The 72089-nt window shown below is 40.4% G+C and overlaps 2 protein-coding genes across 2 annotated transcripts; one reads left to right on the top strand and one right to left on the bottom strand.

Annotated features, from left to right (window-relative positions):
• The first annotated feature begins 17491 nt into the window (after positions 1-17491).
• On the top strand, positions 17492-19361 carry TMEM121B (transmembrane protein 121B). Its single transcript, XM_036761370.1, has one exon. It carries the CDS (start codon positions 17492-17494, stop codon positions 19265-19267), a length of 1776 nt encoding a protein of 591 aa, XP_036617265.1. The 3' UTR covers positions 19268-19361.
• A 12341-nt stretch (positions 19362-31702) lies between these two features.
• IL17RA (interleukin 17 receptor A) lies at positions 31703-60300 on the bottom strand. The gene is made up of 13 exons (XM_036760945.1): positions 60055-60300; positions 52223-52247; positions 49887-50033; positions 48575-48699; positions 45788-45914; positions 41215-41262; positions 40670-40833; positions 39875-39958; positions 38971-39058; positions 38810-38821; positions 38008-38109; positions 36587-36628; positions 31703-34988 (listed from the first exon to the last, which is right to left on the bottom strand). Exons 1-13 carry the CDS (start codon positions 60187-60189, stop codon positions 33466-33468), a joined length of 2622 nt encoding a protein of 873 aa, XP_036616840.1. The 5' UTR covers positions 60190-60300; the 3' UTR covers positions 31703-33465.
• Between the last annotated feature and the right edge of the window lie 11789 nt (positions 60301-72089).

Raw genomic sequence — 72089 nt, 5'->3', positions numbered from 1 at the left:
TTCATGACTAAACTTCAGAAAGCTGTCAACAATTGATGCTTTTACTTCCTTTCTTCTAAACCCTCTGCAATCTGGCTCCTGATGATTAGGATGAAATAATAGAACTATTCTTATATATAAGTTAAAAAAAATCAGCTACTCAAGTATAGGTTGAGAGTGAATGGCTAGACACTAGTACTTGTGAAAAATCTGGTAGGGCAGTTACAATAGCTAATATAATCTTAGATAGCATGAATAGAAGCACAGTGTCCACAGTGAAGGAGGGGATAGTCCCCTTGTACTCTGGCCTGGTCAGACACCTGAAGTATGATGTTTATTTTGGGGAAATACATTTTATTTTATCTTTAAAAATATTTGTTTTTAACATTCTTTTCTTTTTAAATGTTGAGTTCCAGATTCTCTCTCTCACCAGCTGAAAAGGCAAACAAGGTGTCAATTATACATGTGAAATCATAAAAAAATCCCTATTAGTCATATCACCAAAAAAAGCAAAAAAAGTGAGAAAATTATACTTCAATTTTCCCTCGGAGTTCATCAATTCTCTTTCTGGAGGCGGATAACATTTTCTTCATCATGAGTCCTTTGGAATTGCCTTCGATCACTGTATTAATCAGAGTAGCCAAGTCTTTCACAGTTGATCATCATTACATTGCTGTTACCATGCATAATGATTTTCCAGTTCTCTCACTTCACTTTGCATTAGGTCTTGCCATTTTTTTTTCTGAAACCACCCTCCTCATAATTTCTTATAGCACAATAATACTCCATCATACTCACATGCCACAACTTGTTCAGCCATTCTCCAATTCATGAGCTTCCCCTCAATTTTCAATTCTTTGCCACCACAAAAAGAGCAACTCTAAATATTTTTGTACATATGTGTCCTTTTTCTTTTTTGATCTTTTAGGGGTAGTAGTGATATAGCTCTTTAGGTATAGTTCCAGATTATTCTCCATAATGGTTGGACCAGTTCACTATTCCACCAAGAGTTCATTAATGTGTTTATTTTCTGTCGTCTCCTCCAACTTTGTTATTTCTGATAAGTGTGATGTAGTACCTCAGAGTTGTTTTAATTTGCCTTTCTCTAACAAATACTGGAGGCTAGGTGGTACAATGAATAAAACACCAGGCCTGGAATCAGGAAGACAAGAGTTCATGGTTCAAATCTGTCCTCAGACACTTAGAAGCTATGTGACCCTGGGCAAGTCACTTAACCCTTTTTGCCTCGCTGAACAATTGCACTCATGTCACATGCCAGAAGAGTTATGCTTAAGATTCTACAAGCTAGGCTTCAGCAACATGTGAACTGAAAACTACCAGAAGAACAGGCTGGTTTTTGAAGAGGGAAAGGAACTAGAGACCAAATTGTCAGCATTCACTGGACTATAGAGAAAGCAAGGGAGTTCCAGAAAAATCTACTTATTGAAAAACAAGTCAATGAAGATTGACTACACTAAAGCCTTTGACCATGTGGATCACAACAAAATGTGGCAAGTCCTCAAAGACATGAGAGTACCACATCATCTTACTTGTTTCCTGCCAAGGAGCAACTGTGAGAACCAAACATGGGACAACCAGTGGGTTTGAGATTGGAAAAGGAGTATGACAAAGCTGTATGTTGTCATCATATTTATTTAACTTATTTGCAGAGTACATCACATGAAATGCCAGGCTGGATTAATCAAAAGCCAGAATTAAGGTTGCTGGAAGAAATATCAACAATCTCATGTGCATCTGATATTGCTCTGATGGCAGAAAGTGAAGAGGAATTAAGAAGGCTTTTGATGGTGCTTTTGAATTGTGGTTCTGGAGGAGACTTTTGAGAATCCTTTGGATAGCAAGAAGATAAATTAGTCAATACTTAAAGAAATTAATTCAGGCTATTCACTGGAATGTCAAATAATGAAGCTGAAGCTTTAATACTATGGCCACATAATGAGAACATGGGATTCATTGGAAAAGACCCTGATACTGGAAAAGATTGAAGGCAAAAGAAGGGGATGGCAGAGGATGAGGTGGATAGATGGTGTCATGGAAACAATGAACACGAACTTGGACAAACTTTGAGAGATAGTAGGTGATAACCTGGCATGCTATGGTCCGTGGTGTCATGAAGAGTTGGACACAACTGAATGACTGAACCACAGCAGTCTCAAACTGTGGATTGTGACCCCATATGGGATTGTGACCCACAGTTTAAGAAGCACTGAAGGTGTCTTGAATGGAAAAAAATTTAAGAAGTCCTGATTTAGAGCATATTTCCTATGACTTGAGATGGTTTTGATTTCTTCTTGGAAATATATTTAAGAAAGCTCGTTGGCAAACTGGAACACATTCAGAGGTGCCCAACCAAGATATTGAGAGATTTTGAAATCATGCCATATGGGGACAGGTTGAAAAAGCTGGGAATATTTGATCTGAGGAATAAAAAACATAGTGAGAGACAGGAGTTTTTGAAAGAGACATTTAAATTTTTGAAAGGCCAAGGAAAAGCATTTAGACTTGGTCTGCTTAGATGTAGATGGCAGAACTCAAGAGCATTAGTCAGAAGTTGAAGAGTGGCAGATTTCTGCTCAAGATGAGGGGAAAAACACCCTAACAATTAGGTTCATCCAAAAGTGGCAGGTAGTGTAGGTTATGATTCCCCTTCATTAAACGTACCATACTAAATAAGGCTAAATAAGCAGAGGGGGGAGGGGAAAGGGAACAAGCATTTATTGTCTCCTAGGTACCAGGCTACATTCTTCCCTGCCCAGCTTACAACTTGGGGCACTAATGACCTCCAATTATCTGGAAAACAAAACAAAACCTAGAGGTAAGCAAAGATAATATCAGAGCTGGCTACATAGATTCCAGGGTAAATCTTTAAAATAAGCATAATCAATAGATCTTCCAGGTCCTTGGAGCTGGGGACTTGCCTCTAAGATTCCCATCATTTCAACTCTAGCAACCAGTTTCTTCTCAGTCATAATCAAGTTAAGAATAGTAATTCCTCTTGTTGCTTCCTCCACTTTTTAAAAGATGAAATATTCATTAAGGGAAGTTACAATTTCATCAACTATTCTGTTTTTGTTAGAGAAGGTTTGTGCAGTTGAATTTCTCCATCACATCATTTTATCCTTCTGTATCAGGTTTATTTTCTAAACTCCTCTTTGAAATTTCTTATTCTGACCTGGTGATCTGTAGTTTTCTCCCATAACAATATAATTTCTCTTCTCCATTCATCCTTACCCATAGACTCACTGGCACCTTTTCTCCTCTCAGGTTCCTGGACTTTCTCACATTAGAATGTCTTCTTAATACACAGTGATACTCTATCACCTTCTGAGCTCTAATTTTTATTTACTCCATTCTTTTAGAAGAAGTTATAACCCTTGGGAGCCATATTCATAAATCCCATCTCATCCAATTTCATTGATACCTATGCAGTCAAATTTGTTTCCTTGCATTCATTAGGAACTTTTTTTATCACCATGTATTTCCCACAATTTTGTTGATTTGTATATAGACATCTGAGTTCTTGGAGTTTGTTGCTGATTCACTTTTTGTATATCATGCCCTATGCATTGCTATTCCATTACTGATATTCTTGTTAGGATGTACCTGCTACTCCCTATGTTAGTGGGTATATTTTTAACCTGATGTCCACAGATCATGGACAGATTTTAGGGGATCTGTGATCTTGGAAAGAAGGAAGGAAAGAAGGAAGAAAGAAAGGAAATAAATATTTATTAAATGCCTGCTTTGTGTCAGGCACTATACTAAGTGCTTTACAAGCACCTCATTTGATCATCCGAGGGACACTGCTATGACTGTGACTCTCAGGTTCAGGGGCCTGCGTGTCTCCATCGGGGTCTGAGGGGTAATGGTAGTCAAGAATATGATGATAAGAATCTGCCTTGTCCAGCCCATGCTGCCTTCTATCTCTCGTTTAGGGTATCTTGTTGATCCAACTCTGAATGAGATCCAAGTGTTTCATTTCGTCTTCCTCCTTCATGCTAAGTTCTCTGTTTTTACTTAAGTGGCAAGGCAGAAGTGGAAAAAATGTATGTATATAAGATACTAGGACAGAAGGGGATATCCAGTTATCTCGTGAATCTTCCTTGTTTCACTTTGCCATTGCTATCCAGGTTCTTCACTATACTTCTCTGAAAGCTGGGATCCATTTCTTCCTCAGCAGAACTCAGCTGATTGTGTTTCAAAAATTCAATTTTTAGAGCTTCCCTTCTGTCTTTAGCCAATTCCCACCCCCCCCCCCTCCAATTTTGAGTCATAGTATCCTTTGTTGTTATTGTTGTTCAGTTGTATCCGACTCTTTGTCATGCTGTGGACCACATTGTCCTTGGGGTTTTCTTGACAAAGATACTGGAGTGGTTTTCCATTTTCTTCTCCAGTGGATTTGAACTCAGGTCTTTCTGGCTCCAGGCCCAGCACTCTGTCCACTGAGCCACCTAGTTGCCTCCTATAGGATTCTACCTCTCCTTTTTCTGACTTGATGAAATCTGCTATTTCTATAATAAATGTTATATTGACAGAGAGAGAAATGAAGGCTCGGAGAGGTTGCAACTTGCCTAAAGCTTGCCTTTACAGCTAGTAAATAGTGGAAATATTAACTCTGGTCTTCATTCTTTAAGCCCAGAACTGCCTCTTGGGTAGAATCAGCTTTAAGCAGCAGCTAATGAGTATGCTTCATTTTATTGCTCTGGACATAGGAAAGAACCGAGGATGAGAAAGTAATTACAGGACAGGTGCCATAGAGACTAACTAGAGAAAGGACGGCAGAGGCATCTTTAAGGTATTGACCTTAAAACTGACCATAAATTAGGGGAAAAAAATCACTGGAAATCAAGAAGCGCCAACTTCATTTTTCTAAGCAGGGTCCAGACTGGGATTAGGAAACTATCAGCCTATGTATAGTCAGGTTAGGACAAAGTTTTGGGACACTGTAGCTGCAATAGTCCAGACATGAGGTGATGAGGGCCAGCATCAAGGTGGTAGCAATGTGATGGGAGAGAAAGGGGTGTATATAAGAGATATTGTGAAGATAGACTTGGAATGACTTGGTAACAGATTAGATGTGTGTGGTGATTTTGAACCTGGGGGACTAGGAGGATGGTAATGCCCCCAGTAGGGAAGTTAGAAAGAGGAGAGAATTTTGGGAGGGAAAGATAAGTTCAGTTTTGTACATGTTCCATTTAAGATGTCTGCAGGGTATCCAGCTTAAAATATGCAGTAGACTGGAGGTCAGGAGAGAAAATAGGGATGGACTAATAATATAAACAATAACAGTGCATTTTAAGATTTGCAAAGTGCTTCACATATAATAACATTTCATTTAATCCTCACAGCAGTCCTGGCAGGTAGGTGCTATTATTTTCTCTATTTTACAGATGAATGGATGTATAAGTAGAGGTATCATTAATGAATGTAGGGCAATGATGTGTCATTGGTATTTCTCAGACTGACTCATTGTTCTGTTATTGCAATCTGAGTAATTATGAGTAAGAACAGTGGGGAAGGAATCTTTTGTACATTGAGTCAACATGATCTCAGTGGTCGGGGGTTCCCTGGTGTCTTTCTTCCTCCATTCACCTTACTGGTGAACTTTTTTTGGAGAAAGCATCAGAGAAACTTGTTACGTGTGCATTTTCTAATTTGTGCTGTGTGCTTTTATTTACATGTACAAGCTTCTTTGGAGGCCAGACATGTGATATGACAAGAGGGATTGATCCATTATGATCTAAGTGCCTAAAGTTATCCCTGTGGCTGCCTTCCTGTCATAAGAGACAGACAGTGTGATGTGTGTATATAAAAGAATAGGGATTGAACCTTGGTTTCATTTGTATAGGGAAGGCCTGCTTGAGGAAGTTTCCTCTTCCAGTTCAGGTAGGCGCTTTATCTATAATACCTAGGGCACTGGAAATTAAGTGATTACCTAGGTCACACAATCAGCATGTATCAGATGCAGGACTTGAATCCAGGTTCTGGTTCTTTGTGTATGAAAAAAAGGTTATAAACAATATAGAGTGTTATTAGATCTTGCTTACCCTATCTTATGGCCTATTTGCTTACCTTTAATAGTATAAGGTTGGAGATTGATTAAGCCAATCAATCCATCACTAACCTTGTCCTGGATTCTGTATATACTGATAGGAGAGGATATCACAGAGTTTTGGGATAATATTTTGTACCAACTGTTCGTACTGTACTCTTCACTAAAAATTCCTTTTTAAAAACCAATTGTTGGACTGTTTGATATCCACTGATGGCTATCATTGGAGAAGGGGAAAGGATACCAATTGGGCTTGTGACCAATAGACTTAGAAAACCACCTCAACCCTCAGGGCAGAACTCTGAATTCTCTAGAACTGGGAGGGGGAGATGTAGCAGCTGCCAACCTGGGAACCAGACCTGCCAGTGTGAGTGGGGATTGGAAAATAACTCCAGAACTTGTTCTAACAAAGCAGAGCTAATATTTGTTGCAATCTATCACGGGATCTTATATGAAAGAAAAAAATAAAATAGAGATAGAACAGAGAGGAAATCACCTTTGGTCCAGAAATCTTGGAGAAACGCAAAGTTTGGATTGAAAGGAGCCCCACAAGACAAATAAACATAGAGGAAACCGGGATAAACTTACAAAAGCCTATGTTTGGTTGGAGAGAGAGGAAGGAGAGAGTAATCAGGGTGGCTGAACTTGGAGGTTTTGCTGCAGCCAATGGTAGACTGTAGGGAAAGATATATTCTTTAATGTTTGAATTTAAGGAACACATCCTGTTTACCTTAGCTACTCTCCTTTCACTATGTACGTATACGCATATATGGTCAGTTTTGCTAAAACATTTGTTTTGAAAATGCATATTTGTTCCAGCATGATTGATATATTAGGGAACAATTTGAGCATACCACAAGCTTGCTTATGTGTGATATTGATAATACAGATAACTGCATTACTTCACAATAACTCACAACTGCAACCCTTCTCTGACACCCACTTCTATGAGGAAAATTCAGGTCTTTTTCAAGGTAAAGTGCCATTTTCTTTTTTTTCCCCTTTTTTTGTTTTTCTCAGTTCCATAAGTTTCTGAGTTCCAAATTTTCTCCCCCTCTCTCTCTCCTCCCTCCTCCCCACCCCAAGACGGCATATAATCTGATATAGATCCTAAATATACCTTCACATTAAACTTATTTTCACAATAGTCAAGTTGTAAAGAAGAATTATAACCAATGGAATGAATCCTGAAAAAGAAGAAACAAAACCAAAAAAAAGAGAGAGAGAGCAAATAGCTTGTTTCAGTCTCTATTCAGACTTTGTAATTCTTTCTCTAGATATGGACAGCTTTTTCCATCATAAGTCTTTTGGATCTATCTTAGAACCTTGCATTGCTGAGAAGAGCCAAGTCTATCAAAGTTAGTTATCACAGATACTGTGTGTCTGTAATGGTATATAATGTTGTCCTGGTTCTGCTCCCCTCACTCAGCATCAGATCACATAAGTCTTTCCAGGTTATTATGAAGTCTATCTGCTCCTCATTTCTTATAGCACAATAGTATTCCATTACATTCATATACCACAACTTGTTTAGTCATTCCCCATTTGATAGGCATCACCTTGATTTCCAATTCTTTGCCTCCAAAAAAAGAGCTGATATAAATATTTTTGTACATACGGGTCCTTTTCCTACTTATATGATCTCTTTGGGATACAGCCCTAGAAGTGATATTGCTGGTTCAAAGGGTATGCACATTTTTATAGCCCTTTGCGCATAGTTCCAAATTGTTCTCCAGAATGGTTGGATCAATTCACAACTCCACCAACAATGTAACAATGTTCCAATTTTCCCACATCTTCTCCAGCATTATAATTTTCTTGTTTTGTCATGTTAGCTAATCTGACAAGAGAGATGTGGTACCTAAGAGTTGTTTTGATCTGCATTTCTCTAATCAATAGTGATTTAGAGCATTTTTTCATATGAGTATAGATATCTTTAATTTCTTCCTCTGAGAACTGCCTGTTCATATCCTTTGACCATTTATCAATTGGGGAATGACATGTATTCTTATAAATTTGACTCAGTTTCCTGTATATTTGAGAGATGAGGCCTTTATCAGAGACACTGGTTGTAAAAATTCTTTCCTAGTTTTCTGCTTCCCTCCTAATCTTGATTGCATTGGCTTTGTTTGTACAAAAACTTCAATTTATCTCTTGTTGGGTCATGAATTCTTCCCTTTCCCATAAATCTGACAGGTAAATTATTCCTTGCTTTCCCAAATTGCTTATAGTATCAGCCTTTATATCTAAATCATGAACCCATTCTGACTTTGTTTTGGTATACAGTGTAAGATATTGGTCTATGCCATTTCTGCCATACTATTTTCCAGTTTTCCCAGCAGTTTTTGTGAAATAGTGAGTTTTTATCTCCAAAACTGGACTCTTTGGGTTTATCAAAGAGTGGATTACTATAGTCATTGACTACTGTGTCTTGTGTACTAATCTATTCCACTAGTCCACCACTCTTTCTTAGCCAACACTTAGCCAATAGTTTTAATGATTGCTGCTTTATAATACAGTTTAATATCTGGCATGGCTAGGCCACCTTCCCTAGCATTTCTTTTCATTAATTCCCTTTTGTTTTTCCAGATGAATTTTGTTATTATTTCATCTAGCTCTATAAAATAATTTTTTGGTAGTTTGATTGGAATGGCATTAAATAAGTAAATTAATTTAGGCAAAATTGTCATTTTTATTATATTACCTCAGCCTAACCATGAACAACCGATCTTTTCCCATTTATTTAGATCTGACTTTATTTGTGTGAAAAGTGTTTTGTAATTGTGGCCATATAGTTCCTGGGTTTGTCTTGGCAGGTAGACTCCCAAATATTTTATAGTGTCTATAGTAACTTTAAATGGAATTTCTCTTTCTATCTCTTGCTGTTGGGCTTTGTTAGTGATATATAGGGATGCTGGGGATTTATGTGGGTTTATTTTATATCCTGCGACTTTGTTAAAGTTATTTATTATTTCAAGTAGTTTTTTACTTGATTCTCTAGGATTCTCTAAGTAAATCATCATATCATCTGCAAAGAGTGATAACTTAGTTTCTTCTTTGCCTCTTCTAATTCCTTCAATTTCTTTTCCTTCTCTTATTGCTAAAGCAATTTCTTGATTAGAATTGATTGAATAATAGGGGTGATAATGGACATCCTTGTTTCACTCCTGATCTTATTGGAAATGCATCTAGCTTATCCCCATTACATATAATGCTTGCTGATGGTTTTAGGTAGATGCTACTTATCATGAAGACTCCATTTATTCCTATGCCTTCTAGTGTTTTTAATAGGAATGGGTATTGTATTTTGTCAAAAGATTTTTCTGCATCTATCGAGATAATCATATGATTTCTGCTAGTTTTGTTGTTGATATGATCAATTATGCTGATAATTTTCCTAATATTGAAACAGCCTTGCATTCCTGGAATAAATCCTACCTGGTCATAGTGTATTATTCTCATGATTAGTTGCTGTAATCTTTTTACTAATATTTTATTTAAAATTTTTGCATCTATATTCATTAGGGAAATTGGTCTATAATTTTCTGTCTCTGTTTTGACTCTTCCTGGTTTAGGTATTAGTACCGTATTTGTGTTATAAAAAGAATTTTGTATGACTCCTTCTTTGCCTGTTTCCCCAAATAGTCTATAAAATATTGGAATTAATTGTTCTTTAAATGTTTGATAGAATTTGCTTGTAAATCCATCTGGCCCTGGAGATTTTTTCCTAGTAAGTTCATAGATGGCTTGTTCAATTTCTTTTTCTGAAATGAGGTTATTTAAGTATTTTACTTCCTCTTCTGTTAACCTGGGCAATTTATATTTTTGTAAATATTCATCCATTTCCCTAAAGTGCCATTTTCAATGTATAGCTTCTAGTATAGTAGGAGCTCTTTGCAGAAGAGGGCTGGACTGACCCCACCTCTCCATCTGCCATGGCTGTTGAACCTTGGGAATTGAAGTTGTAGCCCACCAAAGCCCACCCTCTCAAACATACTTGACTATGCCAGTTCAGGCCTGTAGAAACCAGAATGCAGCCTAAACAGCAACCCAAAGGTATGGACAGCAGCACTATTTATTGTAGTATTTATGTATTTCTTAATCATTTAACATGTATTTTTTTATAAAGCATGCAACCATTTTTATTAGGTTACTATTTTTTTTAATGTCACTGGTGAAAGTTTTGAGTGTTAGGTCCCTAATTCCATTTTTCTTATAAGCCCTGTGGTTTTTATAATTTTACATGTTGTAGTGATTTTTTAGGAACACAGTATTATAGCAGAACTGACACCTGACTGACTGTATATATTTTAAACATTCAATTTTTATTTTTTTCTCAATTATGTGTAAACAAAAATTTTTTAATATTTGTTTTTTAAAATTTTGAGTTTCAAATTCTCTCCCTCCCTCCTTCTCTTTCCTCCTCCCTGAGAAAAGCAAGCAATTTGATATAGATTATAGTCTATATGTATTTATTGGTACCTTTTGTTTTTATATCATATTCATTTCCAAATATGCTTCTTTCCTTTATCCCTTCATTGAATGCACCATCCATTAAAAATATAAAAAAAGAAAATTCAATAAAACTAATCAACAAATCAGTTATGCCTGAGAATATATTTGATAATCAATACCTATTTATCCCATACCAGCAAAGTTGTAAGAGAGGTGTGGGGACCACACCAAATCTGTTCTCTCTTGACATTTGTTCTCCTCTTCTTGTCAGTAGAAATAATTTTTTGTAAACTGCTGTCTGTGTGGCTCTGTTGCTCTTCCTCTGAACTCTATAGTAGTGCAGTTTTGTATTTTTTTTTATACAATTGTTGTAGTCATTTTTAATTCTGCTTATTTCACTCTGCATTAGTTCTCAGGAATCTTCCTATGTTTCTCTGAATTCTTCATATTTGTTTTTTTCTTTGTTGTTGTTGCTCAGTTGTTTCAATCATGTCTGACTCTTTGTGACCCCATTTGGGGTTTTCTTAACAAAGATAAAAGAGTGTTTTGTCATTTCCTTCTCCAGCTTATTTTACAGATAGGAAACTGAGGCAAGAAAGGTTAAGTGACTTGCTCAGGGTCATACAATAACTGGCTGGGGCCAGATTTGAACTCAGTTAGATGAGTCTCCCTGACTCCAAGCCCAGTGCTCTATCCACTGTGCCATCTAGCTACCCCTGTTTTTTTTTTCTTAGACTAGAATAATATTCCATGACATGACATTCATATACCACAATGTGTATAATTGTCCTCCAATTGATAGGCACATACCTTGTTTCTAGTTCTTTGTTATCATAAAAAGTGCTGTAATGAGTAGTTTATGTATATAGGACCTCTCTCTGTTTTTTTTTACCTCCTCAGGATATGTTTGGCAGTGTGATATCTGGGTCAAAGGGTAAAGAACAGTTTAGAACTTTATAGAACTTTAGCTACATAATTCCAAATTGGTACCCAGAACTGGTTCCAACAGAATTAGGAATAACCAATCTTTGGGAGAGGTCCATGACCTAAAGCAAATAATACTGTGTGTCTCTTACTCCTCTCCCTCCATATATATTTTGATACCTGTTTTGTCTGGTAAGGGGAAAAAATAAGGTTAATTGCATATGTGAGGTTCAAGTATTTTTCTGTACCTCCACATCTTCCTGAGTACCTAATCACCTGGTTTTTCTTCCCTCAAGTTATGAGGCTAGGGTGATTGCTCTAATTCACTAAATCCTGGCCTCATTTTTCTCTGGCCTCCAGTCATTGAAATGCTTCATGTGAGAGCCTTTGCTAATGAGACTCAGGACCACCGAGAGATGTCTTGAATCTTTGGGAACTTGAGGCATGTGACGGTCTGCTCCAATGGAGAACCACTAAAGACTGGGAACCAAATACATACTCATTTTGTCCTCTCCATTGCTTTTGATATTGTCAACAACTCCCCTCTTCCTTCTTCAGCTTTTGTGACACTGCTCTTTCTTGGTTCTTTCCCAACTTGATTGCTCTTTCTCAGTCTCATTTGCTAGACCGTCATGCAAGTCCTGCTCCCAAAGTGTGGGTATACCCAGGTGATCTGTCCTGGAGAAGAAAGTTCGATATAGTCTGACATGCACTCCAGATTTGGGGAAAACAGACTTCAAAGAACTTTTCTGTTCTCTCTATATCCCCTTACAACTTATCTCACAGGTTTCTATGATTCCTTTATGTGGATGATGCTCTCTACTGAGTCCCAGTCCCACAGGGTATGACATTGATGTCTTAAAATCAACATATCCAAAATAGGACTCATTATCTGTATTTCATCCTTCTGGCATCTCCTTCCCCACCAAAACTGGCCTTCCTCAAAATTTCCCTCTTTTTATTCAGGGTACCATCATCTTTCCAGTCAACCTGGGATGAAACCTTGGAATCATCCTCCACTTTTCACTCTTCCTCATCACCCAAATCCAATCAATTTGTCTTATCTGTTCTACCTCCACAACATCTCTCCTGTCTTCCCCCTTGTCTCCACTCTCCAGGTACTATCATCCTAATTTAGGCCCCCATTGTCTTTTAGTCTACTCAGATAATATACTAGTTGGTTCCTAATCCATTCTCTATAAAGTTGCCATATAAATCTCCCTAAAGTACCAATCTGATTATCACTTCCTGGTAAGGCAATCAGACTTATCCCTGTTCTTCCCTTTTGGGATGCTAAGACTATAGAGTCTCCTCTTTGTTTGAATTGGTTGGAAACCTTTTGCTCTCTTTGTTTTGGAATATTTCTTAGCTATTTCTCAGCACTGAGGCAATCAGGAGTCATTGACTTGTATATGATGTGATACTGAGGATGGGGAACTTTCACACACCCAGCCTGGGTGAGGTGAGAGCCCTCAGGGCACCGAACAGGATATAATTGAGGGGAGCTTGGTGTTTGACTTTTGGGGCTCACTCATGGAAGGAGTGTTGAGACTCTGGGCAAGCCTTTGTAATTTCCCTCTGGCTTTGATAACCCAGACAAATATTGGTGCTTCTCTGGTAACTATGAATTGTAATTTGAATCAGACAATGTCTGTCTGTTGATGTTTGTAATTTCTGGTTGTATTTGCCTTGAAGTTCAGGGGGCTGATCTTTTCCCCCTGAACTAAGTGATTGATATATGTATGTTTAATTAAACTGAGATTGTTAACCCCTTAAAGTTGCTTTCCTTAGAAAAGCAGATCAAAGAACCTCTGTTAGCAGCCTTCTACGTGCTGGTTGTTGTTGGTTTTACACAGCTGCAGTAGCTGCTAGTAGTTGCAAGTGTTGCTACACTTCCCAACTCACGAATTTTCATGGGCTCCCTATCACATTTAGGATAAAATGCAAATTCCCTAGTTTGATGTTTAAAGCTAGATTTTCACAAATCTGGTTCTAGTCTACCTTGCAGTACTAATTTCCCATTGCTGCCCTTTACATTCAGTATTCCAGCCAAATTGGCCTGCTTTTGTTCCCTGAACTCAGCAACTTGTCTCTAGCTTGTCTGTAAACTGTTGCCTAGAATTGAACACAGTACTCTAGATGGAGTCTTATCAACGCACCCTCTGTATGAAGCCTCTCCTGATGCTGCTGGCGCTCTTTTCCCAAACTATCTTTTATTTAACTTATCTCTCTATCATCTATCTGTCTATATATTTGTTCTGCCAGGACTTGAAGTGAAACCCACTGGGCAATAGTTTGCATATTCAATTCTTTTCCATTTGGGGGGATGAGAATCGTGATATCTGCCTTTTTCCAGTCGTGCAGTATGTCCTTCATTCTCCATGACCTTTCATAAGTTATTTACAATGGCCCAGCAATTACATCTCCCTTTTTTTTTTCAATACCCAAGGATGAAGTTCATCTGGGACAGCACATTTGAATTCATCAAGGACAAATAGGTACTTTCTTACAATCTCCTAATTTGTCCTGGACATCAGCTTCCCATGAACATTTTTTTCCTATTATTTCCTGTACAAAGGTCAATGTCCTTGGAAGAAAAAATAAACAAAATAAGAATCAGGCATCTTTTTCTTTTCTGTGTTGTGATTTATCACCAAACAAAAAACTTTTTATTGTCCTCAAGCTTTCTTTGACAGCCTTGGTTCATTCTGAGGTTTAGTATTCTTTAGACTGTTCTTATTAATATCATGTCACACTTTTGTACTCATCCCGTTGCCTACCCTGGCTTCTATTTTCTGTACATGCACACACGCATATCTTTTAGAATCACAAGTTAATTGCTGAAATATCCTGTGTATCTACATCAGTTTCTTCAGAGAATTCTCCCTTTCCCTCCTCATTTGAATTGTTTTTACTTTCTGTCTTCAGAATTTTATTCTTGAGCATTTCCCATCCTTCTTGGGCTAACTATACCTGTAGAATTAGTCCATGTGATCTTACCTATCTTTTGAACTCTGAACTCTTTGAAATTTGCATTTACCAGATCTGGAATGCTTTTCAGACTATGTTCAACTTTCTTTTCCTTCTTTATCAAAAATCCTAGGAGAGGGGCAGCTAGGTGGCACAGTGAATAGAGTACTGGCCCTGGAGTCAGGAGGTAACCTGAGTTCAAATCAAGCCTCAGACACTTGACACACTTACTAGCTATGTGACCTTGAGTAAGTCACTTAACCCCAATTGTCCTGCCTTCCCCCCCTCCAAAAAAAAATTCTAGGAGAGAGTGCTCCTTTTCTTGCAGAGTTCTAGTCATTTTCATTCCAAGGCTAGATCAATTCACCGTGCTAACCTACCAGTGAGAGTCATATTTAGAACAGATTTTTTTCTGTTGATTCCTCAACTTTTTGAAGGATGAAATTATTATTAGTTCAAGTCAAGAAGTTGTTTAGCATTTTTGCTTTTTGGCAGAAAGAGGAAAAATTCCAGCAGATGTCTAGATAATTGAAGTCGCCTATTAATCTTATTGCATGTTTCTGTGCTAGTCTTTTTTAAGTTTCTTGAAATCATCATCTATTTCTCAGTGGTCAGTAGTAAAATCCAATGATAGAATTGCTTCTTTTTCTCTCCATTGATTTTCACCCAAATACTTTCCACAATGCTTCTATCATCTTGATCCTATATTTCTTCATATGAGCATACCTTCTTAATAAGTAATGTCCCTCTCCTTCCCCTGCCTTCTTTTAAATTCAGCATACTCGTCCACAGTCATATTCCTGTCATGTGTTTCATCTCTCCATGTCTTAGTATCCATGAGCTTAGCATTAATTTTTTTTCCCTTTCATTAGGATCCTTAGTACCTCTTTCTTAAACTTTGGACATTTGTTTATAGCCATGGTTCTTACTAGTGGCTCCTTTCTTGAATTTTGTCTTATGGACTTCTGAGACCCTGAAATACTATTCTTCATTCATTACTGTTACCATCTGTAGTATCTAGATTGAAGGCTTTCCCCCCTCCCTTTTATTTTAAAGCCCTTTTGATTAGACTTGCAAAACTCCAGGTAAATACTCCACCCCTGGCCATTTCTCTTTTTAGCTGTGGTCCAGAAATCCACATGCCATTCTCAGACATAGTCTTCTTAGCTATTCCTTCCCAAGTCAATTTTCTCTTCTGCAAACATTGCCTTTAATAGGCAGCAGCAGCAAGGAGCAAAACTTGTATCCCTGTAGTCTTCAGTTTCTTTCCCAATACTTCATAATATTTAGCAGTTGTTCCTTCTGGCTGTATCATTTCTTTCCATGTGAATCATAAGATTTTTAAGACTGGGAAGGTTCTCTGCTATTCCTTGGATAAATGCTCTGTGAAAACAATAGAACTCCATTGTTATCAGCTCATCTAATACTTGCCTCAGTACCACTGAACAGAAAGTTACCAACTCCATTTCTTTTTTTTCTGACACTTATTGGAAGCCAGTTGGCTTCCGTGAGTCTACCATTTTTTTTTGGAGGACAAAAATAGATACTTCCTCTTCAAAGCATCAAATTCCCTTCTCCTCGAAGAGCTTCAAATTTGTTTTTAAGCTTCTAGTGTACTTTTATATTTTTCCTTCCCTCCTCCTTCAGCAACATTCTTCCATTCTTCAAGTTCATGATATGGGTCCTTTACCTTCCATCACTTCAGATTTTTCCCCCATTGAAAACTTTTTTTTAAAGTAACATTTCATCATCCTTTATAATCTGGAAATATGTGACTTATATCCCTTCACCTCTTCTAAGAGGGAGACCTGCGTACTCTTAGAACATAGGTAGCAGTCTTTTGGCCATGGCTACTTACAAATATCATACACAATGTGAAATAATGCCAAATTTTCTACTTTCCAAACCGCTGAGATTTTTTAGGATTTGTGTTTATTCGTCACTTCCTAAACACTTGTTAAGACCATTACAACCTTTAAGTACCTCATAATAACTTGACCACACCCAACTTCTTTTCTTTCGTGCCAATCACATATTACTACATACTATATACTACTTCCTTTCCCTCTTATTTGTTATAACAACTTATTTTATGTACCAGATCATTTATTTGTTTATTTTGTTTGCTTGTTTTTTTATTTTACCAATTTGTTTTATTTGCCTTAGTTGAACTACTTTTTTCCTTGATGCCTTCTCTTCAGGTCATTTCTCCTTACCCTTGTTCCTTCTCTTGCATCTTTCTCCCACAGAAGCCAGAAGTAGGATCTCAACCTAGAGGTTTCCGTCCTCCAATATTTCCTCAATTTCTTCCAAATTTCTCAAAAAATTTCCTTTCCGAATTTAAGATCTGGCCTTTACAAGTCTAAATTCCTCTAAGTCTTCTTCATACTTTCTTATTCAGTAAAAGTCCTTTCTTCTTCCACAAAACCTTAGAAGTTGAAAGATCTAGTGGTTAATATTCTCTTTACAGCAGTATGGCCCTAGGTGAGTCACTTAACTTCTCACTGCCTCAGTTTCCTCAAATTTTCCTAGCACATAGTAGGTACCTCAAAAATGCTTTTTCTCTTCCCTTACTCCTTTCCAGTAGAGGGATTCAGCAGGTTTGCTAAGGACCTTGGGTCTCAGTGCCAGCTGCTCCAGTTCCTATCCTCACTGTTGTATTTCACCCTTTTTCTTCCCCAAGATAAATCCAGCAAATCAGGTTTATGATCCTCTTTCTTCACTATGTTATTTTGCTTCCTCACTGAATCCAGTCCTGGTTTCCTTGCCGCCTATCTTTCTTCTTCCCTTCCTCCTCTTCTCCCTCCCTTCCTGGGCTCTCTCTTTGCAAACACCCCCTCCACCGTCACCCCCGCCCATCACCGTCTGTCTTCAGTTCCCACTCTCTCCCACTCTCTGTCTCAGCTTGCCAGTCCCGCAGCTCTACTTTGGATCTTTTAGCCACCTGGTCCAGTTGCAAGACCTAGCAGCTGAGGAGGAGGAATCCGAGAAGATCGCCAGGGCTTCCCACGGCCGCCTCGCCACCCCCAGGGGTTGGCGGGGAAGGAGCAGCTGGGGAGCCCCCCCCCAGAAACACTCCTTCAGAAGACAATGCACTCAGCGCTCCGAAACCACAGTCCAGCCTCCTCTTCCTCCGGCTCCTTTCCACCGCCCCCCACCGCCTCGCAGCTGCAGCCGTTCTTTCTTCGCGGGGGCTCCTACCGCAGCTGCCGGAGGGGTTCTAAGGATAGCAGCACCAGCACCAGTACCAGCACCAGCAGGGGAGGAGGAAGGAGACGAGGCAGGAGAGGCGGCAGCTTCGGCGGCTCCCCAAGCAGCAGCACAGGAGTGGAGCGGGAAGACGAAGACGAAGACGAAGAGAGCATCAGTATTAGCAAACCCCTGGTGCCCGCCACAGATTCTGGCCCCCTGGAGCCCTCTGCTCAGGGAGGCGCTCATCTGATCGGTCACACCGCGTCTTCCTCCTGCTCTTCCTCAAAGTCCACATCCACCTCCTCTTGTAGTATGACCGCAGTGGATTTTGCTGGTGGAGGTGGAACGGGACCCATTGGAGGGCCAGGGGGCCGTTCTTCCGGGGGGCCCAGTGGGCCCAGCGGTGGCAGCGGCACCTCTTGCTGCTCCTGCTGCTGCTGCTGTTGCGGCCACTCATCCAGGGGCGCCTCCAGAGGTCGGCGAGGCTGTTGTGCTCCTACTTCTGAGTGCAAGTGGGGTTACCAGGCGCTGTCCGTGGTGCTGTTGCTGGCTCAAGGTGGGCTGCTAGACTTGTATCTCATCACTGTTACCGATCTGTACTGGTGCTCGTGGATTGCCACAGACCTGGTGGTCGTGGTTGGCTGGGCCATTTTTTTCGCTAAGAACAGCCGTGGCCGTAGAGGAGGAAGTGCCGCCGGCTCGCACAACCACTACCAGCACCACCACCACTCAGCACCCCCACCTCTCCATCTGCCTGCTCCTTCGGGCGCAGCTGTGGGAGCCGGTGCCGGAGGCAAAGTCCGGGGCCGCGGTGCTGGGGGCGGCCTGGGAGATGGTTTGGACTCTGTCGGGTCCGGGGGAGAATTCGCTTTTGCCTACTTGGCCTGGCTGATCTATTCCATTGCCTTCACGCCCAAGGTGATTTTGATACTTGGCACGTCCATCCTGGACCTCATCGAACTACGAGCTCCATTCGGTACCACAGGCTTTCGTATCACTATGGCGCTGTCTGCGCCCCTGCTCTACAGTTTGGTACGGGCCATTAGTGAGGCAGGAGCCCCTCTCGGATCGGCAGGACCCCTGCTCCTGCAACCTCAGCACCACCGAGCCGCTGGCTGCTTCCTGGGCACTTGTCTAGACTTACTGGACAGTTTCACCCTGGTGGAATTGATGCTAGAAGGCCGGGTACCTCTGCCTTCCCACCTTCGCTACCTGCTTATCTCTGTCTATTTCCTGACCCTCACTTCTCCAGTGCTCTGGCTTTATGAGCTCAACACCGCCACCCCCACAAGTGCCCCTTCCTGGGGGTCTGGGGCTGGGGGCTGTAGCAGGCTCCTGAGATTGCTGGCTGGCTGCTTGGTGGACGTGCCTTTGCTGGCCTTGCGCTGCCTTCTGGTGGTGAGCTACCAGCAGCCACTCTCAGTCTTCATGCTCAAGAACCTCTTTTTCCTCGGTTGCCGGGGATTGGAAGCCTTGGAGGGCTGCTGGGGCCAAGGGAATCTGGGTTCCCCTAACAGGATCCGAGGAGGTTATGGAGCCCCTCCCCCAGCGCCGCCCCCGTCGCCACCGCCGCCCACCCCTCAGGGAGGTTCTCAGTTGGGCCACTGCATCCCAGAAAATGACACGGGACCCCATGGCTACGTCAATACCCTGGTTGTCTCCTCCCAGAACTAAGGAAGGAGAATAATGTTCTCTTATATCTCTCTCATACCTTGACTTCTCATACTTCCCACCCATATTCCCATTTGTTCTTTCTACTTTTCCTTCATCTTGATCTGGTTCAGGTTTATTCTTAGGAAGGGACAACTGCTATACAAGGAAGGCTGTGGAAGTTGACCTTCCCACTACCATTCTTATCGTTCTCCTGTAAGAGTTGCTTTCTGGGGTGAGGGGCAGCAGATGGTGAAGAAAGTGGGTCCTTTTAATCTATTGCAAATTCATCTTTTCTTTTCCAGACTCAAGCCTCCAAAGGAACAGCTAACAAGCTGAAGATCTACTTCCCACTCTTGCTCCTCATCTCCCCCATCCCCACCAACAGACCTGATTTCTCACACAAACCATGTACATGTACAGTCATTATAGGGAAAGGTGAAACAGAGGGGAAATGATGGTGGAGGAAACTGAGCCTTGGCCAACTCAGTCCCTGGTCTTGATCTCAGAATTAGCAGTCCTCCCCAAATGAGGCCCTCTGTGCTATGGTTGGTGATAACCTATGCCCAAGCTGTGGTGTTGGGTCCAACCACTTTATTCTCTTCTCTTTCTCTGATGAACTTTTTGCAGGTAGAGACAGAGTTAGTTGTGCAGTACAAAGAGCACTGGCCTTGGAGTCAGATAACTCGAGTTTGAATCCTGGCACTGCCATTTACTGTCTGTAATACCTTGGGTAAGCTACTTAACCTTTCAGGCCTGTTTTCTCACTTGTAAAATGAAAAGTTGGGCCAGATGATTTCAAGAATCCCTTCCAGCTCTTGATTTTTATAAGTGATGGCTGTAGCACATATTAGTGAATGAATGTGTATGTGTGTGTGTGTGTGTGTGTGTGTGTGTGCTATTTGTCACTTACCAGGTGACCCTTTCCAGTTGGTAAGAGACAAGAAGGAGTGAGCTTTGCTCACTCCCCCTCCAACTTTCCACTTTTTACTTGAACACTACTGAGCAGAAAACATTGAATCTGGAGTCAGATGAGCTGTGTTAAAAGCCCGGCCTTGCTAATTGCTACCTGTGTGACCTTAGGCAAGTCACTTTGCCTCTCCAGGCCTCAGTTTCCCAATTGATATATGAAGATTGGTAATGCAGTGGAAAGAATCCTAGCTTTGGAGGCAAAGGGCCTGGATTCACCTCCCAAATCTACTACTTACTACCTATGTGACCTGGGGCAGGTCACTTCAACACTCTGAGCCTCAGTTTCCTCATCTGTAAAATGAGGGGGTTGGACTAGATGACCTTTAAGGCACCTTCCAGCTCTTAACATGAGATTCTATGATCCCTAAATTCCCTTCCAGTTGTAAATGCTACGATTCTATCAACTCATGGCTATGCATTCCTGAGTGAGCTGAGCACCTGGGAGCTATCCAGCTGTTTTCAGGCAGGGCAAATGTTTCCTATCCCTTCCCAGAACTGCTCTCCTCTTCGGCTCTGGGTGTGGTTTTTTTTACATTTCAAGGACCAAACCACCCTTTTTGGGTGAGTAAGAATTACTACCTCTGTGTTTTGAACCTTTGTTGTATTGTACACTGATATTGCTTACAAACACACACATAAAAAGGAGAAAGTTGAATTTAATTTTGTTTCTAGATCCTGTTGATTTGGTGCCAGTGATAACAGTATCTGTGGAATATTAGCTGCCAGTCCCACTATTCCCCTCTGCCACCAGAACTTTTCTTTGCCCTGTGGCATGTATGTGTTTATACCAGGTTGTGGCTTAGAATGGATTGTTTTGAGTTCTGGGTGTGTGTGGGGGTGTGTATGGATGGATATTTGAGGTAGAGTTGGTTTTCCTAAGGGGAGGAGTAGGGGAGATTGCCCTCTTGCCAGTGCCCCTTCCACAAGCTTTTGTGGATTAAAAAGGGTTGTGTTGCTTGGGTCAAGAATGGAAGGAGTTCAAGAGGATAGGGTTGAGGGATGAGAGTGAATAGTTTGGGACAAGGGTGGATAACAATGATGTCAATATTTCTCTGGGCCACCTTTTTTGGTTTTCTACCTTGATGACTGATGAAGAATGGGGCTTGTTACAACTAGGGTTTATGTGGATTGATGAGTTTTATGGGCTTGTCACATTTGATATTTTGAGGGGTTTTGTTGTTGTTGTCTTGGTGGGTGGAGGTAGGAGATTATAGGGAGCAAGACAAGGGAAAGACTCTCTTTCCTTCAACTGCTAGCTGTCAATGGAATGGAATAGGAAAGAGGAGAGAGAGCCTTATAGCAACTCTCCTTTCCCTTCCCCTTCTTGACTCATAATGGATAGACTCATTAAAGCCCAGGTCCTAACATTCTTTGGAAAGGTGATCTGGTATAAGAAAGTACCTAGAATGGGTGGACATGGGTGACAGGCATTCACAAAAGGTACTTCTGAGGTAGTGGGTAGAAGCTAAGGGTAGGAGCACAAGGTATATTGCTGTGATGGGGCTTATAATGACTACTGCCTATATGGCTTTTTGTTAGACCCTTCCTTTCTATCCCCTCTCATGTGGAAGGGAAAACAGGAGCCAAGTAATCTATCACTAGTTCAAAGAAATGGTGCCAATGGGCCTGGTTTTGCAGGAAGCCTCCACTAAAACATTCCCAGAACAAAGGGAAGTATATGCATATGCATATGCATATGCATATGTGTATGTATATGTATACGTATGTATACATGTAAATTGTGTATATATACATACATATGTACATACACATATATGTGCACAGTTTCTAATCCCTTTGGAATTTGATAAAGAGTAGATGAGAAGGATATGGCAGAGGGAGTTTGAAAGGGTGAGAGTTCTGTCATTCTCTTCCTACTTGCTCTCTCTGTCCTCGCTATCACTGACTGTAATATAAGGCTATTGAATTTTGGAACCAAGTATTATTTTCTTCATTTGCATTTTTAACTCCTTTTAATCCCATTTGCTAAAGGGCTGGGGGCCTTGGTCCCAGATTTACCATAGAAAGCACAATATGCATTCCCCAATTCTCCTTCATCTCTTCACACCTTTCCATCTCCTGCTTTTCTAGAGAAAAACAATTCTCTGCTACATAAAGTAAATGTGAAAGGACAGCTGCATTGGAGCCATGGTCAGCTTTCCGACTGGTTATCTCATTCCTATCCCTTTTCTATCATTTGGACAATCTTGGTGCTGTGAGTGATTGTGACTATAAAACCTTGGAATACTATTGGCTTTTCTGATGTGATGCTAGAATGGATGTGAAAGAGCTGCCACCTCCCTGGTCATGGGTAAAGGATATTTATACCCAAGAAAACTTCAGCCAAAGACAAAGCTGCCTGTGCCCAAGCAAATAGCCATCTTTTCTCAGTTGTTAAAATGCTTTGAATTTTTTTGGCATCCACACCTTCATTACAGTTGTAGCCCATGGAAGCTGTGAGGTACCCTCATCTCAATTCCCACTCCCACTGATGAGTTGGGTCCCAGAATTTGTCTAGCTACATCTTCCATCTCCTCCTTGTGGTTCTAGGGTGTACCCCTGGGAGTCACGGGTGATTCTTTAATGTCATGGTCTCAAGCCCTCACGGATGTACTCTGCTCCCTCCCTCCACCCAGTCAGGATGATTGGGAAGGTAGTAATGCCATTGGTAAAATGGGATAGTCAGGAGAAGGAGCAAATTTTCAGGATTGGATGGTGAGTTTAATTTTGGACATGTTGAATTTGAGATGCCAAGTGGAAGGATGGCAGATACAGCTGGAAATGTGGTTCTGAAGTTCAGGATAGAAGTTGGAACTATAATAGCTAATACTAGTTAATAACATCTACCTCTAAGTGTTATTGTGAGGATAAAATGAGATAACGTTTGTAAAGCACTTTGCAAACCTTCAAGTACTACATAAATGCTACCTATTACTGTTCTGAGTTGTGCAGGGGATAGAGCTTTGGACATGGAGACAAAAAGACCTGGGTTCAAATCCAGCCTCAGATACTTACTAGCTGTGTAACCCTGGGTGATTACTTAACCCTTCTCCTGCCTCAGTTTCCTCAACTATACAATGAGGATAATAATAGCACCTACCTCTCAGGGATGTTGTGAGGATCAAATGAGGCAATATGTAAGTATTTGTAAGGTGTTTTGCAAACTTTAACATAGTATAGAAATGCCAGCAATTCATTGCTAATATTTCTATAACACTTTCAAGTTTGCAAAGCACTTCACACACATTATATCATTTGACCAGAGATCAAGTTGTAGGCAGCATCGTCATGGAGATGTGACAGAAGAGTAGCAGTAAGAGAGATAGAAAAAGAACGAGGAAAGTAAAATAATATGAAAAACCTTCCAAAATTTCCCAAGACATTAGCAACTCTTAAGTTTCTGCTTTTCCATCCTTGACATTCAGAATATTTCTTCTCAAAGTTCAAATCTTGTCTTTTTTTCTTCTCTCCTAAACTCATACAAAACCACAGAATGAAAAAAAAAGAAGTCTGAGGAATTCATGAACCCACAACATTTGTTAAATAAATTATCTATGTAATGCCTCGTGCTAAGTCACTACCAAGGGCAATCGGGGGTGGGAGTAGGAGTGGAGACAAATATGAATAAGATACAGTCCTTGCCATCATGGAGCTTATAGTCTAGTAAATGAATAATTATATAATAAAATGATGGAAATATAGTAAGATATAGAAAATGTTATGGGAGTTTAGAGAAGAGATCGCTTCTAGCTAGAAGGATCAGGGAGTTCTTTAAGGGAGAGAAAGTGGCATTTTTAAGCTGGTCCTTGAAGAAGTTGAAAAGGCAATCCTGGGGATGGGAGTGGATGGTGCTCTAGGTGAAAGGAATAATATGAGCAAAGTTATGGAAGCAGAAAAATGCATGTGTATATGTGAGGAGGAAAGGAGGCATGAAGTCAAGTTTGGTCTTAAAGAAAGATGCATGAAAAGAAGTAATGGAAATAAGAAATATATTTCCTTGCTTCTTTTACTGCTATAAGGATGGCTAAGGGTAGAGGAGGAGAGCAGAACAACAAAAAAATGACTCTGAGACACAAGTCATCCACTATGAAAGACTTAGTTTAAAGGGCCAGAATTTTGACAGAAAATCCTAAATCACTTTCACTCTAAAATACATAAGTTCCAAACTCTTGGTATGAAGAATGACAGCTTGAACATGGGTATAGGCATAAATTATGGACAAAAATGAACCAGCAATGAATGCCTTCAAGTTTTAAACTTGGTCTGCTAAAATCCATATTGGGAAACGATCAGAATCATTCAATTAATCAGCAAGGATTATATTACCAGGCATTATGCTGGTTATTGGAAACATAAATACAAAAATAAGGCCATTTTCCTTAAGGAATTTATATTCTAACTAGAGGTAAACAACAGGTAACTACATATTTCACAGATAAGTACATACAGGAAATCTACAAAATACACAATGATTGGGAAGAGTTCGCTAATAACTGGACAAGTTAAGAAAGGCCTCTATAAGAATATGGTGCTTGAATTGAGTCCTGAAGGGACTAGAAGTTCCAAGAAATGGAGGTAAGGTGGGACAGCCTAAGTAAAGGCACAGAAATGGGAAATGAAGTCTTGTGTACAGGAAACAGCAAGTAGGCCAGTTTGGCTCAAGTATAGAATACATGAGTGGGAATAATGTGAATTGGGAAGATAAGCTGGAGCCAGGCTGTGAAGGACTTTATAGGCCAAAGAGAGGTGTTTGTGTTTTATACCAAGGGCAATGTGGAGGTAATTAAGGTCCTTGAGCAAGAGAGTGCCATGGTCATATCTGTGCTTAGGTATATAAATTTATTAGTTGTATGGAGAATGGATTAGAGAGGAGAGACTCTACGAATGGAGACCAGTTAGGAAACTGTTGTCATAGTCTAGTGGCTAGACTAAACTCTAGGTCCTCAATACAGCCCTTTGACTGAATCCAAACTTCACGGAATAAGTCCCCATAATAAAAGGATTTATTCTGTAAACCTGGGACTCAGTCAAAAGGCCCCAGCTAAGGACCTAGAAGACCACATGTAGCCTTGAGGTTGAAGGTTCCCCACCCTGGTAGATTCTAGGCAGAGAGAACAAGGGCCTGGACTAGGGTGGTACAGAGAGAAGAGGGTAGATGCAAGACAGTTTGAGCAGGTAGAATTGACAAAACTTGGCAACTGATTGGATAGAGATGTGTTTGTGAAAGAGATTTAAGATTCAAGGATGACTCCTAAGTTGTAAGCTTGAGTGACTGAAAGAATGATTGTATGAATGAATGAAATTAGGAAGAGAAGTGAGTGTAGGACAAAAGATAATGAGGTCTAGCTTGGACACTTTGAGTTTGAAATGCCTGTGAGACATACAGCTGAACATGTCCAGGTGACAGTTGAAAATGTGGGACCTTAGCTGAGGGGTAGATATGTAAATCTGATTAAAACCCTGGGAGCTGATAGGAGAAGGCTCATAACAGAGTCCTGGGGGTATACTTAGGGATATGGGGTGGTAAATAGAGGATGGGTCTATGAAAGAAACAAAGAAGCAACAGGTTAGTAAGAGAACCATGACAGCACTGACTGAAAAACCCAGGGAGCAGAAAGCACACAGATTTTCAGCACTGTGAAATGCTACAGAGAAGTTAGGAAGTTTGAAGACCAAGAAAAAGACTGCTAGATTTAGATCATCAGTAGCCTTGGAAAGAGCAGTTTCATTTGACTAGTGGGGAGACTGAAACCAGATTGCAAGGGGACGAGATGTGAGTGGGAGGTGAGAAAGTATAGGCGACAAGTGAAGGCAGCTTTTTTAGGCATCTGTCTGTGAAAGGGTTATAAGATAGATTGAGGAGAAAGATCCAAGTACACATAAAGACTCTTAGGAGAGCAGATCAGGGCAGCAAGATGGCTCAGTGGACAGAACATCAGGCATGGAGTCAGGAAGACTCATCTTTCTGAGTTCATATCAGGCACTTCTGACACTAGCTGTGTGACTTAACCCTTTTTGCCTCAGTTTCCTCACCTGTAAAAATGAGCTGGAGAAGGAAATGGCAAACCACTCTAGTATCTTTGCCAAGAAAACCCCAAATGGGTCACAAAGAGTCAGACACAACTGAAAAAGACTTAACAGCAACAGGAGAGCAGATCAGAGTCCCAAAAGATCACAGGGAATCTTTATCTAGGCTATATCCTTTCCTCCTTCCTACCCGTTTCCTTTCATTTCCCCTCCCCTCCCATCTTATCAAGCAACCTGGTGGAGTGGGAAAAGCTCAGGAGATACGAGTTCTAGTACCAGCTTTATCACCTAGCTAACAGGGTGACCTTGGGCAAAGTCACTTTATCTCTGGGCTTCAATTTCCTCATTTGTAAATTGAGGGGGTTAGACTACATGCACTCTAAGCTCCCCTCCAGCTCTAATCTTCTTCCGATACCATGTGTGATCATGAAAGGGCGATGGCAGCTGGGGCCTGCAAGATATAGGGAAGTGGCAACCTCACTAGCATCCATCACAAATTTTTTTTTCTTTTAAAAGTAAAACTAGATTCTTTTCTGAAAATAAAATCTTGAGACTTGTGACATGCTTACAGTGTGGCTTGTTTTAAGATCTTTCCTGTTCTTGTTCTCATATGAAATTCTCAAAAGTCACTCTGATAGCTATCATTGCCTCATGCATTTGAATTTTCTTTTTCTTTTAAAAAAAAATTTACTTATTTATTTATTTTTAGTTTACAACATTAAGTTTCACAAGCTTTTGAGTTCCAAATTTTCTTACCCTCTCTCCCCACCCCAAGACAGCATGCAATCTGATATAGGCTCTACATACACATTCACATTAAACATATTTTCATATTAGTCATATCGCAAAGAAGAATTATAACCAATGGAATGAACCAAGAGAAAGAAGAAATAAAACATAATAAAAAAAAGAGAGCAAATAGTTTGCTTTGATCTGCATTCAGACTCCGTAATTCTTTTTCTGGATGTAGATAGCATTTTCAATCATGAGTCTTTTGGAGTTGTCTTAGAACCTTGCATTGCTGAGAAGAGCCAAGTCTATCAAAATTAGTCATCGCACAATGTGGCTGTAACTGTGTACAATGTTCTGGTTCTGCTCCCCTCACTCAACATCAGTTCATATAAGTCTTTCTAGGCTTTTCTGAAGTCCACCTGCTCATCATTTCTTATAGCACAATAGTATTCCATTACATTCATATCTGCATTTGAATTTTCAGGAATAACCCTTGCAACTAAACAAATTTGAGATATTTTGCTTGCAATTAGAATGGTCTGTCACCAGGCAAGCAGTGCTGCCTAGGTTTTGGTCTTGAGATCTGAACAGACAGACTTCTGCTTATTTATTAAATAACTAAGAGAGTTAAACACAAAAGACATTTCTTCACTATCATAATAGGCTTCGAACGCCTTTTCTTTCTAAGCTCGGCTAACTGGAGAGTTTAAGACTAGATTAGGGAAAAAGAACTTGTGTGCTCTGCCCTTCTCTGCTCCTCCCTAATCTGAAGTTTTTACCTGTGGTAGAAAGTGTGAGGCCTCCTTAAGTTTCCCTACAGTGACTAGCAGGCAGTCTTTTTAGGTTTTCAACAAACCAAATTCTAGCACTTTTAGAGTTGAGACAACCACACCAATTCAAATACTGCTCCTTTACATTATTAGATGGCTGTCAACTAGTATTATCCAGTAAGGACCAGAAGAAGAAAGCTTGTTTGATAAGCTATTGGTTTTAATGTTCTCTCATACTCAACCCATAAGGTAATTGTTGAAAAGCAGGGACCGATTTGAATTTTATTTTCTCTCCCTTCTAGGACAGTCCTTTTGGGCAAGGTTCTAATAATGAAAAGAAGGAGACCCAGGGTAGGATAGGTTTGGACTGTACTATGGGCAAAATTGTGAATTGTGTGGAGATGACCTCCTCCCTCTCTAGTATTAATTTCCAATATTCACCCTGAGCCTTTTACCTACATCCTCAAGCATCCCCTACCCTCACATTATCTAGTCCTTCTTGCCGGAAGTTCTGAAAAGTAAATTTATACTTCAGTCTTACTGAGAATAATAGCAACCCCTTCACTAAAGAGTATTTGTAATTTATAATGGGAAGCTTGTAGAATGCACGGCTTGAACCAAAGGAATAACCTGATGATGATGGAATTTTACAGAGTGAAGCACCAATAATTATGGTGAGCTCATGTTTCAACAATCCAGCTAGCAGCTGTTGTGGGGGTGAAAGACCAACACCAGCCCAACAACAAGCACGCTACCAGCATGCTGCAAAAGCCCAGGTTCTTTTGATCTGCTTTACTAAGAAAAGCAACGTTAAGGGGTTAACAAGCTTATTTTAATCCAGCATACAAATATCACTTATTTAGTTCAGGGGAAAAAGCCAGCACCCTGAACTTTGGAACAAATACAAACAAATTACAAACATTGACAGACAGACCCTGTCTGATTCAAATCCCAATACATAGTTACCAGAGTTTAACCAAGTGCCAGCATCCGGGTTTACAAGCTGGAGGGATCTTAGCTACAGCTGCCCAGAGTCTCCACATCAACGCACCACCAAGAATGAGAGCCCTGAGCAAATAACTCTGTCTTCTCTTATACCATTTCAGATGTCATCAAACGTCATCTGAATGACCAGAACTTAGGCTGCTATGATTGGCTCTGGAGTTAACACCTCCCCTTAGCCCCACCTTGGGCCTCACCTTAGTTACCAATCCACACCCACATAGGTTTAGCACCTAATAGGGGTTTGGGCCTGGGGCTTAGCACCTAGTAAGACTCAATGAAATACACTGAATTAATCAAAGGAGACAAAAGCCAAACTCTTCCAGGGCACTTGGTTGAACTGAGTGCTAAGAGCCCATTTTGTTTACCAACACAGCTCACTAAAACTTAGGTGTTTGACAACACTTGAAAACTACTGAGATTTGCACTTGGCCAATAAGAAAAATGCTAAAATAGGAAGCTCTACCCAATATTTGGGTTTCTCCTCCCACCCTATCTTGGACATGGCAGGAGATATCTTCCAGCATCCTGGACCGTGTGGACTGAGCTAATTCTTTTCCTTGAAATATACTGAAACTTCCCTTGAGCAGTGATTGACTCAGAAAACAGACGTGACTTTTTGGTTGCTCAAATACTAAAAGACCATTACAAGCTCCAACTAACATTTGAATGGCACAGGAAGAATTTGCTATAGTTCCTCATTGGATTTCTTGACTGTTATTTGATATGGTGTGAATTTAGTTTTTTTTTTTTGTCTGGAGTGGTTGTGGGTAGAGCCATCTGCCTCCATTCAGGCAGGCTGGAAGGTTTTTTTTCTTTTAAAATTTTTTTATTTAATCATCCTCCTTCAATAAAGAACTCAAAACACGTTTGGATAATATCCTAAATAGGACTGGAAATCTGAGTGTGAGAACAGACGTTACCTGCACCATGTTACATTTAATGCAAATATCCCAATCTCATTTTGTTTAAAAGGGGAAAAAATGGCTAGGAAAGCTTTGTGAGCACATGACAAAAAATAGAGCCAGGAGAATTTGCTTCTACCTTGAATCCCTGAATGTACTCAACGAATGCTCTTTGATGAGGACAATGTCATGCTAACTTTAAAAAAACATTTTATTTTACCACCATTACAGGTAAAACAATTTTTAACATTCATTTTTAAAAAAATTTGAGTTCCCAATTCTCTCTCTTCCTCCCTACCTCTTCCCACTCCTTGAGACAACAAGCAATTTGCTGTTACACATATGCAATCTTGCAAAACATATTTCCATATGTTGTGAAAGAAGACACAGACAAAAAAATGAAAATAAATTTAAAGTAGTATAATTTAATCTGAATTCAGACTCCTTCAGCTCTTTCTCTGGATGTGGATAGCATTTTTCATCATGAGTCCTTTGGAATTGTCTTGGATCACTGTGTTGCTGAGAATAGCCAAGTCATTTAGTCGATCATTGTACAATATTGCTGTTATTACGTACAATGTTCTCCTGGTTCTGTTCACTTCACTTTGCATCAATTCATGTAAGTCTTTCCACATTTTTCTAAAATCATCCTGCTTGTCATTTCTTATAGCATAAGAGTGCTATAAGCACAATCATCTACCACAACTTATTTAGCTATTCCCCAATTGGTGGACATCCCCTCAATTTCTAATTCTTTGCCACTCACAAAAAGAACTGCTATAAATATTTTTGTATAAATAGTTCTTCCCCTGACCCCACCCCCCCTTTTTAAAATCTCTTTGGGATACAGACCTAATAGTGGTATTGCAGAATTGAAAGTTATATAGTTTGATTGCCCTCTAGGCATAGTTCCAAATTGCTCTCCAGAGTGCTTGGATCAGTTCACAACTCCACCAATAGTGTATTAGTGTCTCAATTTTCCCGAAGCTCCTTCAACATTTATTTTCCTTTTCTGTCATATTAGACAGTCTGATAAGTGTAAGGTGGTACCTCAGTTATTTTAATTTGCATTTCTCTAATCAACGGTGATTTAGAACATTTCTTATGATTATAGATAGCTTTGATTTCATTTGAAAACTGCCTGTTCAAATACCTTGACCATTTATCAGCTGGGGAATGACTTACATTTTTATTTGACTTAGTTCTCTATATATTTGAAAAATGAGACCTTTATCAGAGATACTTACTGTAAAATTGTTTCCCAACTTTCTGCTTTCCTTCTAATCTTGGTTGCATTGATTTTGTTTGTGCCTGAAAACTTGTCAATTTGATATAATAAAAATTATCCATTTTATATCTCATAATGCTCTCTGTCTCATGTGTGATCATTAATTCTTCCCTTCTCCATAGATCTGACAGGTAAGCCATTCCTTGCTCTCCTAATTTGTTTATGGTATTAACCTTTATGTCTAAATCATGTACTCATTTTGACCTTTTCTTGGTATACGGTGTAAAATATTGGTCTATACCTAGTTTCTGCCATATTGTTTTCCACTTTTTGTCAAATAGTGAGTCATTGTCTCAAAAGCTTGGGTTTTGGGGTTTATCAAACACTAGACTACTATGGTTGTTTACTGCTGTGTATCGTGTACCTAATCTATTCCACTGGTCCACCACTCTATTTCTTAACCAGTACCAGACTTTTTTTTTTGATGATTATTGCTTTAGAATACAGTTCGAGATCTGACACAGCTAGATCATGCTCACTTTTAAGAAATATTCTTATCATATCAATTTGCTTACTGTCTGGGGGGGTGACAAAGGGAGAAAGAAAATTTGGAACTCAAAATTTTAAAAAATGAATGTTAAAAATTGTCATTACACATAGCTGGGAATAAAATAAAACATTTTAAAATAATGTTCTTGTCAAGACCTAGGCCCAAGGCTTCCTGCCAAAAGGAGTTAACTGGAGAAATAAAATTCAATGACTGAGAAGGAATGTGTCCTGGGAGAAGCAGGCATAATTCTGGGGATAAATCATAGAGTCAGTATGAGTATTGAGGTGTTTATTTGCCATCATTCAAAATAATACACAAGTAAATGTACAAGTATACAAAAAGACTCATAAAACTTTGATGACTTTGACCAATAGTAGAGGCTATGGGATGTCCTGGGTCAAAGAACTCTGAGAGAAAAATCAGTAGCACCCTTAATTCTTAGGTAGTGCTGTGGATTGAGGAAGAATTCTGTCTGAAAGAATTTTCAGTATTGCTTGACATTTAGCTGGAAAGTCCTGTGGGTGGTGGTGGTGTTAAATAAAGAAATAGACCAAAATAAGGGAGGACAAGAAATAAACAGGACACAATTATGCTTCTAGCCCAAGAGCATATCATCACTACGGTTCTGGCAGTGGAGAAGCCTGCCTAATTATATGAATATAGAAACATATATGCTTCTTGCACAGAAACTTTGGCAGGCTGAGAGATTTTTGGGAAGAAGCCAATGTCCATAGCTCCAGGTGAAGAGTGATGTGGCCAAGGTGAAGCTATAAAATTTGGGCCATTGCATCTAGATTTTACCTTACTTTTGTTGCTACATAATTGAGTGGAACAAAACTGAGATGAGGGAGGAACTTCACACCAGGAAGTGTGAATTGCCTTTACCACGGCTGTATCCCACTCATGTGTTTCACCATCATTGTACTCTTTATTTGTGACCCCCACCTCTTCCTGTGTACTTGAGAAAAAGTATACCTCAAGTTTATGGGAGAAATATTTGTATCTATTATTTTATCATACCGCATTAGTAAACATTGTTGCAAAGAGCTAATGAATTAGGTCAATGAATTAGATGACTGTTAATGGGAAGCACACTGGTGGGACTCTTGAGCTATGATATTAGGAATACAAACCCTATAACCAAATTTACCAGTCACCCTCTGGTGACTCAACCCTCATGGGGGAGTGAAAGCGAGTAGTAGTAGTAGTAGTAGTTCAGCAATCTAGGTCTCAATTTCCATATCTAAAAAAATGAAGGTTAGAATAGATCATCTTTATGGTACCTTGAAGCTTTAATGTCCTCTGAGTTTAAGATTCTAGTACATTCCAAGGGGTCAGTGCAACAATGGAGCCTCAAAGTGCCATTCTGGTTTGAAAGGAAGGTAATATCAAACACACATTGAACACTTAGGTCTGTATGATGACTTTTCCCCAGAAGGTTTTCCTCATTAAATTAACATGTCAGTCTGTGGTTTTGTACTGTTAAACACTCCTTAGCCTCTCACACCTCTTTGGCTTTGGGACTTTTAGTCATTAAGGGACTTTAAGTCTTTAAGCAGGACACTTTGAAGCCTCAGATCTCAATTTATCTCAGGGAACCGCAACTCTAGGAGTCCATCCCAGTGATTATCTGAAAAACTTCTTACTGCAACTCAGAAAAGAAGGGAACCCTCTCTTATCATCTAATTGTTTTATATTTACATTAACCCCAGAAACAGAACTGAGGGTTTTAGACTCCTCTCCTTTTGGTATTTTATATCTTTCTTTTTTCTGTTCCCTATCAATATTTTCCCCCTAACATGGGCAGACAATAGCTCATCACTGGAAATTAATTGATACTTCAGTGCTAAGTCACTAGGAAAGAGTTATACATGTTTACAAAGGGGGTAGTTTTAGGAGGAATACACTTACATTTAAAAGACAGGAAAGTTTATTCCTGAGATTCTCATCATTAGAGTCAAGATAGAATTATAGGTATGCATTCTCTTTCTCACTGTCTTTGATGATTCAGACCTATAACACACTTACTAGGATGACTACAATTCTGTAGATAATCTCCTTCCCTCTAGGCAGCCCCAGTTAGAGTTCTGTTGTATCTCCTGGAGTAACAGTTGCTGTTGAAGGCTCTTCAGATTCTCCAAAACACTGGGAGAGAGAAACTCTGTAGATATCTCTACATCCTGCTCTTCCTTTTCCTCCTCTTCCTCCTCCTCCTCCTCCTTTTCCACAAACCCATCGGGAGGCTGTGGGGAGCTCCTGGAGATGTAGCCCTGATCAGACTCCACTGACTGCCTCTGTTCTTCCTCATAGGCTGTATAAGGGTCATTGAAGATCAGTTGCTGTCTTTCCCATTCTTCCTCACCTGGGTTGCTTAGACTCTGCTGGAAGAGGGAGTACATTAAGCCCTCTAGCTGTTCTCTCACTGGAGCTGGGAGGTAGTCGGGGGAAGGAACTGGAGTACTAGAGAGAGGGGAAGCTTCAGAGTCTATGGGGAGGAGGAATACACTATTTCTATGGGTAACACTGGTCTCCATCAGTGGGACACATTCCATGTCATCTTCACCTACCACTGCCTGTCGCCTGGCTTTACTATCACCATTCCTATGTAAGGGCTCCACTATGGAAATCAATTGGTCCTCTTCTATGGGGATTACTGTTTGGTGGGTGAGAGTAGGCCCTTGGGGCAGAAACTGAGTGTCTAGTCTAGAGACCCCTTCTTCCTCATTGATGAAGAGGTCCACCACCAAATGGTCCCCAGGAGAAGGCTCCTGTACCAGAGGCACCTGTTTCATTATTCTCCCTCCTGGTGGTAATGGTGACTCCTCAATCATCTCTTCACTCAACAATGACAAGTTGTCTTCATCCTCCAAACAGAGATTCTCCTGTTCAAACCAGTTGGGGTATTTGACCTGAAATTCCTGGAACCTCTGTACTGCTTCCTTGAGCTGCCAGCCACTGGGGCTTTGGAGGTAGTTTTCCTCAGTGATCTCCCTAACCCTGTGCACTCGACCTGGCTCAAACATCTCTAGTTCCTGGATCCGGAAATAAACCTCCTCAAACTTCTCCATCAGTGGGTATTTAGAGGTGATGTTGAATAGGTCAGGGATATCAGCCTCATCACTGATGCCATCAAAGTAGCAGACCACGTACATGCCAAAGCAGGCTGGCTTCTTAAAGTCTGGAAGGATCACATTCATGGCAGCTGTGAATAGGTCCCCAGCAGGTTTCCACCTGTCATATCGGAGCTGAACAGCAGGCTCTTCCCAGCCAAGGATTGCCTGCCACTTGGCTCTGGTGCCTCGGGAACAAAGGATGAGGATCTTGGAATTACTCTCCTCCATTTCCTGCTTCTGTCGACTCACCCAAGCCATGACTCCCACCTCTGAAATCAGCTTCTCCTCTAGCAGGTCCAGGGCCACTTCAGTACCACAGACAGTGATGAGGAACTGGGCAAACTTGACTACCACATCCACATAGAGGGGGTGATCAGCTGAGTAAATGATCCAGACTTTCCGGGGCTTTAAGGGCGGAGGAGACTGATTGTCTAGGGGTGGAATATCTGAAAGAAACAAGAATAGGCCCCCCAATAATTTAAATTGGTATCTTTTCCAATGCTGGTACCATTGGCTGAAATATGGAACTCAAACTCAAGAGCCAGTCTGTCTGCTGAGACTGTCAAATGCTTAAGGCTTTGTACGATGCTGTACCAAGGGAGCTCATTTATACTTGGCCTAAGCACAGAGGTCTTTGCCTTTCTTTGTAGTCAGAATAATGACATTTTAATCCACTATTGCACTATTTACTGGATTATTGCACTAAAACTTTAAAAAAAAACCAGCATCAAACATATTTGTCTTTTCCAGGAAACTGCCTCCTCTCTTCTTTAGTTTCAATACTCATCATACTCCCTTAACATTGTGTTTAACCACTGTCATAATTTTTAAAAGAACCAGAGGGAAGGCTCACAAAATGGAACATATTCAGTCTGCAGAGGTACCTCTCTTAAGAGACTTCAGAGAGGTAGATTTTGAAGTTATAGAGAACAGAAAATAAGATACCTACAAAAGTAGGCCATCCCTAGAGGTAGTAAGTTCTAGATCACCAGAGGACTTCAAAGAGAAGCTGGATAGTCACTTGTTGGGAATGTTATAGAGAGAATACCTGTTTGTGTAAAGGTTGTACCAAATAGCTTCTATGATTTGTCCTAGACAAGTGTTACAGCCTCTTACTGGTTCTCCCTGCCTTTAATCTCTCTGCCCCTCCAATCCATCCTTTATATACCACTGCCAAAATAATCTTCCTAAGGTACAAGTCTGGTCATGGTCTCTCCTTTACTCAAAAACCTTTGGTGGGACTAGGATATTATTTGGGATACAAAAAAAAGTTCCTCAATATGGTGATTAACGCTCTCTCCAATCTGGCTCTAACTTATCTTTTAAGCCTTATGTCATATTATTCCTCTTTACACAATCTGTATTGTAGCCAAATGAGACCAATAGTTGTTCCCTGAACCAAATGTTCCATCTTTTGCCTCTCGGGGTTCATACAAGTGATTCCACATGCTCTGATTATATCCCACCTGTCAGAAATCTTCCCTTGCCTCAAGGTTCAGCTTAGGAAGCACTTCCTTTCTGAAGCCTTCTTTCATTGTTGTTACTATTTCTGTTCTTTTCTCTCACATTACCTTGGATTATGTTTATTTGTATACATGTCATATCCTATCAGTAAAATAACTCCTTAGGGCAGAAAGGGGCTGTTTTGTTTATGTCTTTATATCTTCAACACACAGCACAGTGCCTCCCATGTAAAAAGTATTTGATAAATGTTGATTTGGATTGGATTAAATTCTTCCAACTCGGATTTGGTGAAAATACAATCCTTTCACCTTGCTTTTTCTCTGTAATGATTCTCTACCTTGATGTTCGGGGCTCCTCTGCTTAGGACAGTCACTATTCTTGAAATCCCATTGTGGCTTCAAGGAAGTATCTTGAGGGTTTTTTATGAGGGGATTTTAGAGTGGTCTATGATAGGGGACCAGCTGTTACACCTAGCCGTAGTATTGCTGCTCTCTTAAGAAAAAATCCATGCCCCCCAAAAACCCCAATCCAAAACAAAGACCAAAAACCAATCAAACAACAATAAAAAAGAGGTACTTGCCAGGGTGTTTGGTGTCATTTTCAGGTTTATCAGAGGACAACCCTAAAATGAAACAATAAATTAGAATAACAAAGGACCAAGTCCTCTTACGCTAGAACTGCTCTCTTAGAAGCGAAGCAACATGGAATGGCAAAAACTGCTTCATTCCTTCACCTCCCTCTCCCTAGTCCCAACTGGTATAAATGCTGAGAGGGGAGAGTATCACTGATTACCAGAGGGAAGCCTTGCACAATTCTGGGGGGAAGAGGTGCAGCAGGAGCTACCTAGGAAGCCTGACTTTGGCCTAGAACAATGAAATAAATGAATGTTGAGCCCTAATCTGGGACCAAGTCCAGATTCAACCCAATTCCCTTGTAGATACACCCTTCCTATTCCACACATTATTAGAATGTGCACTTCAGGGAGTGTATCTTCCCCAAAAGCATCAGTGCTAAAAGCTTAAGTCTTGCACAGATAAGTGTTTACAAGCAGTCCTTGCTGAGTTCTTTATTGATATTTCTTCCTTATATTTTCTGAGAAGAGGAAAGGAAACAGTCTTACTTAAGCAATCCTAAACCACAGTGATGCAATGCTTAAAAAAATAAGAAAGTCATCCCTTACTAATATGCATGTCTGCCAAGACAGGATATGGAATTACCCATGTCCATGAAAAAACCAAAGCAAATATTTAAGATATCCATTTCAATCTCTACCTTTTTAGCCTTTTCCCCCTCCAGGGCTGTTCACACTGGGCAAAAGGGACACAACAATGTTTTCTTTCCTATAGACCATTCACTCTTGAGGAAATGGTCAAAATTCTTATAATAAAAAAGAAATTGAGAACTAAAAGATCTGGATGTCATCCTAGCTAGATAATCAAGACTGAACTCTATTATTCAATAATTATCCTCCTATTCTAATAATTTCCTGCCCTTTTGGGGGGAGGGGTAAAGGAAACTGTGGCCTACAAAAGTAAAAGGATGTGTTCAGGTGACATAGAGGAAGGGCACTAGTCAGGAAACAGAGGAATCAAATCCTTCTGAACCTCAGGCCCAGTATTTAATTTGCTTAGAGTATATGTAGTGCTAACTAAGGAACACTGTGAGAATCTCAAATATTCATCCTCAGCTTTAATTATGGTGATTATTAACTATAGCATTTCATTTGTGCCTAACTGACCTTTTACTCTAGGGGAACTCCATCCTAGTAAGAACTCGTTGGAAATTCATCTGTGGTCAGTGTACAGAGGGAGGAGACAGAGAGGGAGAGGAGGCTTCTATCTGATCTGGGAGTGAAGGGATCTGGGTGAAGGGTGACCCAGCCTCAGCTTCATATAAGGTGCTTAGCTCAGGGGCAGTGGGGAGAAAGAAAAGGGAGAGAGCAAGAAAACACAAAACTAAAAGCTAAGGACATTGCAATGCCTCAGCTACTCTGCTCCTTACCAGGCTTCCTCTGAGTCATGCAAATGGCCAGAAGTATGACAGAGCCCACCAGCAGGATGCAGATGCCAGTGATAAACCAATAAACCCACAGTGACACATCATCTATGGCAAAAGGAAACCAGTGAGAGATAGAAGGAAAGACTTTATCTAACAACCCTGGTGCCCCTCCTTCCTGGTCCTTCAGAGTCTATCCTCTCTGGGTCAATCAATCAATGTTTATGATCCATACCACTATGCACAGACGCTAATAATTCCACATTCCAACATTTCATAAGAGTAAATTTGATATAGTAGAAAGAGCACTGAACTCCAAAGTCAGGAGACCTGGCTTCTGGTACCAGCTCTAATATTTATTCTCTCTTTGTCACCTTATACCAACTTTCATACTCTCAGTTTCTCTGTCTCTAAAATGGGAGTGATAATAATTGGATCATTCCAGAGTTATGATGAAAATACTTTGTTAAACCTCAAAATGTTTTTTTTTAAAAAAGTGGCTTTTATTTTATTACCCTGTATGCTCTTTTAGGGCAGGGACCAACAGTGTCGCATCTAAACTTTCATGGTGCTCTCAATATAGAGGAGGCCCTTAATAAATGCTTATTGGATTGAGTTTTGCAAGTGAGAAAGCTGACACAGAAAGAGTAATGGACATCCCAGCAGGCCATACAGCAGGCAAGGTGGCAGTGTTCGTCAGATAACTTTTAGGGCCGCCTTGCTCCTCCACTGTCTCAGTTTCAAAAGGTGGCTACTCACATGACACATTCATGTCCCTGTGCAGAGCTCTAGGACAAAGCTTGCTTACCTGGAGGACAGGCTGCAAAGTGAACAAAGAAGGGACAAAAGGGGAAAAAAAGTTATAAGCCATCCAGAACACAGATTGGGAATCTGCCCAAATTCTTGCCCCTTTCCAGCCCCTCTCCCTTCCCCCCAGCAATGACTCAGGTAGGAAAGGACCCATCTTACTGGGTGTTGGTGGTGGTAGCACTGGGCAAGGGATGGAGAGTGTGTGTCTAAGGCAGTCATTCCGACAACTATTAAAGAACGGCTGGATCTGGGGGCAACAGAGAAACAAGAGAGAAGAAAGTCAGCCTGGGGTGCCTGGTATATCCTAGGCACTTAGTAAATGCTAGTTGACTGACTGTCTACTATTGGCCCTGCTCAAACAAGAGATTCTTCAAGGAATGTCTGGACAGGATGTTGGCTACAAGAGTTTCTTTCAGTTTAGAAAAATAATTGCATACCCATAAATTTTAAAATCCAACTCACACAAATATTGAAATATACAGACAAGAACAGCATAAAGATGATACAAGCAATCTCCCTCCAAAAATTAAAGAAAGTCCCAAAGTGAGTAAGCAAAAATAACACAAAAAAATGAAGGTGATTGCACATGCAAGTGTGCCCTTCTGCCACTTAGGGAAACAACAACCATGTGGTTTGACTTGAACAAATTGAACTAACGTCTTCTGTTGAATTTAGCATGGAGAGTTTTGTTGCTATGAAATGTACCACAGGGTTTCCAAATAACTCTCATATCAGGATCTCCCAACAAGGAGAAGAGGATAAAAGGCTCCTCTTCTCAAGCCTAGAGGATTTCTACATCTGATTTTCTACCCCAAATTGACCAAAGCCCACATACTAGATTACTTTAGGATGGAAGCAAACAGGGTAGAGAAGGAGCACTGAGAACATTTTAGAGTGCCTTATTTGCAGAGAATCTATCTTCTCTACTTAGAGAGAGAATAACCCTAAATCCTCAGAGTTCCCTTTGGCCAGTGTAACTTCCTCACCTGACCCCCACAGCAGGAAGGCATAGCCCATTCACTGCTGTCTTTGACAGGGCCATTCCCTGGACTCAGAGTTTTACCTGTACACTGTACTGGCAGCAGGCATTCATATTTTGCAAGGGGAATGTGACATTTATCCGATGGTGGAAATCTTCTTGTCTGGTCTGGGGAGAAAAAGGAAGAGAAAAGGCAATGCTGAGAAAAGGTAGAGTAGGATAGGGAAGGGCATGGGGGAGAAAAGGAAAGGATAGCCATCAGTGGAAATTTAGGGGCTGAGAATGTGAGGTAGGGAGAGCCAGAATTGTTTATTTTAGGGATTAGGAAATTTATCTTCAGTGGGATGGAGTGATTTCTCCCAAGTCACAGAGTTAATAAGAGAGGTAGTGAAATGAACACTAGACTTTAAAGTCAGGAAACCTGGGTTCAAATCCTACCTTGGGCATTTATTAGCTATCTGACCCTGCACTAACCTGGTTAACCTCTTTGTCTCCTTATCTGTAAAATGGGGATAATAATACTAGCCTCATAGGATTGTTGTGAAGATCAAATTAAATAATGTATTAAAGCATTTTGTAAACCATCAATAACATTAATAACATTATTACATAATAATATAAAAACGTCAACTAAAAATTAATAAAAATGTATACATGTTATATATTTATATATAAAATAAATTAAAAAACCATAATAAAACATTAATAACAAGTGGCAGAGTATATATAAAATTAAAATAAAAACCTAATAATAAAAAACATTAATAACAAGTGGCAACTAGGTCTCCCTAGTCCCAATCCAGCACGCTTTGCATTGGGACTACTTGAGGAAGGCATCAGGGTGGAGGTGGTTTGTGGTGGTCTCAAAGGGGAAGTTACCTGGGTAATGAACTGAAAGTCTTCATAACAGCTGCCGATATCTGTGTTTGGAAAACCATTCACGAGGATCTTATAAGTGGTCGATTCATTCCACAGGTTAAAACTCACCAGCAGGGAGTTATTCTTCAGCCTTTCTCCTGTGATGCCAGGCTCCCACAGGCTTCCTGCAGGGAGTGCAAAAAGGGGCCAGGAAGACAGCCGATGAAAAGAACTTCCATCCCTTCCATGGAGAGGTGGGAGATTATGGGTAGAGAATGTTAGACACTATCAGATGTGATTGCTCCATTTCTAGGTTTTGTTTAATATTTTCTTTGTTACAAGGGAAAGTTTTGAAAGGTGTGGTGGGCTGCTTTAGGAAATGACTGGTGTAAAAAACAAGAAGCCAATAAAACTTAGAAAAAAAATTAAAAAGATCAGGGAAGAGGCAGAGGGGATCATCATTAGGCACCTTTTCAGGGGTTGGACATTTGACCCCCTCCGTCTCCCACCCCCACTTCAAACTTAAACCTCATCAACCCTGGAAAGGGGAGAAGTACAGCAATTACCTGTGCTCACACAGGGGGTAGTCACTCTCATTCTGGGATCTCTGCAGTCTGCAAGGGAGGAAGAAAAGAAAGTCTATTAGGTATCAGGCCGTGAGGCAGACTCTTTCAGGCTCCAAACCTTGGGAGAAGTAGCCTATTTCTTTTTATTCCTTTTGCAAATAATGTTTTATTTTTTTCAATTACATGTAAAGATAGTTTTCAACATTCATATTTTTTGAATTCCAAATTTTTCTCCGTCTCTCCCTTCCCTCCCCAAGACAGCAAGCAATCTGATATAGATTATACATGTGCAATCATAGAAACATATTTCCAGATTAGTCATGTTGTGAAAGAAGAAACAGAACAAAAGGGAAAAGCCACAAAATCCAAAAAAACAGTGAAAATAATATGCTTCAATCTGCATTCAGACTCCATGGTTCTTTCTCTGGGTGTGGATAGCATTTTCTATCATGAGTCTTTTTAAATTGTCTTGAATCGTCGTATTGCTGAGAAGAGCAAAGTCAATCATAGTTGATCATCACAGTGTTACTGTTATTGTGTACAATGTTCTCTTCACTCAGCATCAGTTCATCTAAGTCTTCCCAGGTTTTTCTGAAATCCACCTGCTCATCATTTCTTACAGCACAACAGTATTCTATTATATTCATACACCACAATTTGTTCAGCCATTCCCCAATTGATGGGCATCCTCTCACTTTCCAATTCTTTGCCACCACAAAAAAGAGTTGCTATAAATAGACATTTTTGATTCAAGGCTCTTTTTCTTGAGATCACGTCAGACCTGTCTCTTTCCAGTCCATCTCTAAAGCTTCTTGCCTTCTAGATTGCCTTCACTTACTGTTAGTAAACTAGGAAAGCCTTTGATTTGTTGGTAGTAATTTTCTCACTTTTCCATTCCTCATTTCTTTCTCCTCCTCAGACTCCATACCATCTCAATGTTCTCTCTTTGGCTTAGGAAATGCTACAAAAGGCTTGGAACAAGAATTACTGTAAAGAACTGGAAATCAAGGGGAAGCCCAGCAACTGGGGAATGGCTGGTATGAGATTGTGATGGAATACTATTGTGCTATAAGAAATGATGAGATCAATTGATCTTAGAAAAATATGGATAGACTTGCATAAAATAATGAAGAGCGAAATGAGCAGAACCAAGAGAATGTTGTATACAGTAACAGCAGTTTTGTTTTAAGAACAACTTTGAGTGAATAAGTCATTTTGATTGTTATAAATACCCAAATTAAACACAAAGGACATATGAAGAAGCAGGTATTCAGAGAAAGAACTAATAAATAGAATTATGTATATAAAGATTATATATATATTGTAACAACAATGTTACTTGCAGCTACTGTGGCTGTGCAAGACCAATGACACCAGAGCACAGGAGGGGCTGGTAGCTGAGGTTCTTTGATCTGCTTTTCTAAGGAAAGCAACTTTAAGGGGTTTACAATCTTACTTTAATTAATTTAATTAATCATTCACTTAGTTCAGGGGAAAAAGTCAGCACCCTGAACTTCAGAGAAAACACAAGCAGAAATTACATAAACAGAGCAAAATAACGCAAATCAGCAGACAGGCTTCTAGCTATTTGTCCAAGACACTACATACCAGACCAACATCTGGGTTTTTCAAAGCCAGGGAAGGGCTCTTAACTACTGCCCAGAGTCTTGTCTGGCCAAACTGCAACTACTCTTCCAATGAGTGAAACCCCCAGAAGCAAAATGCCAGCCTCAAAGCATATATACCCTATTTAGGGCCCCAGGGTTTAGGACCCTGGGACTCAGTGCCTACTTAGCAAAAGTGTGTAGGCCTGAGGCTTAGTATCTACTTAGCAAAAGGGGTGTGGGAAAGATCTTTAATCACTAGCACCACATCATATATATTGTTTCCAATCAATGACTCGATTCAAACAAAGGCAAGACTCAAAAGCACTTGATTGCCTTAAGTGCTGAGAAATACTCCAAAACAAAAGACAACAAAAAATTCTCGGCCTGCTGGTCATTACAATATACTCTAATAGCAATTTAGATTTGAAGATCTTTCTCACCCATTAATAGGCCATGTGATCTCCTTAGGTCACAGGAAGCCTAAGCCACATGTGGTGGGAAAAGCTCACTGAGAGGAAAAGAAAGTTGTGTCACAAGAAATGTTGGGACAGCAGTTATGACAGAGCTGAGGGAAAGAGAGCAGACTTGTGATAGCTGTGCTGTAAGTTTTTGGGAAGGCCCCAGCAGGTGGGGCAGATGGCTTTGGGATGGTGAGGCTCCATGCAGTGATACTGTGTATCGAATTCTTTGCTGCTGTGATGGACTGGGCATATTGGTTATGGGATCTGGTCCTCTGGTGTCTGAATATGGGGTTTAGTTCTTCTACCTTCTATGTGGAGAGTCTCGTATAATTTGCAATACAGAACCACATAGGCGTTTTGACAATTGTCATCTATGTTGTGATTATTGCCTTGCTGATACCTGTACATATACATATATAATGTACATAATAGATTTTCAGTTTTATATGCAATCATCTTTTTCTTCATTATTCTGTTATGGAAATGCTTTTTTATTCCATAAATTAAAAAAAAAGAGTTAATGTATCAGTTCCCTCTCTGGTACTAGGGGAAGGGTTGGGAAGAAGAGGTACTGCAGAAAGGAGGGGTTCAACATTATTATTAACAAGCACTGAGCACCTTCTATATGCCAGACCACAGGGCTATGGACAGGCATAAGACATGGTCCCTGAGCCCTCAAAGGAATTTAAAAATTTAGCTGAGAAAGCAGATTGTACATATATAAAAAAGAGCATATTTCAATAATATTTAGTATAGAGCAAGTGTAAAACAAATGGTATCAACAATAAGTGGTACAGGAATCCAGAAGAAGGAGAACTCACAAATGACTGGAGTGGTCAGGGAAGGCTTTACACAGGAGGTGGAGCTGAATTAATTCTTGAAGTAAAGAGAGGACTTTGGTATGTGAATAGAGAGAATTCCACACAGGGGACACAGCAGTAACAAAAGGCAGTGAGGCAAGAGATGAATCTGGAGAAGGCTGAGACAAAAATTGTGTGTGTGTGTGTGTGTATGGGGGGTGGGGGTGGGCAGAGGCATCTCTAGTACCTGGCCAAGCATTGGTCCTAGGCAATATAAGCAATGGGAAACCAAAGTTTTTTGAGAAGGCTTTGGGTGATGTGTGCAAAATGACATTTGTCCTTTTTACAACCCTAAACCTGTCATGTCTCTTCTCTTGATCTGAGTTTCCTCCATCTGTGATATGAGGCAGATGAACTAGACAGATGTTTTCTTGGGTTCCTCCCAGCTCTTAAATTCTATGATCCTATGATTCTAGGAGATATCTATTTAGGATGGATTAGAGGTAGGGGCAGTGTTTTACCTGGAGAAAGTATTCAATAAACATGTGTTAATTAGAGACCAGTTATGAAGCAAATGCAATTGTCTGGGTGCCAAAGATTATTGAAGTCAGAAGATGTAAGTTTGAAATTTGTCCTTAGCTATTTATTACCTAGGTGATCCTATGGTCTTATGGTATGTATGGACTTAGGTGGAAGGCAGCAGGGCTCAGGGGCAAGAAGGATGGAATTGGAGACATACAGGTTCAAATCCTGCCTCTGACACTTAATAGTTCTGTGATGAACTCTTACTTCTCTGACCCTCAGTTTTCTCATCTGAAAAATGGTGAAAATAGTACCTGTAGAACCTACCTCACAGCAGGACCATTGTACACAGTAATATCGTAATGATGATCAACTGTGAAAGACTTAGCTACTCTAACAATGACAATGACCCAAGACAATTCCAAAGGACCCACGATGATCTTTTGTGCATGTTTTCTTTTGTGACATGGCTAATATGGAAGTATGTTTTGCATGACTTCACATGTCTAATTGATATCCTAGTGTTTGCCTTCTCAGGAGATGGGGAAGGAATGGGAAGAAGGATCAATTTGGAACTTGAAATTTTTAAAAATGAATGTTAAAAAAATTTTTTACATGCAATTGGGAAAAATTTAGCAAAATAAAAATATATGTTAAAGGGGGAAAAAAAAAACCCTACCTCACAGAGCTGTGATTATACGTAGAATCTGAAGCTGGAAGGTACCTTCAAGGTCATCTAATTTGGCCCTTTCTGCAAACCTTAAAGTGCTATGATAAGCATCTGCCATTATTATGATTAGGGAGTGGCAGTTTATCCAAGATACCCTGACACTGGGTGATTTTTGTGATGGTTTCCCTGGAGTTAGTTTTACTACCTAAAAGGAGGGAGGGATTTCTGCATATGTATAACTCTCCTGGGATCCTTCCTGCCCAATGCTGGTTTCTCAACAATTAAGAAAGGGGTTCAACTTGCCCAGAGGGAGATGAGGCTTCAATCCAGACACTGCAGAGCAATCCAATTTCTCTGACATTTGTTTTCTTCTTTAGAGAGATGCAGTTTGACAATGGCATCAATTGTTTGGGTTTTGCTGAGTAGAGGCCCTAAAGTCTGAACAACTTGCCACTTCTCAAGAACCCAAAAGGAGAGTGAGGAAAGTTGCACCTGAACAGGAAGGTCTCTTACCAGGCACCTGGAAAGTCACGGACTCATGGTTTGGATCTCCATTAGGCATTGGTTTGGGCAAGTGATGCACTGTTATCTCATATTCTTGGCCAGGTTCCACCACAAAGTTATTGAAGGTGAATTGCCACTGAAAAAGAGAGTGTAAAAGAGGTCAAGGAGTGGACACTATGGCCAAATATCTTTTCCATCCATGAGAAAAAAAATTGCCCCTCTTCACCCACCCCCTCCAAGTCCTATAAAGATACTAATCTATTTTTTCTATGCTTCAGTCTTTCACTGGCAGTGGGAGTTGTTTATGGGTACAGAATTCCAAGAGCCACAAGGTAGAAAAGAATTTGAGGCATCACCTTTAACTCGAGAACTATTATGCAGCTATTGCGATGGAGAGCCTCATGGGCCCATGGGAATAATAGATGGGGAGTTACTAGGGCTGTAAGAAAGATACCTTCTGACCTCTTAGAGAGGGGGCCAGGCCTGGGAATTTCTTGACTTTGGTAGGATTGGGAATACAGGAAGTCACACACAAACTCCCCTTGAGAATTAGGCACCTTCAGGGTGTAGATGAGAAAATTCCCTCCTAACTACTCTAGCAGGTCATAGGAGGTGACCTCACTCTAAATCCTGGAACCTTGAGGGTCATCACCATCTATCCAAGCAGCAGTACTAGGGATCTCACCACCAGTAAAGTAGTGCCATCCAAGGAGCCAGGGCCGATTGGGGGATATCAGGTTTGTTGTCTATTTTTGGCCCTATCATGGATATTAGAAAAGTCCCTTAACCTCCCCCAAAATAAAGTTGAGGAGCCTTATTAGTCCCCTGGAATGGTGGGAAGTTTAAGCCATTAAGAACTAAATAGTCATGCCTCACTTCAAAGCAATAAAATTGGGGTCACAACCCACTGATGAAGTAATCAAATTCTGAGCGGCCAACTCAGTGGTGGAACGTTCATAGTCTGTGAGTTCATCTCTGTCCCTGCATTGCTGGAGCTCTGCGCTGGCCTGAGTTCTTTTCTTCAACATATTCCCCTTCCCAAGCCCCCATTTAATCAGAAATGAGAACAAGAATGGGAGGAAATTAAGCAGATAATGCTATTCTCCTAACCTGTTTTCCCTTCAGTATGGTTTTAGTAAAGAGATGGAAGAAAGGGTACAGCACACAATGTTACCAGGTGAGGAGCACTGTGTATTCTCTGGAATCCTAGAAGAGCTAGATGGAACCTTTGTTTGGGGGGTGCAGGAAGGAATCCATATTGGTGTGGTGAAGAAGCCATTTCTATACCTTCCTAAATTCTATATCTTTATCTGGTAGCATTGGTCCAATGATAGGGATCACCTTGTAGTCATGTGAAGGACTGGCAGATGAGCTTCCTGAGACCAGCTTTCTAGAGATAACAACCCCTTCCTTTCCCGAGGCTCTTCTTTGGAACCAGTTCAGGACACCGAGCTCCAAGGCCTTCACATTTCATTACCTCCTGAATATTTACACTGATCACTGAAGTACAATTAAACTAGAATGAATCCTCTATCTATGGCATTATGAGCCCAGAGTCAGCTAGGTGGCTCAGTGAATAGTGTATTGGGCCTCAAGTCAGGAAGACCCGAGTTCAAATCCTGCCTCCAACACCAGCTCTGTGACCCTGGAAAAATCATTTAATCCCTGTCTGCCTCAGTTTCCTCAACTGTAAAATGGGGATAATAATAGCACCTACTTCCCAGGGTTGTTGTTGTGAGGATCAAATGAGATATTTTTTAAAATGCTTAGCACAATACCTGGCCCACAGGAGGCACTTTAACTTGTGTTTTTTTTTTCTTTCTTCTAGGTCCCTGACCCTACTTGGATCCCCTGGTTGGTAGATCTGCCATTTCTGATTCCTGATTATCTTTCCTCTTCTGTTGCTACTCCTGTAACTAAATGCCTAATGACAGCAGCCTTCTCTTTACCCTTCCCTCCTAATCTACCTGCCACACACGCCAAACCATAAGAGTGTGTTTTCTAGAGCTTATTTTTATAAGGGAAAAGAAAACATACAAATTCAGAAATAATTCACCAGAGAAAGGTAATTTTATATGTGTGGTAAAGAAAACCACTCATTCCGAGGTTGGGAAATACCTAAACATTCTAAACTACTAGCTGTCCTCTTCTCTAGATCAGAAGTGTTAGCTCCCACTTCATCATCACCATTATCATCATCATAATAGCAGCTAATATGTACATAGTGCTTTGAGGTTTGTTTGCAAAGTGCTTTATAACCCTGACTCTAAACCTGGAGTATTTGCATCATATTCTCCTCATTGGTGGAAAGAACATTTATATGTTATCTCATGTGGTACTCACAACAGATCTGTGAGGTACTTCCTATGATCCCCATTTACAGATGAGGAGATCGAGGCTGAGAGAGGTTAAGTAATTTGACAAGATTAGAATTTAGGTCTTCCTGACTATGAGACCAACATTCTGCCCACTCTGCTATGATGCCTTCCCAAGAGGATCCCATCTTCCCTATCCCACATTGCCCTCGATTGATTTGGGCTCGGGCCACCTAGGAGTTCTGGCTCAAGGTCATAATCCAATTTATAACCAGGCTTACTTTTAGTCAGTCAAGAGTCAGACTTCCTATATAAATTATTTAGCTAGTCCTCTTCCCTGACTGCAATGTGTTGATTACCCCTAAAATTAGTTTTCCCCATCACCTCAAAAAATAAAATAAGAACACTACTCTGAAAATACACAGAGATGAATTTTTTTGGTCACAGGATACACAAGGAAAATACAATCCTAAATTCTCACCCTCTTCGAATCCGGTCGCAGTTGCTGCTGAAGTTGGTTTAGAAATATAAAATCGACACACAAGTGCTCGTTGGTGCTCACTTGTAGTACCGAAAGCTCAGCGCCCTGAAGAAACAGGATGCTGCCTGCCAAAGAAAAAGAGGAAGATTAACAAATCATTTTTCTTCTGTCTCACCACATCTCCCCTTCCCTCACCCCACCCTCTCTTCACAATGTCTGGTCAGTGTTAGGAGAATCCTGCCTGTCTTACTTAACTTGTAATTTCCGGTTTAAATATTTTGGCTCACACTTGGGCTTCAATCCCTCCTGCTTTCTAAATCCTCATTCCTTGGAGAGTAACAAAAGAAGCAAACTATATTTAACTGAATCTCTTTGGATTTCCCAAAGCAGGCACATGAGCAAAGAAGTTTGGGCTTTCTCTTGGCAGGATGTTAGTGCTTTTTCTTCTAAGTCAGTAGCTGGTTGGAGATAATGAGCCCGACCTTTCCTAAGCTGGGAGACAGATCATGATGCACATCCTCAAAAGTGACCTAACCCTCTCTTACGGGAAAGGGAAAGTATCTCCCCACCACCATCCTTGCCAAATAAAATAAAACAAAAATATGGGCTATTTGTAGTTGGTAAATGTTTGGTACTTGTTTGCTAGGGACTTCTTGGGAAATAACCACTTGCCCATTTGCCAAGGCTGAACAGGACTTCATGCTGGCTCAGCAGAAAAGTGTCAATGTGTTAGTGTCATTTCCATGGGGAGATTGTGGAATGTGTGGGATAGTTGTTTTGGAGGGGTCCAGAACTATGATTTCATTGGTATGGAGAAGCCCACTAAGAAAACTTCCACCAATGTCTTAGAAAGCAATGATTAAAAGACTTGCCCAGGGCACAGTCAGTATATGTCAGAGATGAGTTTTGAACACAAGCCTTCCTGTGTCTAAGGCCAGGTTTGAATCCACTTAGTCACAATGCTTCTCATATAATAGCGCTTTGAAGAACTTACTTATAAATCAGTGTTACTAATGAACAAAGATGCAAACAAATGCTTAATGAAAATAATGCTGGACTGAGAATCAGAGGATCTGGGTTCCACTCCTAGCTTGAGAATTAATGAGCTGTATGACCTTGGTCAGGTCCCCTAATGCTTCTGGGCCTTGGTTTTTCATCCAGAAAACAATGAGGTCAGACCAAATGGACTTTGAGGTCCCTTTTGGCTCTAATTTTATGATCCTATGACCCAGTTGTCAGAAACCAAAATTCTAACGTCAGTAATGAAAATATTTAGCTTTGGAATGTTTCTGACCATCACTCCCTCACTTACCATCTGTCCGAACTTTCCATTCAATGTGCACCACAGGAAACAGGTCTCCATTTTTGCTGTGTTCAAAGCCCAGCGTGATGTTGACATCTCTAGGGTCAGAGGGTGTCTTGTTTCGAGGGTAGAGCCAACTCTCAGCCAGGCAGGTACCTGCAACGAGAGTAAAACTTTTGTTTGTGTCTTGGCAAGAAGGCAGAGAGGGCCAAATGGCCTGAAATATAGAAATTTGTGGCAGGGTAATCTAAAATGGGAGTCAGAGCATTGGGATCCAAATCCTGGTTCTGCTGCTTACAATCTATGTGACCTTAACCTCTCTGAAGTCACCTAAACTTCAGTTTCCTTAACTGTAAACCTCAGGGGTTGTATTAAGTGACCTCTACGTTTTCTTCTAGCTCTAGCTCTATGATCCTAAATCTAATTGGTTTGGGAGATGGTTTTTCTGACTCTTCCAGGACACATAATCACTGTTTTAAAATACTTAATGATCCTAGAGAAGAGGGAGTTTATCATAGGTGCCGTCACTCAAACACAGACTATCCTGCTGTTCCCGTGAAGTTCAAGTGAAATAATGTATATAAAGCGCTCTGTAAACTTTAAGCACTACTGTATAACCATGATGATGATGATGAAGCAGCTTACTCCATCCCTGGACTATGTGTCACATTGGAACCACCCTCTACCTCTGGGTCCTATTCATCCAATTGGCTGTTTTCTCCCCAAACTTCCATTTTAGGTAGGCTGGCCAGAATAACCACGTCTTCTTTCCTTTCCAGGCTACACTCCTGGCTCTCTGGACTTTTTCTGCCATCCTGGACCCACCACAGCCACAGACCTTCATTACTTCCTCCCAATTGGCTTCCTTGCCTTAGGTTTTCAAGCTTCCTTTTATGCTTTGTCAACTCCCATTTGAAAGTATGCTCCTTGAGGGCAGGGACTATCCTTCTTTCTGCTAGTGTTTGTATTCTCAACACATAGCACAGTGCCTGGTACATAGTAAGAGCATAATAAATGTTTGTTGTTGATTTGACTTATTCTATTTGCTTCCAGAGAAGAAAATAAGAACCAATGGATGGTGTTACAGGGAGGCAAAACTTGACTTAATATGAGGTGGAGTATTCTTAACCATCAGAACTGTCCAAAAGGGGAATGGACAGGCGTGTGTGAGGTAGTGAATTCTCAAAGAAAAAAATGAAAGAATCCCTGGCCTCGAGATACTTACATTCTATTGAGGGGAAAACAACACACACACATATAAGTATATTCAAAATAAATACAAGGAAAATACAAGGTAATATGGGGGCAGAAAGTGACATGAGCAGTTCTGTAGAAGGAAGCTAGAGATTCTAATAAAAGGTAGGTTATCTCATTGATCTTCAAAACAACTTGTGATGCAGGTGCTATTATTTATCCCCATTTTACAGATAAGGAAACTGAAAGCTGAGAGGGGTTAAGTGACTTACCCAGGGTTGCAAACTTTAAGTGTCTTGAGGCAGGATTCAAACTAAGGTCTTTCTAAATCCAAGTCCAGAACATCCTAAGAGTCTGAGATTAAGAGGGAGTGCATTCTAGGCACGGGGGAGGGGTAGAGGAGTGGGGGCCACCTGTGCAAAAGGATGGAGTTGGGAAAGATAAGAGCTGGAATGTTGTATGGGAAGAATAGTGAGAAGACCAGTTTGGCTTGACCATAGAGTTCAGGGAGCCTGGGGATTAACATGTAGCATACAATAAGGGTGGAAAAGTTGGAGTCAGGTTGGGAAGAGTTTTAAGTACCAAACAGAGAAGGTTATTATTTGGTCCTAGAGCTACAAGAGCTTCTTTAGCAGGGGAGTGACAGAGTCAGGCCTGTGCTTTGGGCATACCAGTTGAGAAGCGGTGGATAGATTAGACCAGGGAGAGACAAAGTTCCTTTAAGAGCTTTGATGGTACAAAATCCCTGAACTCTTTCCAGAAAAGCTCCTTATCCCTAGTTCCAAACAAAACAAGCAAAACCATAGATATACCTTATTTTGCACAATAATTGATTTTAATAAATGAATTTAAATTGAATCTTTTTAAATTCACTCAGGCAATGGCTCTTTAATGGAAACTCCCAGTGAATTTTTTTTTAAGGCTAATAATTGTAATCTGTTTGTAAAGTTCATACAGGCATAGGAGGCATTCTTAAAGTAAGGCATACCTGTGCCAGATTGAGGACACTCTCTAGCATTAATGATAATCCATGGTGTAAGCCTGAAAGCCAAAGTGCTGGTAACTAGGCTAATGTGCTGCTGCCAGAACTCAGCAAATGATTATCATTTTATTAATAAACCAAAAGGAAATAAAAGAAAAGGATGACTTACTCTTCTTGACAGTACAGTTTAGACCCTGTGGAAGAAACAAGAAGTTAATTATAGCTAACAAATTGTTGCACTTTTGAGATTTCCCCCCTCCTTAATTCCCTGAATGAAATTTCTCTCTCAGCTCTGGCTGCTTTCAGGGTGTCCATTACCCACCAATTCTCTTTCCATATTGTCTAAGACAGTGAGAGGGACAGACATGGTAAATGAAGCAAGACAAATGCCCAGAGACAGGTCACTATTTCAGGGCCATGTGGTTACCACTCAATCAACAAGCATATATTAAGATACTTCGCTAAGCGCAAGAGATACAAAGAAAAAAGTTGAACAATCCCTACCCTCTAGGAACTTACATTCTGTGGGGGAGACAACATGTAGACACAAAACTATATAGCATATTGCATACAAAATACTAGACAGTTGTGGGAGGGAGGGGACAAGAATCTGGGGGAATGAAATCAAATTTTAAAAATGCTTCAAATTAGAAGTTGTCACTTCAGCTACATCTTGAAAGAAACCAGATGAAAAGGGAGTGTATTCCAGGCACAGAGAAAAGCAAGTATAAAGATGTTACAGGGGTGTGCTGGAGCCAGCTCTAAGTCCAAACTGTTAAGTTTTCAGTGTAAGCATTTATACCTTAGAAATTAGTATTTGCTATAAATCAGGACTTGATATTTGTTTTATTGACTGTCTAGACTTAAGAAAGTGTTAATAACATTATCACCCCTACTATTCAATTTGGTACTAGAAATGTTAGCTGTAGCAATAAGAGAGGAAAAAGAAATTGAAGGAGTTAGAATAGGCAAAAAAGAAACTAAATTATCACTTTTGCAGATGATATGATGATTTCCTTAGAGAATCCTAGAGAATCAAGTAAAAAACTATTTGAAATAATAAACAACTTAAGCAAAGTTGCAGGATATAAAATAAACCCATATAAATCCTCGGCATTCCTATACAGTACTAACAAAGCCCAACAGCAAGAAATAGAAAGAGAAATTCCATTCAAAGTTACCATAGACACTATAAAATATTTGGGAGTCTATCTGCCAAGACAAACCCAGGGCCTATATGAACATAATTATGAAACACTTTTCACGCGAATCAAGTAAGATCTAAATAAATGGAAAAATATCAGTTGCTCATGATTAGGCCAAGCTAATATAATAAAAATGACAATTTTACCTAAATTGATTTATCTATTCAGTGCCATACCAATCGAACTACCAAAAAATTATTTTACAGAGCTGGATAAAATAATAACAGAATTCATCTGGAAGAACAAGAGGTCTAGAATATCTAGGGAATTAACGAAAAGAAATGCTAGGGAAGGTGGCCTAGCCATACCAGATATTAAACTGTATTATGAAGCAGCAGTCATCAAAACTACCTGGTACTGGCTAAGAAACAGAGCCATGGATCAGTGGAATAGGATAGGTACATAAGACACAGTAGTCAACAACCATAGCAGTCTATCTACTCTTTGATAAACCTAAAGAATCCAGCTTCTGGGCTAAGAATTCACTATTTCACAAAAACTGCTGGGAAAATTGGAAAATGGTATGGCAGAAACTGGGCATAGACCAATATCTTACACCATATACCAAAATAAAGTCAAAATGGGTTCACGATTTAGGAATAAAGGCTGATACTATAAGCAATTTGGGAGAGCAAGGAATAGTTTACCTATCAGATTTATGGAAAAGCAAAGAATTCATGACACAGCAAGAGCTAGAGAGCATTACAAAATGCAAAATGGATAATTTTGATTATGTTAAATTGAAATGTTTTTGTATAAAAAAAGCCAATGCAATAAAGATTAGGAGGGAAGCAGAAAATTGGGAGAAAATCTTTACAACTACTGTCTCTGATAAAGCCCTCTTCTCTAAAATATACAGGGAACTGTATTTATTTATACGAATACAAGTCATTCCCCAGTTGAGAAATGGTCAAAGGATATGAACAGGCAGTTTTCAGAGAAGGAAATTAAAGATATCTATAGGCATATGAAAAAATGCTCAAAATCACTACTGATTAGAGAAATGCAAATCAAAACAACTCCTAGGTACCACACTTCTCCTGTCAGATTGGCTAAAATGACAAAACAGGAAAATGACAAATGCTGGAGAGGATGTGGGAAAACTGGAACACTGTTACCTTGCTGGTGGAGTTGTGAACTGATCCAGTCATTCTGGAGAGCCATTTGGAACTATGCCCAAAGGGCTATAAAAATGTTCATACCCTTTGACCCAGCAATACCACTTCTAGGGTTGTATCCCAAAGAGATCACACAAGTGGGAAAAGGACCTATGTGTACAAAAATATTTATAGTGGCTCTTCCTGTAGTAGCAAAGAATTGGAAATCAAGGGGATGCCCATCAATTGGGAAATGGCTGAACAAGTTGTGGTATATGAATATAATGGAATACTATTGTGCTATAAGTAATGGAGGTGATACAGACTTCATAATAACCTGGAAAAACCTACATAATATAATTCTGAGCAAGCAGAGCAGAACCAGGAAAACATTATACACAACCACAGATATATGGATTCTGTGATGACTAACCCTGATAGACTTTGTTTTTCTCAGCAATATAAGGTGCAAAGACAACTCCAAAGCACCCATGATGGAGAGAGCTAGCTATATCCAGAGAAAGAACTATGGATTCTAAATGCAGGTTGAGGAACACTTTATGCTCGTCTTTTTCTCTTTTTTTTTTGTTTTGTTTCTTCTTTCTCATGATTCATTCCATTGGTCACAATTCTTCTTTATAACTTGACTATTGTGTAAATAAGTTCAATGCGAAGTTATATGTAGAAGATATATTGGATTCCATGCTGTCTTGAGTAGGGAGGGGGGTAAGGGGGAAGAAAATCTGGAACTCAAAATTATGTGGAACTGAGTGTTGTAAACTAAAAATAAAAAATCCCCCCCCAAAAGAAAGTGTTAATAAGGCAGATTTAACTTACAAGTGTGTATGCATATTTTTTTTCCTGGAGAGCTGGTTGTTAAACATTTACCACCATACCCTTGTGTAGCCCTATAAACATTGCTTGAACTCAGCAGGAGTACAATAGAAAGCTCTGGGAATGCTCATCCCCAGACTGGAAGTCTGGTGACAGGATGATGATGATAATTAATAATAATAACTGATATGTCTCTCCTTAAGGTTTTAAAAGTGCTTTACATCCAATTACCTCATTTAAGCTCTCAGAACCCTTTGGAGATGGAGTGTTCTTTATATGGAGCAGTGAGTAGGTCAGCATATCTAGATTGCAGAGTGAAAGGACTGGAAAGGGAGAAGACAACCAGATTCTGAGAAGCTTTAAATGGCAAACAAAGAAAGTTGTATTTAAACCTACCAGCATAGGGGAACTGCTGGAGTCTGGTAAGCAGTGTGGAATGGGCTGTGTGACACAATCCCTGCACAGTCCCTACCCTCTAGGAGCTTATATTCTGTGGGGGAGAAAACATGTAGGCATGTTCCCTAATATATTAAGGAAGTTACTTAGGCCCTTGTGTGGAAGATATTGAAGAGGGGAGAGACCTGAGGTGGGGAGACCAGTGAGGAGGCTATTGCAGTAGTCTGGCCAAGAGGGTTTGACTGAGGTAGTACAGTCTGTATGGAGAAGAGGTGGAGGATTCGAGAGATGCTGTGGAGATAGAAACAATCAGATTTGGCAACTTCTAGGATACACAGACTGAGAGTGAGAAGCTGAGGCTGACCACAGAGTTGTGAACCTGGGTGTCTAGAAGGATAGTAGTGCTCTTAACATCAAAAGAGTAGCTTGGAAAATGAATAGGTTTTGAGAGAAAGATACTGAATTTTGTTTTGGACATGTTGAATTTGAGATACCTACAGGACATCCAGATGGACATGCCTAATCGGCGGTTAGTGATGCAGAACTGGAGCTTAGGAGAAAGACATATATACAGATCTGGATATAGTGATCTCAAAGCTATCTGAATAGAGATAGGAACCGCACTTAAGGAAGCTAAAGAAGTCACCTGTGAAAGAGAAAAGAGAGAAAAGAAGAGGGCCCAAGGACAGAGCCTTGAGGCGCACCCCACAAGTAGTGAGTGTGACCCAGACGATGAATCAGTAAACCAGAGAACCAGGAGACATCGGTACTCAGAAAACCCAGAGAGGAAAGAGAAACCAGGAAGAGTGGCCAACAGTATCAGTGGCTATACAAAACTAGGAAGATGAGTCTCTCAGGCCAGGAATAAATACCAAACTCCTTAACCTGGCATTCCAGGCCTTTCACAATCTGGACCCATACCTTCTTTTGTTTTCCTTCTCTCTCATGTTTTATAAGTTTATTTTGCATTTATACAACAGTCACTTCTCAGTTTACCCCTTCCCACATTAAACCTACTCTTTAAATAAAGAAGACTTAGGTAAACAAAACCAATGGACGCAGCAACAGTCTGACTGTGTAGGAAATAGTCTATATCTGTACTCTCTCACCTTTCCACTAGGATGCACTTTCCTCTAGAATCAAAACTGCTTACCTATTTTTTAACCTAATCTCTCTCTGGTCCCATACCCATCCCTCTAACCAAACTGTCCCTCTCTTATCTGCCTTTCCTTGTCTTATATTACTCCTGCTAAACAGAATTACTTGCTGTTCCTTGATTTCAACCCTTGTTTTTCCACCTCCATGCTTAATACTGTATGACAATGATGGTATAATTTTGTCACTCTTCCTCAGCATCTAATATAATGCTCAGTACATAGTAAAAGCTCAATAAACGTTCACTGAATAAATAAGTGAATGGTGATGAAAGAGTAAGGTCATCTGCCTCAAACTGACTGTTCTTTAAGAGTAGCAGCATCAGAAAAAACCACATATCGGCCTACCTCAGAGAAGATCAACGTTAAAATGAATCATATCAACAGCTGGCAAGGCATTTTTTAAAACTTGCGGTGAAAGGGATTTAAAGGAAAGAAAAAAACCATTTATTTGCCTGTATTTGTTGGCTGTTGTTTTATATTGCACAGTTTACATTAATGAATGGTTAATGGTTAGCCTAGTCAGAGCACGGTCAAGGCCAATGCCAAGGATGTGGGCTTGATCACCAGATGAGATTTATCATAAAACACAGACTTCCAACTCTATTTTCTTCCATGGCTACAAACTACTTTGTCTTAGACACAGTGATCTGTAATTGGGGCTGGATTTGAGAATGTGGATGGTTCCGTACAAAACATCATTTCCAAGCCAGATAACGTAAGCTTAGGAAGAAGTGGGCCTGGGACTCGGTGTGCTGAGTTTGCATCTTGGCTTCAGCACTATTAAGTTGTGTGACTTTGGGTATATCACTTAAGCAAGCTGAATTTAACCATTTTGACTTGAAAAAGGGGATAATAATACTTGTATTTTCTAGTCACAGAGGGTTGTGAGATAGGTGACAGACTTCACCCTTTTTTTCCCCCTGTCAAGTATCCCAGGGAAATTGGTCTAGGACAGCTCAAAAGTTTGACTAATGAGTACTTCTCTGGTTCATTCTCTCCATTGTTACTCCCCTGCTCAAAAATTGTTTATGGTTCCCTATTGCCTACTCAATAAAGTCCAGACTCTTTAGCTGGCCATTTAAGGTTCTCTCTGATCTGATCCTTACATATTTTTCTCTCTCACTATTACTCTATACATCATCCATGTATGTCTATGTCTTTTTTCCCTTATTAGATTATAAGGTTCTATATCAACAGCTTGGTACACAATGCCTTGTATGGCACACGTTGTGTATAGAGGTTTGTGCATTATGGGTATTTAATGGATGTTCGTTAAATGAATGCTGAGTCTATAGATTTCATAGGGAAGCCTCAGAACCCATCAAGAAGGTCCACTTAATTAGAAAACGTTTCCTTGCCTTCGCTAATCACAGAGGGTCCTATAAAAGCATCTTTTCAAATCCTTCATATTTTTACTTTATAACACCCAAACTTGTCCCAAATAACAAATGCCTTTTGCTTCTAAGCTGGCGAATGATCTACCAACTCAGATAACAAGAATTCACATTTTTCTAATTCCTATCTTCTGACTCAGAGACCAAGCAGAATAGTGAAAAGAGTGAAAAGGGACTTGGCATCAGAAGACCTGAGTTTCAGTTCCAGTTATGATTTACCGTGATTTTATGTCTACGCTTCAGTTTCTTATCTACAAAAAAAAAAGGAGACTGGACTAAATTATATCTAAAGTCCCTCCCGTCTCTACTTGTGAGATGTTCCTTATTATGTATGTGGTGCAATAGACTGAAACAATGTTATTTTTTAAAAAAGGATGCTCTCCAAAGTACAGACCACTAACTGACACTTAGGTGTGTCACACTTCCTGCAGGCTTAGCACAGTAGATATTAACAAACACCCCATGTTAATACCATAGGGTGCTGGCCAGGGGCAGGAAGGGGATCCACCTGTGAGCTGGAGATAGCCAACAGCCAGGAGAACTCTCAAAAACGTTTTTAAAAACCACAGCTGGGCCATCACTTCTTAGTCACACCTCAGTGGGCTCCTCAGAGAGCTGATCGTCCTTGAGCTGATGCTGGCCCTTGGCAATTTCCCTCCTCCCCGCCTTTTCCCTTCAACACTCAAGGTCATGAGGAGCCAACCACAGGCAAGAGAATGGCTATCCACTTCTGGGCTTGATGTGTAAAGAATCAGAATTTCACTTTCCAAGTGGACCTTGGAAGACCCTAGAATTTAAGACAGATTTGCCTGCCCAGTTATGCAATTTGTCAGTCAGTTCACAAAACCTCCACTTTTTACACTTATCTTGCCACTTGGCTTTGCACTCCCCTGCAGCCCTTTGCTCCCAAAAGTACCTTGCACAAATTAGGAGCTTAATAAATGTCTGTTGAATTAATGAGCTCCATTTATCCACCACACCATGTTAGATGGGCCTTTTGTTGCACTTCAATAATTTTAGCAAGTAGGCTGTATATTTTGCTAAGACCCATTCTCTCTTTCTCTCTCTCTCTCTCTCTCTCTCTCTCTCTCTCTCTCCCTCAATTGCTTCATCTGTAAAATTTTGGGGGTTCGGTGTTCTTCACCTTTTTGTGTTATAGACCCCTCTGGAAGTCTGACGAGCCCATGGACTCTGTATAATAACAATAAAAATGGCAGTATTTATATAGCATTTTAAGGGTTGCAACTTGCTTGTCTCATTTGGTCTTCACAACACCCTGTGAGGTGGGTGCTATTATCATCCCCACTTTACAGATGAGGAAACCGAGACTGAAAGAGGTTAAGCGCCTTACCCAAGATTACACAACTTGTTAGGACAGAATTGAGGGCCCACCGAAAAGGTCCACTAAGTTAGAAAATGTTTCCTCGAACTCAGGTCTTCCGGATTCCAAGTCGAGCTTTTCTTACCCACTGTGCCACCTAGCTGCCTCGATTAACAGAATAATGCTTTTAAAACGTACAAAATACACAGATTTTTAAAAAGATGCACTTTTTTCCCCCATCCGAGGTCGGGACCTCCCTAAATCTATCCTTAGACCCCTTGGAAGTTCGCCGACCACAGGTTAGGAGCCCCTGGATTCGACGATCCATCTGTAGGGCTTCTTTCAGTTCTAAATCCGAGCATTGTGCAACCCCACGGAAGGAGCGCCTTCCAGACTCCCTGTTGTCACCGCAGTTGACTCGCTAGAGTTTTCTTCCTCTTCGTACTTCTGTCTCCGCCACCAAACTCTCCCTTCCCCAAGCCATCCTTTCCCCGCTGCCGCTTCTCTCTGCCCTCATTCTCCCGGCCCAGACTCTCCCCGGCAGCTGCCCATCCTTCCCCTCCCGCCTCGCCGTCTGCGCGGGGATCACCGACTCACCGGCTGCGAGCAGACTGGCTCCGGGGTGTCGAGGATCCACAGGGCCGAGCCGGCCCGGGACAGCACAGCCAGGAGCAGCAGCAGGAGCCCAAGCTGCCGCGGGAGTCCGGGCAGCTCCGGGAATAGAATCCCCATACTCCTGGGTCGCGAGGCAGCCGTGGCGGGGGGCCCGGCGGCCTAGGACCGAGGCGGGGAGGGGCTTTCCCCGCAATGATGACAGCCGGACTCAACTCCACTGCACCCCGCTTCCTGCTTTCAGCTGGGGCCAGCGGGCGGGGTTTCTGCTCCCTCACTCTCTGCCCGCCCTTTACCTGCCACACCTCCTCTAGTACTGTGGTTGGCTAAGTTACCCCTATGGAAGATCCCAGCGCACTGAAATAAACTTATGTTGAAGTTAACTGCCTATACGATAGTTGCTTTAAAAAAAATAAAGCATATTGTACAAGAGTGTTGGCCTCGAAAGCAGGAAATGCTAGGTTCAAGTCTCATCTCGGACATTCTGACTGGCCCTGGGCATTTTTAAAGCTTACAACCTGCAGAGAAGATATTAACTTGCGTTAGTAGAGGGAGTTTCCTCACCTGGGGGTCTCAATGAAATCACAGTCAAATCCTATCCTGTTTAAAAACACTCTATTTTCTCTTTTCCCATGGTTCCTCTAGCACCTCTCAGGATTTAGAATCCTCAGACGTCATCTAGTCCAATCCCCCTCATTTTACATTAAAATGAAGCCCAGATAAAGGAAATGATGTGGTCAAAGGTCACACAGCAAATATAAGGTAGATTGAAACATCTTACTCCAGAGCGGTTCAGTTGTGTCCAGCTCTTTGTGACCCCACTTTTGGGAGATTTTCTTTAGCAAACATACTGGAATGATTTGCCATTTCCTTCTCCAGCTAGTTCATTTTCCAGATGAGGAAACTGAGGTGAACAGAATTAAGTGGCTTGCCCTGGGTCACACAGCTAGTGTCTGAAGTTGGAGCTGAACTCAGGTTTTTCTGATTTCAGATTAGGTACTATCCACTGTGCCACTTAGTTTTACCCTGCCTCTTTTTTCATGGCCATACTCTTCTTTGAAGAAAGCTCTGTTGGTAGATGGCACAGTCTATGCTACAGGGTTTGTGAAGAGAAAAGAAAATTTTTTTCTTTCTCACCACCAAGAGGTGAAGAGTGTGGTTACTTCTGATTGCAAGCTCTTTCTTTCACTCACCAGAAGTTCTGACTGTAACTCTTGGCTGTCTCCCAGGCTTTAAGTATTTAAAGTGCCACCAGAGTCTGTCATCTGTCCACCCAGATAATCTGGTTGCCCCGTCTGCCTCCTTATCCATGACCATACTGTCTACAAACATGCTCTGTGTACAAAAACATCTTCATTTGATCCTTCCATCCCTGCTAATTCTTATCCTTGGTCTAGTCTGCCCTTTGCAGCTAAAATTCTTGAAAAGGTGATCTATAGTAGGTGCCTCTACTTTCTACTCACTCTCTTCTTAAGCCCTTACAACCTGTCTTCTGACCTTATCATTCTACTAAAATTGCTCTCTCCAAAGTTATTAATACTCTCTTAGTTGCCAAATCCAATGGCCTCTTCTCAATCATCCTCTTCCTAGACCCCTCTGCAGCCATTGGCCCTATCAATCACTGTAAGGGCAAGCAAAGCAGGACTTTGTGTTGTCTTTTGTTTTGGAGTGCTTCTCAGCACTGGGGCAATCAAGTGCCTTTGATTGATTGTTGCTTTTGTTTGTAGAAAGGCCCACACCCTTTTGCCAGTTAGGTCAGGAGAGGTGTGAAACCCTCAAGAGTTGTGAAACCCTTGATAGGTGTGGAGCACTCTGACCCTAAAGAAGTATATATATGCTCTGAGATTAGCACTCTGTTTGGGGCTCACTCATTGGAAGAGTGTTGGTGTGGAGACTTTGGGTAGTTGCTAAGGAGCCCCCCTGGCTTTGAAAACCCAGATGTTGGTGTTCCTATCTAGCTTTGGTCAGACAGCCAGAAGCCTGTCTGTTGATTTGTGTTATTTGCTCTGTTGATATTTTCTCTGTTTGAAATTTCTGTTCGTATTTGCTCTGAAGTTCAGAGTGCTGACTTTTTCCCCTGAACTAAGTCAATGATATATGTATGTTTAGTTAAAGTGAGATAGTTAACCCTTTAAAGTTGCTTTCCTTAGAAAAGCAGATCAAGGAATCTGTGCTAGTAATCCTCCTGTGTGCTGGCGTTATTGGCCTTACACAGCCACAGTAGTGGCAAATAGCAACATCGTTGTTACAATCACCCTCTTCTTGATACTCTCTTCTCTAGGTTTTTGTGACACTGCTCTCTTCTGGTTCTCTTCCTATCATTCTGGCCATTCATTCTCAGTCTATGTCTATGGATCCTCATCCAGGTCACTGCCACTAACCCTGGGTATCCCACAGGGCTCTGTCCTGGGCCCTTTTCTCCCTCCAGTGCTTCTTAAACTATGGGTTGTGACCATGGAGTTGCTCTAGTGGAAAAAGTTTAAGAAGTCCTACTTTATACTACTTCACTTGGTGATTTTATCAGCTCCCACCATCTCAAATCTACCTATCCTGCCCCAACTTCTCTGCTGACCTCCAGTCTCAAATCTCCCAATGCCTTTCGAACATTTCAAACTAGATTTCTAATTGACACCTTAAACTAAACATGTCCAAAACCAAACTCATTATCTTCCCTTCTAAACACTCCCCTTCTATGATCCTGCCTTCCTTATTACTGTTGAGGAAAACACCATCCTCCTAGTCCCTCAGGCTTGCAACATAGGAGTCACCCTGAACACCTCAGTATCTCAAACTATATCACCTCCCCCACCCCCAATCCAAAGTGTTGCCAAGACCTGCCCATTTCATCTTCAAAACATCTTTTGAATAAGCCCCCTTTTCTCCTCTGACACTCACTTCTCTCCTTGACTGTTTCTGTAGCCTGCTGGTGGGTCTGCTTGCCTCCAGTCACTCTACCCTCTTATGCTACCTAAGTGATTTTCCTAAAGCACAGATTTGGCTATGTCACATGCCTACTTGGTAAATTCCAGCGGCTCCCTATCTCCTTTAGGATCAATACAAAATTATCTGTTAGGCAGGCATTCAAAGCACTCTATACCTTAGCTTTCTCCTGCCTTTCCAGTCTTCACTTCCAGACACATGGTCTTCTTTGGTCTAGGGACATTAGCCTCAATGCTCTTCCACAAACAAGACACATTGTCTCTCAGCTCTCCATATTTTCTTTGACTCCCCACTATGGCTGGAGTGGTTTCCCTCTACCACTCCTGGATTCCTTTAAGTTCCAACTAAAATCCCATTTTCTACAGGAAGCCTTTCCCAACCCCTCTTAATTCTACCTTCCTTCTCAGAATTATCTCCTATTTATCCTGTACTCTATGTAGTTTGAATATATTTTGGTTTTTTATTGTCTCTCCCATCAGATTATGAGCTCCTTGAGGGCAGGGACTGTCTTTTTCTTCTATTTGTATCTACAATACTCAGCACAGTGCCTGGCACATAGTAGGTACTCAATAAATGTTTATTGGTTGATTGACATTAACTGAACTGGGAGCAGGGAAAGAATATTCCTCTCCTTTGTCACCCATATCCAATTAGTCATCCTCATCCTCTTCTCTAAACTTTTATTGTATCAGGGGTTCTTAATCTCTCTCTCTCTTTCTCTTCCCCTCTCTCTGTCTCTGTCTCTGTCTCTGATTGACCCCTTTGGCAGTATATTTACTGCCATGGACCATATCTCAGAATAATATCTTTAAATTATTGAAAGAAATGCTAAATTTCAGTTTGAGGTTACTAAAAATGAAGATGTAATTTTTCTCTTCTCCAAGTTCATCCACCACCTGAAACCTATCCAGGGAGTCCTGGAGGTTCCTAGATCACAGGTTAAGAATCCCTGTCTTATATCCATCAGTTCCTTCCAATTTCCACTGCCATCACCATAATCCAGTATTTCATCGCATCTCTGAATTATTGCAATAGTCTCTTAAGTAGATTGTTTACATCTAATTCTTAGTCCATGCATACTGATGTCAGATTAATCTTCCTAAAGTACCATTTTTGTCATGTTAATCCCCTACTCAAAAACTCATATTTAGTGGCTTCTACTAGTCCTTAGCCTGGTTTTCAAGGCTCTCTGTGATCTGATGCTACCTTGCCTAACCAGCTGAGTTTGACAGTACTGGTCAACTTGTACTTTTTCTTCCAGTCTGGTTTCATTGTCTGGTGTACTTTCTACAATCATTCTCACTTTTGTGCTTCTTAAACTGTGGGTCACAACCCCACATGGGATCAAAAAATTGGCAACAGTAAAAGGTTTCTGAATTCATGACCAAAAATTAATTAAAAATCAAATGTGTAATAAATCTGAGGTGTTTCTGGCAGTGCTTGCCTATGTTGCATCACATGACTTCACTGCAGCCTTGATTCTGAACTACAGCATGTGCGTGTTATGCTGCACATGCCGTCACACCATGCAATGCCAATGAACGCTGCCAGAAACACCTCAGCTCAGATTCAAGACTATTGTATGTTATGAGTTGCAGTGTTTTTACTATGTGTACAGAGTTTTCTGCTATTAAAGAAACATAATAGTTTAATAATGGAAAATAAAGACTTTTAATATTTTCCTACAGTCGTTCCTCAGCATGTAAGTATCAAAGTAGTATATCTTTGGATTGCATTGTGTGAGAATGTTTGATTTAAAAAATTGCTGTTATCTCCTTCTTTTACAGAAACATAAGTGTTTAATTGCAGCAAGTAAAGACAAAAGCCCTTTCATAATAATTCTCTACCATCACCTCTGTATGTGTATGTAAGCATCAAAATCAATTTTTAAAATTAAGCACACACAAATGTAATTTCGTAAACTAAAGTTAGTATTTATTTGAGAAATTGTTAACAATATTTATTTATATTTTATTTATTTAAAATTTTTTTGTTTTTTTGGCAGGGCAATTGGGGTTAAGTGACTTGCCCAAGGTCACACAGCTAGTACATGTGTCAAGTGTCTGATGCTGGATTTGAACTCAGGTCCTCCTGACTCCAGGGCCTGTGCTCTACTCACTGCACCATCTAGCTGCCCCGATTTATTTATATTTTAAGGCAAAAATATTTTTCAATTATGTATAAGTGGCCAAATTTAGACAGAAGAGGTAAAAATACTGATGATAATGTGGCATAGTCTTTGCTACCAGGTTGAAGTAAACCTAAATTGATGAGGAAAAGAAAATACATCTAATCATTTTTGCAATATGGATTTACTTCTAATGATGATGATGGTGTGGAAAAAACACTTTGCTTAATTTGTAATGAAGTCTTGGCTGCAGAGAGCATGAAATCAGCCAAGCTAAAATGACATCTTAATAGCAAGTATGCAGTGTACTACAATAAACCAAAGGAATATTTTGAATGACTTTTAAAATCTTCAAATAAAGAAAAATAATGTTTTGATAATTTTTTTACTGTCAAAGAAAAATATTTACTTGTATCTTATGAAACTTCTAATTTAATTGCAAAAACAACAACAACAAAAAAAACAAAACCCTACACTACAGGAGAAGATCTTGTGTTACCTGCTGCTATTAAAATATCAGAAATAGTTCATGGCAAAAAGCACGGGGATGAAATTCATAAAATTTCTTTATCAAATGATAGTGTTTCCAAAAGAATTTCTGAAATTAGTAATGACCAATTTCAGCAGCTTATTACCAGGTTTAAGGGCAGCCCAAAATTTGCAATTCAGTTACATGAAATAACTGATATTTCTAACATGGAACAGTTGTTACTTTATATAAGATGTGCTTATGAAGGAAGCATACATGAGGAATTATTGTTATGTTGCCCTTTGGAAGGGCACACAGGAGGGAAAGATATATATTTAAAGTCAATGAATTTTTCACAAATGAAGGTTTATAGTGGAAAAATTGCATTGGAATCTGTACAGATGATTCTGGAACAATGATGGGAGAGAATGTTGGATTTGTAGCAAAAGTCAAAGCTGGTGGCAATGAACTTATGACGTTTACTCACTGCAAAATCCATTGGGAGGCACTTGTAGCCAAAAAAGATATCACTAGAGTTAGAAGCTGTGCTTCGTGATACCATCAGGATCATTAACTTCATTAAAAGTTGTGCCCTTAGATGAAGCGGGGCAGAGGCAAAATGGCAGCTGGAAAGCAGGGACTTGCCTAGGGCTCTCCCCCAGGACCCTCCAAACACTGATAAAAAAATGGCTCTGAACAAATTCTAGAACTGCAGAACCCACAAAATAGCAGAGGGAAGCAGGGCTCCAGCCCAGGATAGCCTGGATGGTTGCTGGGTAAGGTCTATCACACAGAACTGGGAGTGGAGGGGAGCAGAGCCCAGGGTGGGCTGTGCTGGGACCAACCAGACCAGGAGCTGGGCAGAACAGGTCCTAGTGCCCTGAATCAGTGAGCTGTGGCAGTTACCAGAATTCTTAATCCACAAACACCAAAGACAACAGAGGTTAGTGGGAAAAACTGCCGGGACAGAGTGAAAGGAGTTTGCGGTTCAGCCACCACCCCGGGGGCAGAGGAGGAAGTGCAGCTACAGAACTACAGCTGCAGTTGCTTCCTACCCCAGGCCCACCTGGTGGGAGGAATTAAGTGGTGAATCCCAGGGGGAGTGCAGAGCCTGCTCAGATGGTCTGGGTTGGTGGTTCTTGGGGGAGGAGGAACATTGGTGTGGCAGAGCTTGCTGTGCAGCAATAGCTCTGAAAACAACAGCGCTGCCCCTTAAGCTTGGGACAAAGTACTCTCTCTCTACAAGCAGGTATACCCCAACAAAAAACTCAAGGGTCAAGTAGTTGGCTGGGAACATGGCCAGGAAGCGAAAACGGACTCAGATTCAGACTCAGAGTTTGAAATCTGTCTTTAGTGACAAAGAAGACCAAAACATACAGCCAGAAGAAGTCAACAAAGTCAAAGAACCTACAACAAAAGCCTCCAAGAAAAACATGAACTGGTCTCAGGCCATGGAAGAGCTCAAAAAGGATTTGGAAAAGCAAGTTAGAGAAGTAGAGGAAAAATTGGGAAGAGAAATGAGAATGATACGAGAAAACCATGAAAAATAAGTCACTGACTTGCTAAAGGAGACCCAAAAAATACTGAAGAAAATAACACCTTAAAAAATAGACTAACTCAAATGGCAAAAGAGCTCCAAAAAGCCAATGAGGAGAAGAATGCCTTGAAAGGCAGAATTAGCCAAATGGAAAAGGAGGTCCAAAAGACCATTGAATAAAATACTACCTTAAAAATTAGATTAGAGCAAGTGGAAGCCAGTGACTTGATGAGAAATCAAGATATTATACAACAGAACCAAAGGAATGAAAAAATGGAAGACAATGTGAAATATCTCACTGAAAAAACCACTGAGCTGGAAAATAGATCCAGGAGAGATAATTTAAAAATTATTAGACTACCTGAAAGTCATGATCAAAAAAATCCTAGAAATCATCTTTCAAGAAATTATCAAGGAGAACTTTCCTGATATTCTAGAGCCAGAGGGTAGAATAGAAATTGAAAGACTCCACCAATCACCTCCTGAAAAAGAAAACTCCTAGGAATATTGTCACCAAATTCCAGAGCTCCCAGATCAAGGATAAAATACTGCAAGCAGCCAGAAAGAAACAATTTGAGTATTGTGGAAACACAATCAGGATAACACAAGATCTAGCAGCTTCTACCTTAAGGGATCGAAGGGCTTAGAATACGATATTCCAGAGGTCAATGGAGCTAGGATTAAAACCAAGAATCACCTACTCAGCAAAACTGAGTACAATGCTCCAAGGCAAAATATGGATTTTCAACAAAATAGAGAACTTTCAAGCTTTCTCAGTGAAAAGATCAGAGCTGAATAGAAAATTTGACTTTCAAACACAAGAATCAAGAGAAGCATGAAAAGGTAAACAAGAAAGAGAAATCATAAGGGACTTACTAAAGTTGAACTGTTTTATTTACATTCCTACATGGATAGATGATGTATATAATTCATGAGACCTCAGTATTAGGGTAGCTGAAGGTAATATATGTGTGTGTGTGTATACACACACACACACACAGAGGACACAGGGTGAGTTGAATATGAAGGGATGATATTTGAAAAAATAAAATCAAATTAAGGGATGAGAGAAGAATATATTGAGAGAGGGAGAAAGGGAGAGATAGAATGGGGTAAATTATCTTGCATAAAAGTGTCAAGAAAAAGCAGTTCTGTAGAAAGGGAAGAGGGGGCAGCTGAGGGGGATTGAATGAATCTTGCTCTCATTGGATTTGACCTAAAGAGGGAATAATATACACACTCAATTGGGTATCTTACCCCACAGGAAAGAAGGAGGAAGGGGATAAAAAAGGGGGGGGCATAGAAGGGAGAGCATATGGGGGAGGAGGTAATCAAAAGCACACATTTTTGAAAAGGGACAGGGTCAAGGGAGAAAATTGAATAAAGGGGGATAGGATAGGAAGGAGCAAAATATACTTAGTCTTTCACAACATGAGCATTGCGGAAGAGTTTTGCATAATGATACACATGTGGCCTATGTTGAATTGCTTGCCTTCTTAGGCAGGGTGCATGGGGAGCAAGAGGGGAGAGAATTTGGAACTCAAAGTTTTAAAAGCAGATGTTCAAAAAAAAGTTTTTGCATGGAACTAGGAAATAAGATATACAGGCAATGGGGCATAGAAATCTATCTTGCTCTACAAGAAAGTAAGAGAAAAGGGAATGAGTGGGGAGTGGGGTGACAGAAGGGAAGGCTGACTGGGGAACGGGGCAATCAGAATATATGCCATCTTGGAGTGGGGGGGAGGGCAGAAATGGGGAGAAAATTTGTAATTCAAATTCTTGTGAAAATCAATGCTGAAAACTAAGAATATTATATAAATAAATAAATAATGAGTTTTTTAAAATGTAGATGCAAAAAAAAAAAAAAGCTGTACCCTTAACAGTCATTTGTTTTCAAACCTCTGGAAAGACATGGACTCTGGTTACAAAAGCTCATTACTACATACACAGGTAAGGTGGCTCTCAAGAGGGTGAAGTTTAAACAGATTACTGAAATTGAAAGATGAAGTTGTATTTTTGACTGAGCAGAAATCTAATTTTGCTCATTTTTTTCATAATGACTTATGGTTTTCAAAACTGTTATTTGTTGAATACTTTCAAAAAAAATGATTAAAACTTGTAGCTTCAAGGAAAAGTTGTAACATTTATGTTAAAAGATAAAATTGAAAGTTTTACTACCAAAGTTAACATATGGAAGAAAAGGGTGGAAAATGGTTATTCAGAAATGTTTATAGCTACAGATGATTTCATAATTGAAAATAACCTTCCCAAAGATTTAATTGTAAGAGTTATAATTGGTCATCTGAAGTGCCTGGAGACACAGTTTCAGAAATACTTCCCTTCAAATTTTGATTGAAAAAAACTAAGTTGAGTTCATAAACCATACTCAATTGAAATAAAAAAACATCAAGCATCTGCCATTAAAAGTTCAAGAAGAATTTGTCAAGTTATCAAACAACACAGATTTAAAACTTTAGTTTCCTAGAAAATCGTTAAATGAATTTTGGCTTGGGATTAGGACAGAATTTCCAACAATTTCTGAAATGGCCCGAAACCTACATCTGCTATTTTGTACTACATATTTACGTGAAGTGGTGTTCTCAGCATTAACAATTATAAAATCAAAATGCTGATCAACTTGAAAAACATTGAAGATGCTCTACCTCCTGCAGTATTAAATATTCTGCCAAGTTTTAGTTCTTTATGTAAAAATAAACAAACACATCCATCTCATTAGTATGCAAATTTGCTTTCATCTTTAATAAATGGTAAAATTATATGTATACCAAGGAATTGTTTTAAAATAAATTTCTTTATGATATATTTTCAATAAATGTTTGATTTGTATACCTATTTTATATACTTATATACCAGGGGTCATGTAAAAATTTGTCAGGGGAGCAGCTAGGTGGCACAGAGAGTACAGCACCAGCCCTGGAGTCAGGAGGACCTGAGTTCAAATGTGACCTCAGACACTTGACACACTACCTGTGTGACCTTGGGCAAGTCACTTAACCCCAATTGCCCTGCCTTCCTCCCTTCAAAAAAAAAAAAATTTGTCAGGCAAAAAAGGGTCACTAGCAGAAAAAGTTTAAGCCCTGCCTTAGTTCATGCTGTTCCTTTGCTCAGAATACCTTCTAGCTTTTCTTCTTCCTTTTATTTATCCAAACTGTACCCAGCAACTTGTCTCACTTATACTATGAAGCCTCTCTTGACAATTCTGTCTCACAGTGACCTCTCCCATCTCTAAACTTTGAGAGAGTTGATCACCCAATATAGCACATACACAATTATACTTCCGGTTTCTGTGGGGAGAAAAGGTTGTGGGAGAAGCAGCAAAAGAGCAAAGGACTCAATCTAAATAAGAAAGAGAATAAAATTGTGTAGGTCACTTGGAGGGGTTTGGACTAGTGAAATAAAATCTGAGATTGAACTTGGAGAGGGGAAATTTGGGAGAAATTGAAGAAAATGTGAAGAACTATCACAGGACACAGATACTGGTTTAGATTCTGTTTGAAAAAGGAGGTTAGAAAGGAGCACCCTCGAGAACAATTAAGGAGAAAGTAAAAGCATTTAAAAATAGCTTAGCAAATAGGCAATGGAAATGAGGAAAGAGAGCATTCCAGGCATGGGAGGTAGCCAGAGAAAATACACAGAGACAGAGAGATGTTTTTGTTTGTCTTTTGTGCTTGAAGAGGACCAATGACGTCACCATATGGGGTCAAAGTACAGTGTGTTTAAACTGTGGTTGATCAGACCAATACAAGCTGGGAAGGCTTTACCATAGATTGGGCACAAACAGGCCATATGAGCATGTGGGGTGGAGATGTCTCTAGATTTGTACATCTTACGTTTCTTTTGAGCTACTACAATTCTGCTTTGCTCATAGAGCACAGTGCCTTCTTTGATGCTGTGCCAGTGTCTTCCATGTCTCACAATAGAGACTAAAGTTCTTTAGAGAGACCTTAAAAGCTTCCTTCTGAGGGTCTTCTTCTGACCTCTATGTGAGCTCTTGACTTGTTTGGGTTCTCCATAACATAGTCTTTTAAGAAAACTTGTTTGGGATTTAGGCTAAGTGGTCAGCTCATCAGAGCTGTGCTCTCTGCAGTAAACTTTGAATGCATGGTAGCTTAGCTCAAGAGAGGACCCCAGTGTCGGGTACCTTATCTTGCCAAGTGATCTTCAGAATCTTCCTGAGACAATTCAAATTGTCTTTGATTTTCTGGCGTGGCGCTGGTAGATGGTCCAAGTTTCACAGGCATACAACAATGAAGTCAGCACAATAGCTCTGTAGACCTTCAGGTATGCAGCCCAAATACCTCTTTTCTCCCACACTTTCAGAGCCTCCCAAATGCTGAGTTAGCTCTGGCAATGTGTGCATTAGCCCCACCATCTATGTGTACATCCCTGGAAAGTGTATTGCCAAGGTAAGTGAGATTATCCACAGCATTCCAAATTTCTCCATTTGCTATAATTAATGGTTCCACATGTGGATGGTGTGGTGCTGGCTGGTAGACAGCCTCTGTTTTCTTGGTGTTGATTGTCAGGCCAAAATTAACACAAGCAGCAGAGAATTGATCCGTACTCTGTTGCATCTCAGCCTCAGAGGCTGTATTGAATGCACAATCACCTGTGAACTAAAAGTCATGTACCAATTCTCCCTCCACTTTAGTCTTGGCTTGTAGCTTTGTCAAGTTTAATAGTTTACAGTGTGATAGTTGACCTTCATGCTGTTTTTATGTCTGACAGTATTGCTGAAAACAGCATGCTATAAAGCATGGGAGTAAGCGTACAGCCCTGCTTCACTCCATTGGTGACTGAAAAAGCATGAGGACAACATCCTTTATCCAGAACCTGTGCAAACATACCATCATGAAACTGGCATATGATACTGCTGAGCTTCCCTGGGCAACCAAATTTCACCATGATCTTCCACAAGCCCTTAC

Source organism: Trichosurus vulpecula, chromosome 5 (genome assembly GCF_011100635.1).
Source record: "Trichosurus vulpecula isolate mTriVul1 chromosome 5, mTriVul1.pri, whole genome shotgun sequence".
Taxonomy (NCBI): domain Eukaryota; kingdom Metazoa; phylum Chordata; class Mammalia; order Diprotodontia; family Phalangeridae; genus Trichosurus; species Trichosurus vulpecula.
The sequence above is the reverse complement of the archived record's forward strand: the minus strand, read 5'-3'. Positions and strand labels throughout refer to the sequence as shown.

What these genes read in the sequence shown, in the direction of transcription:
- TMEM121B (XM_036761370.1), top strand. Translation starts at nt 17,492, where the DNA reads ATGCACTCAGCGCTCCGAAACCACAGTCCAGCCTCCTCTTCCTCCGGC.
- IL17RA (XM_036760945.1), bottom strand. Translation starts at nt 60,189, where the DNA reads ATGGGGATTCTATTCCCGGAGCTGCCCGGACTCCCGCGGCAGCTTGGG. An exon ending in CGTGACTTTCCAGGTGCCTG is followed by an intron (nt 41,263 to 45,787) that starts GTAAGAGACCTT and finishes CCTCCCTTGCAG; the next exon opens with ACTGCAGAGATCCCAGAATG. An exon ending in AAATGACACCAAACACCCTG is followed by an intron (nt 34,989 to 36,586) that starts GCAAGTACCTCT and finishes TGTTTCTTTCAG; the next exon opens with ATATTCCACCCCTAGACAAT.